The 60,948-nt window shown below is 40.3% G+C and overlaps 1 protein-coding gene and 3 long non-coding RNA genes across 5 annotated transcripts in view; 1 reads left to right on the top strand and 3 right to left on the bottom strand.

Moving 5' to 3' along the window:
• Positions 1 to 4,062: 4,062 nt before the first annotated feature.
• On the bottom strand, positions 4,063 to 14,352 carry LOC138402334 (uncharacterized). Of its 2 annotated transcripts, XR_011236739.1 has the most exons (6): positions 14,288 to 14,330; positions 12,768 to 12,812; positions 12,171 to 12,348; positions 9,777 to 9,990; positions 8,847 to 8,916; positions 4,063 to 7,334 (listed from the first exon to the last, which is right to left on the bottom strand). It is a non-coding gene; the product is annotated as an uncharacterized lncRNA (long non-coding RNA). The 2 variants fall into 2 exon arrangements; XR_011236738.1 differs by lacking the exon at positions 12,171 to 12,348 and having other exon boundaries at positions 14,288 to 14,352.
• A 3,081-nt stretch (positions 14,353 to 17,433) lies between these two features.
• On the bottom strand, positions 17,434 to 18,132 carry LOC138402383 (protein TonB-like). Its single transcript, XM_069498670.1, has 2 exons — positions 18,001 to 18,132; positions 17,434 to 17,769 (listed from the first exon to the last, which is right to left on the bottom strand). Exons 1-2 carry the CDS (start codon positions 18,130 to 18,132, stop codon positions 17,434 to 17,436), a joined length of 468 nt encoding a protein of 155 aa, XP_069354771.1.
• Positions 18,133 to 22,084: 3,952 nt separating this feature from the next.
• On the bottom strand, positions 22,085 to 28,965 carry LOC117982395 (uncharacterized). The gene is made up of 6 exons (XR_004673502.2): positions 28,914 to 28,965; positions 27,864 to 27,902; positions 27,026 to 27,259; positions 26,173 to 26,217; positions 25,417 to 25,478; positions 22,085 to 22,752 (listed from the first exon to the last, which is right to left on the bottom strand). It is a non-coding gene; the product is annotated as an uncharacterized lncRNA (long non-coding RNA).
• Positions 28,966 to 59,576: 30,611 nt separating this feature from the next.
• The window catches only part of LOC138402370 (uncharacterized), a 2,509-nt gene continuing 1,137 nt past the window's right edge, over positions 59,577 to 60,948 (top strand). Inside the window, exons 1-2 of the long non-coding RNA XR_011236773.1 lie at positions 59,577 to 60,205; positions 60,320 to 60,514. This is a non-coding gene — a long non-coding RNA (uncharacterized lncRNA). The remainder of the gene's footprint in view (positions 60,206 to 60,319; positions 60,515 to 60,948) is intronic.

The raw sequence follows: 60,948 nt of genomic DNA, 5'->3' as shown, positions 1-60,948 counted from the left end.
TGGTGCGGATCAGCTAGTAGGTATATTATTATGTTATGTTCATGCAATGGAGAGAGCTATGCTTGGAGTTTCTATACGTGATCAAATCAGGAATGAGGAGATCCGTAGGCGAACTAGAGTAACCGACATAGCTCAACGGGTTGCGAAGCTGAATTGGCAATGGGCAGGGCACATAGTTCGTACAACTGATAGACGTTGGGGTCCCAAGGTGCTGGAATGGCGACCTCGCACTGGAAGACGCAGCGCTGGAAGACCCCCCACTAGGTGGACGAACGACATCAGATGAGTCGCAGGGAGCCGCTGGATCCAGGCAGCGCAAGACCGTGGCGTGTGGAAGATCATACAAGAGACCTATGTCCAGCAGTGGAAGACAATTGGTTGATGATGATGATGATGATGTTCATGCTGAACACTCATGCAGTATCGTAAATTCAGCGAACGTGTTAAGCCGGGCACAAACGTTGCGACGCGAGAGAACTATCGCCAAGCTGATGTGTCGGAACAGATACGACGCCCGATTTGATACGCCGCTCAGAGTCGTACATCACCACAGACTACAGTGTATATAGGTAGCTTTAATATAGGTAACTTTAATATAGGTAACTTTAATTGAGGTAACTTTAATATAGATAACTTTAAAATAGGTAACTTTAATATAGGTAACTTTAATATCCAAAAAAAATGTACGACGTACGAAATATAAAATGTACGATGGCACGGAATCCTACGTGTGCGAATGTGACTCGTGGGGACTTGATTATTTTTTTAAAAATAATTTCAGAGTATAATATAAATGGCAGTCATCCACATTGATTGGAGACAATCCATTCTTCAACGGAATGTTCGCTGAGGATGTCGGGGCAAAAAATTAATGAAGGAAATCGGGTAAGATAGGGATAGTGATCAGTCTTTTGCCGCTGCCTGGGGAGATACGAGTGATATCGATACTATACGAGGATTAGATTAATATAATACTTTTTTCGTATTTGGTAGGTATTTTTTGATCGATTAATTTTATTTGTAGCTAGCTTATGCTCGCGACTTCGTCCGCGTGGACTACAAAATTTCAAAACCCTATTTCAACCCCTTAGGAGTTGAATTTTCAAAAATCCTTTCTTAGCGGATGCCTACGTCATAATAGCTATCTGCATGCCAAATTTCAGCCCGATCCGTCCAGTAGTTTGAGCTGTGCGATGATAGATCAGTCAGTCAGTCATTCAGTCAGTCAGTCAGTCAGTCACCTTTTCCTTTTATATATATAGATATTAACAAATTAATTAAAATTCTTATCTATGGCTAGGTACTGTTATACAGGCTGTAATTAGAAAGCAAGCAAAAACGAAGACTGGTACTGTTAATCAACTGATAAGGTACCACAAAGAAACGAAAAATAAATTAAAAACCCCTGTATTTTTAAAGTTCTCAATGTATTGCAAATAAAACATCTGACTGACGCTAGAGGTCAACGAACGTTGCGTAGATAGGTGCCATGGAGTCAATGCAGCGTCTTAGGCAAGGAATTGACCCCAAGTTATGAACGCTATACATTGCGGGTTCGAAAAATACTAAACCACTACAGCATGAGGCAAATAGCTTTTGGTATTGGATTGTTCTTAGGTAGTATAATAATAGCGCTAAGTTTTCGCTAGACTCTGGAATTCTAATTACACCTTGTATAATTTAAAAATTAAAAAACTTCTTTTTTATTTCATGGTAAGTATAAAATTTTATGTTAACGTGCAACCTCCCTTGCATTGTTGATGGTTTGACGACTTTGAACGTCCGAAACGTTGAATTTTTAATAAACGAAATCCACGCGAACGTAGTCGTGGGCATCAGCTAGATAAATAGTAATAGACCCTTATTCACAGAATAAGTTAGCAGACAGCTCGATATCACAGCATTTACTCTTGTTTCTCATTACGACAAAACTCGCTTCAACAAACTCGCTGGAGGAGTTTTAACTTCACTATTTACACTTAATAACCGTTAGCTCGGCCGCACACGTGCTGGATTGGATTGACAAGCAAGCTTAGCGATAGCTTGCATCTAGCTTGCTTCTGGAACGGACATATGCTACTTTTTTCCAAAAAAAATCAGGATTAACAGAATTTTCAAAAAAACCCTAAATCTATGCGGATGAAGACTTGGCGAACATCTAGTGGAAAATAAATAATTTGATTGAAATCAGGCTGTCAAATAATTTATATCTACTTTTGAAAAAGCTGATTTAAAGGCGCGATGATATTGAATTGCGATACGCTTAATAATGCTGATTCTAAAATAAATACCCACTTAAATCTTAACACAAAAACCATTTTGCAGGCATTCCGTATTGTAGCTCTATAAAGATCACCGATATATCTGTATTCAATCTAACTAAACAAATAAATTGAACCGTGATGACTTTAATGTGGGAAGATGAAGATTATTATTACGCAAAATTAAAAATTAATTTAAATATTAGTTTAAAACCTATATATTTCTGATCTTTTTCAATGTTTCTGCCATCAGACCGTTTGCTGATCCGTTCTTAAAACAAACCGGCGTGTTTCTGCCCAGCCTTAACTTTCTTTAGGCCCCTTATCCAGCGTCAGAAATGCATTCAAGAAGTTTGAAAGTTGCATTTACTCTGTTAAGTTGTTATTGAGTCTCACTTAACGAGCTGCAAACGCCAGCTTTAAGTTATCTGTACTTACACTACGTTCACTATAACTTGTCCCTTGCCGTCATGTTGGCACCATTGCTTTGTTAGCTTTTTTAAGGGCTTTTATTGTGCCAACATAACGGCAAGGGACAAGTTATAGTGAACGTAGTGTTAGCAGACAAATTGGTGCGAGCTTAAAGCTTAAAAACGGTTACATTACTGCCATATAGGCCGCATTACGTCGCGTCGTGTTGCGTCGCGTCGTATTCGTCGCTCACATAGGACACCGCGTAACTAATAGCAGATACGGCGAAACACTGAACTAAAAGATGAGGGATTTTTGTCCTTCGCGGACAAAAGTCCCTTTGTCTTAGAAGCAATTTTAACTATCCGCGGGCAAAATACTTGAGCAAGCACTCAATGTTGCAATAAATGGTTTTAAAATAAAATACACTTGGCCGAAAGGCCCAAGACACGGGACTGCCCGCGAAATTCAAATTTAATTTGGTTTTTCGCAATTTGTAAACGAATGCGACAAAGTAGACTTATAGGCATTCAATTCAAACGCCCCTAGCAATATCATCTTCACAGGTTTATATAAAAATCTTTACTAATTTGTGAGTAGCTCACGTCAAACTCATTATTTCGACTAATTTCTTAAACTGGACACTTTCAAGTAAAGATTTTTATATAAGCCTGTGAAGATGATACTGCTAGGGGCTCAATTTGAATGCCATAAGCCTACTTTGTCGTATTAGTTTACAAATTGCAAAAAAACCAAATTAAATTTGAATTTCGCGGGCAGACCGTGTCTTCCCACCTTAAAGTAGGCTGTGTTCGTCGTACAATTAAAACCAAATTAAATATTAACTTATATAACACTAGCTGATGCCCGCGACTTCATCCGCGTGGAATTAGGTTTCTAAAAATTCCGTGGGAACTCTTTTATTTTCCGGAATAAAAAGTAGCCTATGTCACTCTCCAGGTCTTTAAAATACTAGATGATGCCCGCGACTTTGTCCGCGTGGATTTCGGTTTTTGAAAATCCCGTGAGAACTCTTTAATTTTCCGGGATAAAGAGTAGCATATGTCCTTCCCCGGGATGCAAGCTATCTCTGTACCAAATTTCATCAAAATCGGTTGAACGGATGGGCCGTGAAAAGCTAGCAGACAGACAGACAGACACACTTTCGCATTTGTAATATTAGTATGGATAACAGCAATATGCGTTATACATGTTGCATTAGAGGATTCTTCAGGGTAACAACATGTTGTCAACAACAACACTGCTGTCTATCGTAGTCCGCTTTAGAAGCTTAGAACAGACTATATCGAGCAAGTATAATTTTTACAAACTGACTGCGTCTAAAGCAGATTACTATCAGCACCATGAAGGGATATAAATCAAAACACAGTTGTACGAAGAAAAATTAATGTAATGTAATGTACCTAAGTAGATAAACCAATTATAGCTCAAAACACTTACTTAGGTACTTATTCTAAAGAAAACTTAAACTTAGTTTCTACCAAATTCCTGGCACTGACTTCTTATTGTGTTTTACATTTTATTGCGTAACCGAATTATAAAAGTAGCGATAAGTATTATTTATAAATACCCAAAAGTTTTACAACATATTTTTTTCAAAGAAGACCTGAAAAGTTAATGTAATGTGTGTACTTAAGTAGATTAACTATAGACGGAAGACTAAAAACCAATTATAGCTCAGAACAGTACTTACTTATTCTAAAGAAAACTTAAACTTAGTTTCTACTCAAATGCCTGGCACTGACTTCTTATAGTGTTTTACATTTTATTGCGTAACCGAATTATAAAAGTAGCGATAAGTATTATTTATAAATACACGTAAGTTTTACAAGATATTTTTATAAAGAAAACTTAATCTTATTTTTTAATGAATTAATGCGTAAACGACCTCTCCTTGTCGGCTTTCATATATTACAACTTATTTATGATTGGTGGTGTAAATCTTTCCATGCAAAGTTATATATGTACATGTAATGCTTAAATGACTTAAATGCGATGATCCAAGATCCCAGGTCCCCCAGATGCTATTTATTTTCTGGGTAACAAAATGTGGTAGAGTAGATTTGTTGGCTCGGACAGAGATGGCTAATTTATATGTATCAACTGCTAAAGGTACTTTAGTAGCTGACACCTATAAATTATTGGTCAACGCGCGTCGTCGTTCCAAGCTAGCAGATGTGCGTACGTCAAAAGTACATATTAACACTACTATGTATATTTTGCAACGCAGAAAATAAGTAATGTCTGGGGACCCTGGGATCTTGCACTACAAGCAGTGGCGTGCAGGTCATAGAGGCATAAATGCACTGCTTACCCCAGTTGTAATAGCTCAATGCAAATTTTACATTATAACCTGCCAGTAAACAGGTTCCTACCTAACTAATGCCTACCCTGGCTTCAAACCCTGTGCACGCCACTGACTACAAGCTAACCCTACTTGACAAGTATATTATGTAAGACCAGCTAAAACTGACTTATTTATGACAGACTAATATCAGACCCATCCGCGGTCCGTATGCATGGGCCTCTACACGCGACGCGACACTCAGCAGACTGCGGATCGTGCCAGCTCCAACGCACAAGGCAAGCTGTGTTTGGGAGAGGCGACTCCAGGTCATCACCCAACGGTTCCTCCAGGTCATCACTGGCACCATGACCGTAGCCCAAGCGTTTGGAAGTAATGGTGTCCTGTCCCAAAGACGACGGCTAAATCAACGCCATCGTCGTTGGACCATGACATCATTACCAGGCATGACTCATGCAGCATGCGGAAGTAATGGTGTCCTGTCCCAAGGACGATGGAGGAATCAATGCCATCGTCTTTGGACCATGACGCCATTACCAGGCATGACGCATGCCGCATGCCGAAGTAATGGTGTCCCGTCCCAAAGATGATGGAGAAATCAACACCATCGTCGTTGGACCATGACGTCATTAGCAGGCATGGCGCATGCCGCATGCGGAAGTAATGGTGTCCTGTCCCAAAGACGATGGAGAAATCAACGCCATCGTCGTTGGACCATGACATCATTACCAGGCATGACTCATGCCGCATGCGAACTAATGGTGTCCTGTCCCAAAGACGATGGAGAAATCAACGCCATCGTCGTTGGACCATGACGTCATTAGCAGGCATGACGCATGCCGCATGCGGAAGTAATGGTGTCCTGTCCCAAAGACGATGGAGAAATCAACGCCATCGTCGTTGGACCATGACGCCATTAGCAGGCATGACGCATGCCGCATGCGGAAGTAATGGTGTCCTGTCCCAAAGACGATGGAGAAATCAACGCCATCGTCGTTGGACCATGACATCATTACCAGGCATGACTCATGCCGCATGTGAACTAATGGTGTCCTGTCCCAAGAACGATGGAGGAATCAATGCCATCGTCTTTGGACCATGACGTCATTACCAGGCATGCCGCATGCCGAAGTAATGGTGTCCCGTCCCAAAGATGATGGAGAAATCAACACCATCGTTGTTGGACCATGACGTCATTAGCAGGCACGACGCATGACACATGTCGCATGCGGAAGTAATGGTGTCCTGTCCCAAAGACGATGGAGAAATTAACACCATCGTCGTTGGACCATGACGCCATTAGCAGGCATGACGCATGCCGCATGCGGAAGTAATGGTGTCCTGTCCCAAAGACGATGGAGAAATCAACGCCATCGTCGTTGGACCATGACATCATTACCAGGCATGACTCATGCCGCATGTGAACTAATGGTGTCCTGTCCCAAGAACGATGGAGGAATCAATGCCATCGTCTTTGGACCATGACGTCATTACCAGGCATGCCGCATGCCGAAGTAATGGTGTCCCGTCCCAAAGATGATGGAGAAATCAACACCATCGTTGTTGGACCATGACGTCATTAGCAGGCACGACGCATGACACATGTCGCATGCGGAAGTAATGGTGTCCTGTCCCAAAGACGATGGAGAAATCAACGCCATCGTCGTTGGACCATGACATCATTACCAGGCATGACTCATGCCGCATGTGAACTAATGGTGTCCTGTCCCAAGAACGATGGAGGAATCAATGCCATCGTCTTTGGACCATGACGTCATTACCAGGCATGCCGCATGCCGAAGTAATGGTGTCCCGTCCCAAAGATGATGGAGAAATCAACACCATCGTTGTTGGACCATGACGTCATTAGCAGGCACGACGCATGACACATGTCGCATGCGGAAGTAATGGTGTCCTGTCCCAAAGACGATGGAGAAATTAACACCATCGTCGTTGGACCATGACGCCATTAGCAGGCATGACGCATGCCGCATGCGGAAGTAATGGTGTCCTGTATTATCCGCTGTATCGCGATCCAAATATTGACGGTTTTCTTATGGAGTACTGCAGACATTTATGGGATGGCTCAGTATCAGCTTAATGCATTGGATTCGGTGGACCGTCACGAAGACTTGGCGACGAAGCGCAAACATTGGATCATCTGTGCCAAGTCCATCGGTATTCTACAGGATATATTTCGGAGAGTGTGCCGAAGAACTTTTCATCACGATACCAAGATCACGATACGGTATTGATAGTGTATTAGGCCTCACTGAAAAACTAAGTTTTAAACACTGAGGTACGTAGTAGTTAAAGCAAACTTTTGCTGTAATAATCTGAAACAAAAAAAAAACCACATTAACAGTCTGTCTAAATTTTTTAAAACATCACCAAGAACTTATCTAGAGCTTTATGGATGTGGATATTTGTCTTGGTGGTCTTATTAGTGGGAGGTCCCGAGTTCGATTCCTGGCAGGGGTTTGGAATTTAATAATTTCTAAATTTCTGGCCTGGTCTGGTGGGAGGCTTCGGCCGTTGCTAGTTACCACCCTACCGACAAAGCCATGCCGCAAAGCGGTTTAGCGTTCCGGTACGATGCCGTGTAGATAACAAAGGGGCATGGGTTCAATAAAAACTGCCATACTCCTTCCAGGTTAGCCCGCTCCCATATTAGACTGCATCATCACTTACCACCAGGTGAGATTGCAGTCAAGGGCTAACTTGTACCTGAAGTAAAAAGTCATCAATACCTACTTAGTTTAAAAAAAATTGTTTTGTGCTTTGCTCAAGAGTTCTTTTCAAAAATATCCCACCAATACCAAGGCGGTAAATGGATGGAAAAAATAATGAAAAATATTTATTTAACAAAACAGTTTAGTCAATTTTATTAACATTGTCTGACCGGACCCACACTAGGTAGTTCTGTGTCGTGGGTACCCGATTCGCATTATAATAAACAATCATCATCATCATCATCAACCAATGGACGTCCTCTTTTTTTTTTTTTTTCATTATAGGTGTACGCTTGACCACAATCACACCTGATGGGAAGTGATGATGTGGCCTAAGATGGGACGCGTTTACCTAGAAGATGCCTATTCACTCTTGTTTTAAAGATACCCGGGTTGTAATTGGTAGGACACACATATTGCGGAAGAGTATTCCAAACCTTAGCCATACGTATGAGGAATGATGACGCAAAACGTTTCGTGCGTGTAGATGGAATGTCGACGACATAAGGATGGAAACTCGCCCGACGTCTTGCGGTTCGGTGGTAAAATGGTGAAGGGGGGACAAGATCGAAAAGTTCCTGAGCACACTCTCCGAAATATATCCTATAAAACACTGATAAGCCGGCGACCTCTGCTGGACATAGGTCTCTTGTAGATTTTCACACGCTACGGTTTTGCGCCGCCTGGATCCAGCGGCTCCCTGCGACTCGTCTGATGTCGTCCGTCCACCTAGTGGGGGTCTTCTAACGCTGCGTCTTCCGGTGCGAATTCGCCATTCCAGCACCTTGGGACCCCAACGTCTATCGGTTGTAAGAACTATGTGCCCTGCCCATTGCCACTTCAGCTTCGCAACCCGTTGAGCTATGTCGGTTACTCTAGTTCTCCTCATTTCATAATAAACAATGTAACCAGTAAATAGACGTACGGTTCACTAGACTTTAATATATTATCTTTGACTAAGTTCACTAAACCATGGCTGACCATTTAAATGACTTGAATGAAAATCATTAGTTTCTGAGATTAGCGCACACAGACAGACAAATGCGTAGATTCTGTGTTATTCTGTGTTGATAGATTGTTAGTCAGCAGTCTACAAATTAAAAAGAAATGACTTACATTTAATAATTATAATTTTATCAGGATACAATATTTATATTATAAACATGAAACATGGCGACTTGGTGGCCTGAAACAAAAATAGTTAAGTTTTCAAAAAAAAACTGACTGCGGCATCATCATCATCATCAACCCATCACCAGCTCACTACTGCGCATAGGTCTCCTCAGAATAAGAAGGATTTGGATATAGTCCACCACGCTGGTCGAATGAGGTTTGGCAGACTTCACACACCTTTGAGAACTATATGGAGAACTCTCAGGCATGGAGGTTTCCTCACGATGTTTTTCTTCTTTTATGGTAGACAATGGCCGAAACCATTGGTCACTCTGAGAGGAGACCCGTGCTCTGTAGTAAGCCGTCGATGGGTTGAGCATGATGATGATGAGTTAAAGGTGCGTCCCCGAGATCGTAGCCCCAATGATGACAAATACAATTTCAGTTATAGAGAGAGCCAACGTGTGCCAGAACTTTGTTATTTTATAATAGCTGAATTTGTCCTAAACACAGTCAGAAACGATCAGTGACTATGAAGTTTGGATCATGTTGGCTTTGGGAGATGACAGATAATAAAGGTATAAAAAATCTTACGTTAAAATGTGAAGTCTATTTTTTTATATTTCCTTCGGAATAGTATTAAAAATCACGTCGTGCATTGCCAGACACTATCGTGGCAACCCGCTGCAACACACCCTTAAAGTTTATAAAGTCTGGCAATGCATGACGTATTTTGGTTGGTTTGTCCTTCAATCACGACACAATGCAGCAACGGATCGACGTGATTTTTTGCATGAGTATAGTTAAAGACTAGACGGGGACATAGGCTACTTTTAATCCCGGAAAATCAAAGAGTTTCCACGGGATTTTATACTAAATTCACGCAGATGAAGTCGCGGGCACAGCTAGTGGGTAATGCAATATGGTACTTACTCGCTCCTCTCGAGTTGTGAGCATCATCTGTGGGCCGCTCGGGAAGAGCGAGGCAGCGCAGCACGCGGCGCGCGGGCCAGTCTCGCGGCCGAGCGTTGCGGCGCAGCTAGACGCCGGCCGCTGCGGCGGCGTCGGCCTGTGCGGCGAGCAGTGCGGCCACACAGGCTAACGCGGCATCCGGTGAAGGTCTTCTGATGGGAGCAGTGTAACAGCTCTGGAACGGGAACACATACATAGGGCTTCATACATAGATTAGTTTGGAGACCCTATTAGACTAAGGCCACAGGATGCGTTTCGGCGCCGCACCGCTGTGGATTATATTGGATGCCACACGGGCACTGCCTTGCCGCTCCGGCAGAAAATGTGGCGTTGCCCCCCTCCCCGCCTCGTCTCTCTGGTCCCAAGTCCGTTGCGCGTGCGCGGCGGTGCGGCGCCACACGACGTCGTAACGCATCGTGTAGCATGGTACAGTGATTGCTATGGCCTATGTGAGATGACGCAGCGGCATCACTCAGGCGCCGCACCGCCAACGCAACGCAAATTGTGTGACTAGAGCGGGCCACACGATGCGTTGCGGCGGCGGTGCGGCGCCGCAGCGTTGTCGCTGCGTCGTCTTGCATAGAAATATCTGTGGTATGTCACACGATGCGCTCCGGCGCCGCACCGGACTTGTAACCACCGAGACGGGGAGGGAGGGACGGGCGGGGAGGGTGAATGGGTTGCGACGTCGGAGCGGCACCGCTCAGTCGTTTTAATTAACAAACTGTCCAAAGCTGCTACGGTGCCACTGCGACATAACGTTGCGGCGCCGCACCGCTCGTGTGCCCGCTGATACGGTGAAATTTTTGAAGTGCGGCGCCGCAACGCATTGTGCGCCCCCAGCCTAACTCGCCCCGTGTCTGCGCGGCGTCGTACCAGAATGCTAAAACATAACTTGTAAGTAAGCTTCGCTATAGGTTGGCAACTATAGCACCAGCTGAAGCCTCCCACCAGTCATGACCCAAGCTAATTTACAAACTACTAGGGTCCAATTTTTTTATTCCATTACTCATCACAGCATCGGAGGTCATCAAAAGGTTACAAAGATAAGAAAACAAAATATAATGGAAATATTTGAATTCTAAAAAGTTGAAAAAGTACTCTTGGATCTTATAAAGGTTACAAAAACCGAACAGTCGTGATCAAACTATTCCACACTAAAATATGTAGAATAGAACAGAAATATTTTATGTTCTAAAAAGTTGTGAAAAAGTACTACCCGATGAAATTAACAGGATCTTCAAATTTTGGTATGAAAACCAGGTCAATGTCGTGCGATGGTCGGAAAGCTTTTCTAGGCCTTATAGGTTGGAGTGTGGCGTGAGGCAGGGGGGCTTAACCTCGCCTAAGCTTTTCAACCTGTACGTCAATGCGCTGATAGAGGCACTTAGCAGTACGCGTGTCGGATGTCATATTGATGGAGCGTGTCTCAATAACATTAGTTATGCAGACGACATGGTGTTGCTGAGTGCGTCTGTCTGTGGTATCACGAAACTGTTGGGCATTTGTGAGACCTATGCCCACAGTCACGGCTTGACCTACAATGTCAAGAAGAGTGAATGCATGGTCTTTCAGGCCAGGGGAAAAACACTTCCTCCCACTGTACCACCTATAAAGCTGTATGAGACTCCACTAAAGAGAGTGGAGCAGTTTAAATACCTGGGGCATGTTATATCCTCTGACCTGAAAGACGATGCAGATATAGAGAGAGAACGCAGGGCGTTGTCTGTTAGGGCGAACATGATCGTCCGCAGGTTTGCTCGTTGTTCTGTAGCCGTCAAAATCACTCTTTTCAGAGCATATTGCACCTCCTTCTACACGAGCAGCCTGTGGATCGATTACACGCAAAAGCAGTACAATGCCCTGCGTGTACAATATAATAATGCATTCAGGATGCTGATGGGGCTGCCCAGATTCTGCAGCGCGTCAGGGATGTTCGCCGAGGCGCATGTAGACTGTTTTTATACTACTATGCGAAAGCGGTGCACATCCCTGTTGCGTAGAGTCCGGTCCAGCCCCAACGGCCTCCTGAAGGTATTTTCTGACAGGATCGACTGCCAGTACTTGAATCACTGTTGTATGATTCACGTGCTGGCAAATCGATCCTGTCCTAATTTAAATAGTTATAGATTTTTTACTAACAAATAGGTTTAAGTTTCGTGTAATTACTAACACTAATATTAATAATTACTAACAATTAGGTTTAAGTTTCGTGTAATTACTAACACCAATATGATCCTTGTTGGTCGAAATAAAAACATTTTATTTTTATTTTTTATTTATTTTTATTTAGGGTTCGAACTAGGACTGTTGAATTCACAAAATCGCACAAAAAAGAGTTTTTTGACAATTTACCTGGGGTAGTGGTGAGCGCTGTGGTCTTTCTAAGCGAGGAGGTCCCGGGTTCGATTTCTGGCAGGGGCAATTTGAGGCAATTTTTGAAATTGTGTCTAGGCTGGTCTGGTGGGAGACTTCGGTCGTGACTTGTTACAAAGCCGTCAAGCGAAGACGCGAATTCGCCAAGCGAATTAGCCTTAAAAAAAGAGTAGGTAAGTGTAATGAAAATTTTCTAAAGACGAAAACTTGCCTGATCTTGTCTAACGTTTTCAACAGTGAAATTGAACCAAAACCTCGACCGCGGTCTGCACGTGTCAGGTCTTATGAAGAGGTCTGACACAAAGAATTGAGCTCTGACACAAAGGATTCCGTAGCAGGACATAGCAGCCATTTTGAATTTTTTTATTATTAGTCGTTATATCAGCTATAAAAATACACACTATGAAATTTTCAATTCTAGCAGTTCATGAGATACATACAGCCCGCTGACAAAGAGGCAGACGCACATACGGACGGACAAGGCTTGGTAGTAGGTTCTCGTTGGCACCCCTCGGGTACGAAACCTTAAAAATAACAAGGCCTACTAAATAATAAAGAAAAACTTTAAAAACTTACCAACTCCCATCAGAAAAGCTTTTGCGATGCGGAAGCCCTGGCTCACTGTAAAAGAAAAGTAAAATTATAGAAATTGACAAAAAACTGCTAAGACGATTAAGTAGGAATATTTCCAGGAGGATTTCATACTCGGGTATTTTTTCCGACATTTTGCACGATGAATCAAAAACTATGCGTAAAAATAAATAAAAATCTGTTTTAGAATGTTAAAATAAAGCCCTTTAAGATGATATTAAAAAATTTACAATAGGTAGGTACTAATTATTTGTTTGTGAACACATTTTAACTATTTACATTTTAATTCCGACAAAAGGCAGACAAAGTGATCCTTTTTCCTTTTGAGGTACGGAACTCTAACAAAAGAATAACAAGTAAAAACACTTAAACCACGGGGTACAATTTGATATGATTGAAAACACGTGGCACGAACAATTAATATTTAAAAATGGAGATTATTAAAAATAATACTAAAAATGCATTTTAGGATATCAAAAAACAAAGAAAATTAAAGAAAAAGGAATATGAATATCAAGTAGGCAAATAGTTTTACAAACATGTGGCAGTTGGCACAAAAATCTATAAGTAGGTATCGCAAAAGACCACGTGGCAAAAAATCGAAAAAAGATCTCTAAAATAACCTCTAAAATTAATAATAAAATTAACTAAAAAGTTTGAAAATACGTGGCACAAATAACTATGTATATCAACCACGGGATAACACAACGGCAAAAAAAGAAAAAAGTCATCGAATAAATAGAAGGAAAATTGAAATAAAAAATGTTTTGAAAACGCGTGGTGAAAAAAATAGGTAAATGCAGTAGAAAAACTTAACCCACGTGGTAGGTCCAAATTCTGATAAAATGGAATATAATGCGTAATAAACTACTCCTCACGCGCTATTTCAAGTGTCAAATTTCATGTCAAAAGTACGACTAATCCTTATTATAAAGTTGAACCGTACTTTTGACATGACAATTGACTCAGAGTTAAAATGGCGCCTGAGGAGTCATTTTTTACGGACTATACACGTGGCACGAAGAAATATTTCTCAGTTGGATATTAACAAAACCAACAATGTTTTCGGCTACAATGCATATTTGTAGCCAAAATGGAAAAATTAAAGAAAAACGACAATTTAACTATAGTAAAGTTTTAAAAACACGTGGCACAAAAATCACGAAATAACACGTGGCAAAAAATAAAAAATGCTGAAAATGAGCCAAAATAAAGACTAAATAATCGAGGGAATCGGTATACAAGAAGTAAAATTAAAATCTATTGAAACTTTTAATAACCACGTGGTGAAAAATCAAGGAATATTCGACAAAACTCCCGGCAGGAACTAGAAAATCTCTTGAAAGTTGCAAATTATAGTAGCCAATAACGAAAATGAATTTAAATCGAATTAAAAAAACGCAGAGAAACCAAAATCTAGCAAAAATTTTTGAAAAACGCGAGAAACGAAAATGTTTTACAAAATGGCGGATTCCTTACTAGGAAGAAAATATAAAGCTACTTACGCCCCGCGTCGTGTCGAGCCGAAATGCACGGAGCGCGTGCGGCCGGCGCTTTTTATACTGAAGATAGGACTGCTTTGATGAAAAACTACGTAACTGATTTCTATTTTAAATCATGCAATAATAGTTATCCGTTATACAAAGGTGAAGTTATAATTTTGATACGAGAGTTTTAAGGATAAACCGCGTTTCTGAACGTTTCTATAAGTGGTATTTTTTAAGAAAGAAGAAAGCTGGATACGCTATCTGTTGGGGAGGGATTCAAAACAATTCCTCGGAGGGTTCAGTGGACTGTATTTCTCTCTTGATCACATTAATTCACAATTTTCTAGGTTCACAATGGTTCACGGTACTTCTAGTTCTGAGGTCTTCTTCGTTCGGAAGCAAGAGGCGAAGTGATTCTATACAACAAAATCGATCTTATATCTAATTCTCCCACTCGGCAAGCTCATACGGTCATACCGAGCGGGAGACAAGGCGATTGCGGGTGGTGAAGGCGTAGCGGGGAGCGGGGGTGTTGGCAGTCGACCAATCAGCGTCAGTCATCGCCAGCGCTGCGCGTGGCTCGAAGCTCCCGTCCGCAACATTTCTCCCCTCAGCATAGCTCTTGCATTGCTTCCTTTTCTTCGTCAGGACGGCGAGCTTCCTCTTGGATCGATGAAACCAGCAGCTTTGGGTTCTCACAACGACGTTGTGTACATTCTTATGATGTTCAGAATGCACTGCAGGTTCACGTTGAGTCGATGCAGGTATGCAGCTCTCAACCAGTTCTTCGCCATCGTAACCAGTGCGCTTGACCGGATCGCAGGGCTTGCTATGTGACCAGCTTGCAGTTGATCGTGTGGATCGTCGAGCACACCAAAGTAGAAAATTGAGAGCTGCCTTTTTCCTCGTCGTGGTTTTCGTTCGCGGAGGTATAATTGCAGCGTAGGCTGGAGTTCTAACTTCGTGTGAAGTATGTTCATGGGATCGTACTCCCCTCGTATTGCAATACCGGGGGAGTTGGAGTTCTGCTGTTTCTTCCACGGGGTTCGTCGTTGTTCGCTCGTCTTCTTTCTGGATCGGATCGTAAGTTGATTTTGATGGATCAACTAAGGCGTCGAGATGCTGGCATCTGACTGGTTCTGGCGATTTCTCGTATCTTAGATGAAAAACGAGCTCTTCTTCGTTGCTGGTCATGGTTCGAGGTGCAGTTCCATGTATGACCCAGCCAAGCTCGGTACGTGAAGCTGCAGGTTCGTGGCGATCTCCAGTCAGCAGCTGCTTCGACACGATTAGCTCCCAGTTGTCGGAGCCAATAAGCAAGCGTGGTCGGGTTCGCTCGTAGCACACTTCGCTTGGATCCAGTGCTTGAAGATGTTGGCACCGCAGTAGTTCTAGCGGTATGGTCTGGTGCAGCAAGTGGAAACGTCGCAAAGTTCTGGCTCGTATGACGTGCGACGCTCTTGTGTTCTTGCCTCGTAACTGGAACTGGACGGTTCTGCTGCTTTGTTCATTTTCGGTGGAGTTGATACCACGGATGTTAACAGCATTAGCGGGCCCTTTAAGGTTCAGTTGGTCCGCTAGATCTTCTTCGATGAGGGTGATTGTAGAGCCCTCATCTAATAAGGCGTAGGTGTGTATTTCGACGCCGTCGGAGTTCTTGAGGACGACCGGGCACACCTTGAGCATAACATTGCGTCCAGTCTTCGTGTTGGTAGATGTCGAGGCTACTATTTCCTCCACTTGTTCTTGTGAGGCATCGTGGTTCGTATGTGATGCCTCGCTTGAAGGGATGCGTTCGTGCAATAGCGGGTGATGCGAGTGAATGCAGCCGTCGACACCGCATTGCTTCGCCTTGCACTCGGTTCGTAGGTGGTTCTTTGTTAGGCACTTGAAACAAACTTTGTTTGCTTTGGCCCAATCCCAACGTGCTGTGACGGTCATGTCTTGCATCTTCTTGCACTGTGGTGGTTCATGGTCGCCACCACAGCACTGACACTGCTCCTCCTCATTGGCACTGAACACGTTGGCGTCGTGGTTCTTCCATGTTGTGGATGCAGTTCTTGCGGATCTCGGATGTGGTTCTTTGTGCTTCAACATCGCTGAAGCTGACGGTTTAGAGTAGGTGAACTCTAAACCTATAGCTGCCTCGTTGTTCAGAAAGCGAGACAAAGTCACTATGTGCGGTTCTCTTGGGCGACGGTTCTCAGAAGCATATCTGGCGAAGCTTCTTCTTAGGTCGGGTGGTAGTTTGTCTACGATGTCTCTGGTGAGCATTCTGTTCTGGAGACATCCGTCGAGGCCTTCAACATTGGTGATCGTAGCCACGATGTTTCTCACTTTGACAGCGAAGACGTTCAGTTCGGTTGTAGTCGGTCCCAAGGGTGGTAGTAGCTTGATCTCGTCTAACGCCTTATCGATCAAGGCTTCTGGACGGCCAAAGCTCTGTTCTAGAGCTTCCATAACTTCCGTCGGGTCACAAGCCGTGTACAAAAGCGAAGCAACGGCGTCTCGGGCTTCTCCTTTCAATGCGTTGCGTAGGCGTTGCATGTTCTCGATCGGTGAGAACTTGTGAAGCTGCGTCGAATCTCGCATCGATGCGTTGAACGGCAGCCATTCGTTCTCAGACCCGCTGAATGTAGGTAGCTCCGTAGATGATCGTGGTGGTGGTCGGTATTGGCTCATTCGGTTGAAACATTCCACCAGGGCTTCTATGCTTCGGTTTCGTGAGCGATTCGGCGTTGGAGAGCGGGCTCGGCGATCTTCGTAATAGTGTTCGGATCGGGGTTCGGTGATGTTCGTGCCAGGTCTTACAGGGGCAGCGGCGGGAGGGGTTCGGGTCTCTCGCGCAAGAAGCCGGTCGGTGCGTGGCTCCCCTAGTGTAAGATCGGCGTGACGCAACCAATCTTCCATCTGTTGCTTGGTATTGATTGCTTCCTCAGGCCCTCGTGTGCTCCCTTGGTCGTCGTCTTGTATAGCAGCTAAGTCAGCCTCTAACTTTTTCTGCACCAGTTCAGCTTCAACTTGCATTTGGCGCATTTTAATGGCAGCTAGTCGTTCTGCCGCTTCGTACTCTGCCTGCTTGACACGGGCAGCTGTGCTTGTTGTGGAGCGCTGAGATCGGGTTGATCGCGTCGGTGAAGGAAGCCGAACACGATGGGTCTGTTCTACCACAGTGCCTCAACAATGGGTTCTTGCCGTGGGCCGGCACTAGTTGATGGAGACGACTCCATGAAGTGAATCTGAACAGGGCGAGCTGGGTTCGTCGCGCGAGGGGTCGGTTCTTGCGACGCAACGTGCTCGTCGTGTTCATCTTCATGTTGTGAGGTTTGACTCTTAGTTCGAACCATCTTGATCTTCGGATCTTGAGCCTTCGGTTCTTGAGCCTTCGGTTCTTGAGCCTTCAGTTCTTGAGGCTTCGGTTCTTGAGCCTTCAGTTCTTGAGGCTTCGGTTCTTGAGACTTCGGATCTTGAGGCTTCGGTTCTTCTGGTTCTTGATCCGGCTCGAAGGACCAAAGATGTTGGGGAGGGATTCAAAACAATTCCTCGGAGGGTTCAGTGGACTGTATTTCTCTCTTGATCACATTAATTCACAATTTTCTAGGTTCACAATGGTTCACGGTACTTCTAGTTCTGAGGTCTTCTTCGTTCGGAAGCAAGAGGCGAAGTGATTCTATACAACAAAATCGATCTTATATCTAATTCTCCCACTCGGCAAGCTCATACGGTCATACCGAGCGGGAGACAAGGCGATTGCGGGTGGTGAAGGCGTAGCGGGGAGCGGGGGTGTTGGCAGTCGACCAATCAGCGTCAGTCATCGCCAGCGCTGCGCGTGGCTCGAAGCTCCCGTCCGCAACACTATCCATAGACCATAGTTCGTGACATTCTATTTTTAAATGACTTTCCACGATAGCTGTTAAAATGGACTTTCCCACGCAGATTTCGAAGGACAAAGAAAGCATTTCCGAGTTAGTGAGATGAAAACCTAATATTTACGGTACCTGAAACTATAAGTAATAGGGGTTTTCCTAGTTTATGGGCCAATATTCCATGAAACTAATAAAACTGAAACTGATTAAGTAAACAAGTTTTGTTTAATATATATTTTATCTTATTTCATACTCTAAACGTAAAGATTTTTAAAAGTATTTCGATAAAGATTTAAATAAATTGCATCAGTATTTTCCTAAATAACAGATTCAAACAGTCGCACAGTTAGTTTAGGCAACTAATTAAACCTAGTAGCATAAACTAACGTCCTTTTTTCTAAAAAGTGGCTAATTGCTAAATATAATTTTCGAGTTATCGCCAAAAACATGAACATTTTCAAAAAATGGTTCTTTGTTAGTTTTTAGTTTTGTCCTACTTTTTTTAGAAACATCCGTTTTTATAAGTTCCTATGTCTTTTGACGATAACTCACAAACTATTTTTTGCAGATTGCCGCTTATTAGAAAGAGGACAGCAGTAATTGACTGGTTGATATACTATTTATTTATATCATAAAAGCAAAATAATTAAACTGGAAGCTTCTATCTAAAAGTAGAAACTTACTAGAGAGGTGTAGTAACATAAGTCACTTGTGACTTAGGAACTATTGATTACTAGCTTATGCTCGCGACTTCGTCGGCGTGGACTAAATAATTTTCAAACCCCTATTTTAACCCCTTCGGGGTTGAATTGTCAAAAATCCTGCGTATGTCTACGTCGTAATAGCTATCAGCATGCCAAATTGAGTAGTTTGAGCTGTGCGTTGATAGATCAGTCAGTCAGTTTTCCCTTCTATATATAAGTATAGATTTTTTGCAGTGCGATTGGCTAGGTATAATGACGTCACACTCCCCCAATAGTTGTGCGTTTAAATACTTTTAAACTAAAATTATTAATTTCTGTCATTTATTACCAGATTTCAAAAATTTTCATCGAGTTTTTAGTTTTGATTTATATTTAAATTTAATTGCGTTATATTAACAACATCACGATATTTCTCGATTCAATATACAGCTCAAACTCCCACGTAACTCTAAAAGGATGAGATAATGCATGTAGGCTCTCTCTATAATATTTAACAACTCTGACCCCGCAAAGAAAGGATTTTTAGAAGTTCCAACCGAGCAACGACGGGGCGAGGTAGCTAGTTAAAAATGACACTATACTAAGACTGGACTATGGTCTAAAAGTCTAAACCCTTCTCATTCTGAGAGGAGACCCGTGCTCAGTAGTGGGGCGGTGATGGTTGATAACAATGGCTTTAAAGAAAATGCCACTTACCACTTTTTGTTTTGCTAGCGATTGTTTTGATCGTCAGAACATGCAACGTTCCAGAGCCAGCAAAGCAAAGTTATACAAAACTACCCACATTTCTAACAAGATTAGTAAAAATAACTAATTTATGTCAAATATTATATCCATATCCATACTTCTATACTAATATTATAAATGCGAAAGTGTGTCTGTCTCTCTGCTTGCTTTTCACGGCCCAACCGTTCAACCGATTTTGATGACATTTGGTGCAGAGTTAGCGTACATCCCGGGGACGGACATAGGCTACTTTTTATCCCGGAAAATTAAGGAGTTCCCTCGGGATTTAAAAAACCTAAATCCAAGCGGACGAAGTCGCGGGCATCATCTAGTTTTTATATATAGAAAATAATTAAAATGATTAAAATAATTAAAAATAATTAAAATTTTATTTTAATACTTTTAAGTACTTTTAATTTAGATTTTAGTTTATTTAATAGAATTGCGTTATTCTTATTGTAAGGTATTCAAAACTATTTCTTAAAACAAAAAAAAATAGTAATATTTTATTTCCATCTTAAATATTAATCAGTGATTTCTTATTTTTTTTTTATTTAATACTACCCGCCTTACTGAATTTTATAGTTAAACTAGCTGATGCCCGCGACTTCGTTCGTGTGGATTTAGGTTTTTTGATTAGGTACATACTTATGATTGATTTTCCGGGAAACAAATTGCCTATGTTACCTGCCAGGTCTCTGTATCCATGCAAAATTTTTAATCCTTCACTATGTTGCGTGGTTGAAGAACAAACTACAAACAAAAATTGAAACCGTTGTTGTATTTATACCTAACTAGTTTATTCCCGCAACTTCGTCAGCGTGGACTACACAAATTTCAAATTTTAACCCCTTATGGGTTGAATTTTCAAAAATCCTTTTTTAGCGGATGCCTACGTCATAATAGCTATCTGCATGCCGAATTTCAGCGCAATCCGTAAAGTAGTTTGAGCTGTGCGTTGATAGATCAGTCAGTCAGTCCATCAATCGGTCAGTCAGTCAGTCAGCTTTTCCTTTTATATATTTAGGGCGTTTGTGCACTCATCCTTTTTCGGTTCGTATCCTTGGTTTTTCGATGTGGCCGTCACTAGGTACATTCGATTCGTATTTTTTTTACGGATCCGTAAAATCACGGATGAGTGCAAAAATTCCCTTAGACTAGCTTATGCCCGCGACTTGGTCCGCGTTTATTACACAAATTTCAAATATTTTACATCCTTAGGGTTGAGCTTTAAATATGAGATTAATAAACTTCTTTATCAGTGCCCATACTATACATATAAATACGAAAGTGTGTTTGTTTTTTGGTTTGCTGGTTTGTCCTTCAATCACTTCGCAACGGAGCAACCTATTGATGTGATTTTTTGCATGGGTATAGTTAAAGACCTGAAGAGTGACAGACTACTTTTTATCCCGGAAAATCAAAGAGTTCTCACGGAATTTTTTAAAACCTAAATCCACGCGGACGAAGTCGCAGGCATCAGCTAGTAGACTATATTCTTCACTAATCTATTAGTAGGTACCAAATCACCAAGCTTACTTTCCTAAAACCACCGTTACATTTACATACTCAATAATCTTGATTCTAACCTCAAAACTGACAGAATTTCATAGAAATTTCAAACCCCTATTTTAACCCTTTAGGGGTTGAATTATGAAATTTGGCAGATAGGTCTTAGCACAAGTAAAGGAAAAAATCCGAAAACCGTGAATTTGTGGTTACATCATATAAAAATTAAAATGTGTTCATGAACTAATTAGGGTGTTCAATTTTCAAAGTAAGAAAACTACATTAAGTGGGGTATCATATGGGAGGACTTGTAGGTACTTTCTAAAACAGATTTTTATTTATTTTTATGGATGACAGTTTTTATTTATCGTGCAAAATGTCGAGAAAATACCGTTCCTACCGTCTTATCTCCGAAGTTTACCACTCGAAAAATCTGAAATAATTATTATGGTCAATAGAAGTTTATGTACCTATTATATTTTACAGAAAAAGTAAAATTAACGCTCTAACTATCATAGTTTTTTGAAATTAACAATAAACCCCTACAAACAAAGTTAGTTTTGCGGTTCGTTAACAAAAGTGAATCTTATCGTTTTACTTCTGTAGTACTGAACCCTCGATGCGCGAGTCCGACTCGCACTTCACTGGTTTTTATTTTTTACGAAAACACTAGATGATGCCCGCGAACTCTTTGATTTTTCAGGATAAAAAGTACTAAGCTCCCGCTTGCTTAGGCTGAAATCTCTCTAGTTTTAACTATAACTATCTTATTTAAAAAAAAGGACGATACATGAATTTTACATTTAAAGACTCTAAATTTTAGTGCACGCTACATAGGCTCGGTGTGGCAGCTAAAGTCACGAGGTATGGCAGCTCTAAATTGAATTTAAAACTGTCAAACAGTGTCTGTCCTTTTCATAATACATTAAGTAAGAAGAGGATGCGAATACTCTAAAATTTAGGTGTGCTCAGAATCAGTACCAATAAAGGGTTAAAAATAAAATACACTCTTGCCGAAAAAACGTATAATGTAAAGAAAGGCTGGGTTCGTCGTACATAATCACATCGGGACTTACAACTAAAAACCTTACGTCTAAAAAAAACCAATGTTCATGTGTGCGCGTCCAAAAACATTGTCCCGATTGTTAAGGGAATAAAAAAGACGTGTCGAAATTAACACAAAAACAAAAACTTATTTTAATACAAAATAGAAGTATTTTTTTACTCTGAAAACCTCTGCCAGCCCCTGACAAGTTTTGAGACCCTGCGTATGAAATGTGCATATAAACTTATAAACTAAATAGACCATACTCGAAATCAGAAAAATATGTAACGGATTATGTGTGCCAATATGCATATAAACTTATAAACTAAATAGTCCGTACATATAATTTATTATTGCAAATTCGTAATATGTAACGGATAAGTGTGCCAATGTGCATATAAACTTATAAACTAAATAGACCGTACATATAATTTATTATTGCAACTTTGTAATCACAATATTTAATAACGGTCAGTGTGTCTGCTGTTTCTGTTGCCATAGAATACAATATTCCTTCAAAACCGGTGTATGTTGCCATTCATACAATAAAAAAAGCTACGTGTGCGTTAGGAATACTTAATATTAACATACGTTCTAAAAAAAAAAAAAAGCGAAACGAAGTGACATATCCATCTGAAACAAAATACAAAAACATCAGACATAATAAATAGAACCCTATAGAACCCATAAAAACAAAGTTCCGCACTTATTCCTAGAAACTTATCACTTTAAAACAAGTCATAGGTAAATTTTGATCTGAGGTGTTATTTTCAAAAATATCATCAAAATCGGCAAAGTAGATTTACAGTTTCATCAACAGAGTTTTCAAAACGCTATTGTCTCTCATTGTGCTCTATAGGCGGTACAAATTTTATCAAAAACTTTGCTCTGAAGTGATAGATATCTATGCAATCTTATAAAAGACAAGGGGACCGACTGACTGACTGACTGATCTATCAACGCACAGCACAAACTACTGGACGGATCGGGCTGAAATTTGAAATTTACATGCAGATAGCTATTATGACGTAAGCATCCGCTAAGAAAGGATTTTTGAAAATTCAATCTCTAAGGGAGGTCGCGCGAATAAGCTAATATATAAAAATAAAATCGAAAAATAATCAAAAATAACAGACTTCAATAGCCATAAACACCAAAAATTAAAAAAATAATTTCTACCGAATCTATGATAGTATTTTTTGTAGCCAGCGCCAAGAAAAAACATACCTATAGTCAAATTGAGAACCTACTTTTTTTGAAGTTGGTTAAAAAGCAGAACATTACAAATTAAATTGCGACGTGGCTTACAAGAGACTCATCATCATCATCAACCCATCACCAGCTCACTACTGAGCACAGGTCTCCTCTCAGAATGAGAAGAGTTTGGCCGTAGTCTACCACGCTGACCAAGTGCGGATTTCACATACCTTTATGAACATTATATAGAACGCTCAAGCATGCAGCCTTCCTCACGATGTTTCCTTCATCGTTTAAGTAATATTTTACACAGCCTTAAATACTTTATGCAGTACTTCTTGAACGACCACCATTACTCACGTCACCGCTCACTCATCACACACTCACCGCTCACTCATCACACACTCACCGCTCACTCATCACACACTCACCGCTCACTCATCACACACTCACCGCTCACTCATCACACACTCACCGCTCACTCATCACACACTCACCGCTCACTCATCACACACTCACCGCTCACTCATCACACACTCACCGCTCACTCATCACACACTCACCGCTCACTCATCACACACTCACCGCTCACTCATCACACACTCACCGCTCACTCATCACACACTCACCGCTCACTCATCACACACTCACCGCTCACTCATCACACACTCACCGCTCACTCATCACACACTCACCGCTCACTCATCACACACTCACCGCTCACTCATCACACACTCACCGCTCACTCATCACACACTCACCGCTCACTCATCACACACTCACCGCTCACTCATCACACACTCACCGCTCACTCATCACACACTCACCGCTCACTCATCACACACTCACCGCTCACTCATCACACACTCACCGCTCACTCATCACACACTCACCGCTCACTCATCACACACTCACCGCTCACTCATCACACACTCACCGCTCACTCATCACACACTCACCGCTCACTCATCACACAATCACCGCTCACTCATCACACACTCACCGCTCACTCATCACACACTCACCGCTCACTCATCACACACTCACCGCTCACTCATCACACACTCACCGCTCACTCATCACACACTCACCGCTCACTCATCACACACTCACCGCTCACTCATCACACACTCACCGCTCACTCATCACACACTCACCGCTCACTCATCACACACTCACCGCTCACTCATCACACACTCACCGCTCACTCATCACACACTCACCGCTCACTCATCACACACTCACCGCTCACTCATCACACACTCACCGCTCACTCATCACACACTCACCGCTCACTCACCGCTCACTCATCACACACTCACCGCTCACTCATCACACACTCACCGCTCACTCATCACACACTCACCGCTCACTCATCACACACTCACCGCTCACTCATCACACACTCACCGCTCACTCATCACACACTCACCGCTCACTCATCACACACTCACCGCTCACTCATCACACACTCACCGCTCACTCATCACACACTCACCGCTCACTCATCACACACTCACCGCTCACTCATCACACACTCACCGCTCACTCATCACACACTCACCGCTCACTCATCACACACTCACCGCTCACTCATCACACACTCACCGCTCACTCATCACACACTCACCGCTCACTCATCACACACTCACCGCTCACTCATCACACACTCACCGCTCACTCATCACACACTCACCGCTCACTCATCACACACTCACCGCTCACTCATCACACACTCACCGCTCACTCATCACACACTCACCGCTCACTCATCACACACTCACCGCTCACTCATCACACACTCACCGCTCACTCATCACACACTCACCGCTCACTCATCACACACTCACCGCTCACTCATCACACACTCACCGCTCACTCATCACACACTCACCGCTCACTCATCACACACTCACCGCTCACTCATCACACACTCACCGCTCACTCATCACACAATCACCGCTCACTCATCACACACTCACCGCTCACTCATCACACACTCACCGCTCACTCACTTGTGCGTTCACCACTGCATCAAAGAGGTTCTAACATTTTAGTAGGTAATCCTAGTTAAAGAGTTGAAAGGATATAGGAACTTACTTAAAAGTGTTCGCAAAAATAGTGTAGTAGTGTAGGTAATAGTGTAGTAGCTGCGATTTGTCCTGAAACAAAATAACAGTTACAGTACTTAGCACTACCACGCGCCGCTGTACCTGCGCAGAAATATTTTATTACAAGCTTATAATATGCTCGCGACTTCATCCGCGTGGACTATACAAATTTCAAACCTCTATTTCATCCCCTTAGGGGTTGAACTTTCAAAAATCCTTACTCAGCGGATGCCTACATCATAATAGCTATCTGCATGCCAAATTTCAGCCCGATCTTTCCAGTAGTTTAGTTGTGCGTTGATAGATCAGTGTCACCTTTTCCTTTTATATATTGTATTTAGATTTTCGAGTGGCGCGAAACTATCTCAAACTGTAATCTCAGGCAATCAAAGCGCGCATCGCGCGAGGTAGATAGCACGAGACTTGACACACCTATAAGAATATTATTATGGAGAACTCTCAGGCTGAGATCTATAGAGCGCACTTTGAATTTGCTCAGACTTAGAATTCAGTTAAAACGAGACAGATTTATGTGAGAGAAAGTCTGAGCAAAGTCAAAGTGCGCTCTATAGATCTCAGCTCAGGTTATATGTTATAGGTCCAGGCATTCAGGTTTCGAAGAAGTCTTAAAAGCGCATAAGGGACTAGTGATAACAGGTACCCGAAGCACGTGCTTGTTGTCGATCAAAAGGTTTCCGTAATCTTAATTAAAAAGAAGAAAGAGTAGAGAGATATACGTACTTACCAAAGAGATTAAAAAAAATGTTGTGTTGGTGAACCGATCGGTAACCTGAAACAAAAGAACTTCAATGACTATGATGTTAATATCATCTGCAGAGCTGCCTCGTTGGTCCGGTCGGGCCAAAACTGGTTAGTTATTAATTCCCAGTACTAACCCGACGCCCTGTGGATAGCCTAGCGATTAGGACGTCCGCCTTCTAATCGGAGGTCGGGGGCTCGATCCCGGGCACGGACCTCTAACTTTTCGGAGTTATGTGCGTTTTAAGTAATTAAATATCACTTGCTTTAACGGTGAAGGAAAACATCGTGAGGAAACCTGCATGCCTGAGAGTTCTCCATAACATTCTCAAAGGTGTGTGAAGTCTACCAATCCGCACATGGCCAGCGTGGTAGACTATGGCCAAAACCCTTCTCACTCTGAGAGGAGACCCATGCTCTGTAGGGAGCCGGCGATGGGATGATCATGATGACTAGCCCGAAGTTACGAAGTTGACGGTGTTTCACCCGTGCCTCTTGAAAGCACAAAGCATCACCTGTAGGCCGCTTGCAAGGGGCAGGGTGGCGACGGCAGGCCAGTCTCTAAGCTGAGTGGCGTGGCTCGTCTGTCAGTGCTGGTCATATGTGATACGTGGCAACACTGGACCAGTGTCACAGCCAGACTGCTGACTGCCACGCAGGGGGTTGCAGCGTCAGACTGCGTTAGTCAGTTTCAGCCAAGTCTGATAGCTCCTCCAGAATTTTGAGCGTCACCTGTGGACCAGAATACTCGCGAGGAGCGGGGCAGCAACGCTGGGCCAGTCTCGCAACCAGGTTGCGGGGTCTGTTAGCGCTGGCTATGTGTGATAAATGATACTTACTCGCTCCTCCCTATCGGCCACGCGGGAGGTGTGAGGTAGCGATGCGGGAGAGTCATCTGTGGGCCACTCGCGAGGAGCGGGGCAGCGACGCTGGGCCAGTCTCGCGGCCGGGCGGCGTGGCTGACGACACGCCGGCGGCTGCGGCGTCGGCCTGTGTCGGGCATTGTCGTACTGGCGACACAGGCGGGCGCGGCATACGGCGAAGGTCTTCTTATGGACCAGTCTGCATCTGACCTGAAAATAGAACAAAGCTCTTGACCGATTGTCCTGGTGCTATGTGATGGTATAATCTTGTGACAGCGGGATAGCGTTAAAGGGGACACATACCAGCATGTCCTTGAGGTATCATACCAGAAAGCTAAATCACTTGGCTGCATGACTTTGTTGATGAAGTGGTCCCCCAGACTGAGAATTCTCATTAGACCAGTCCAATCCAAATAGATTTTTTTTTTATTCAGATACAAGGTAGCCCTTGACTGCAATCTCACCTGATGGTAAGTGATGATGCAGTCTAAGATGATAGCGGGCTAACCTGGAAGGGATATGGCAGTTTTTATTAAACCCGTACCCCTTTGGTTTCTACACGGCATCGTACCGGAACGCTAAATCACTTGGCGGCACGGCTTTGCCGGTAGGCAAATTATAAATTTTAGAATGGAAAAAAAATAACTGAAGAAAAAGAAAGTGTTCTTGAGTGTTGAATTGACAATCATCTAAGAAATAAAACAATGGTTATTTTCAGCAGTTCATAAGAGGTTTTGGATCCGATTTCCGATGGGCTCAATCTAAAAAAAATAACAATGGTCTAAAAAGGGGAAATAAAAACAAAATAACTTACCCATAAAAAGGTCTTCAGTGACGCGGGAGCCCTGGCTCACTGCAATAAAAAAATTGAATTAATAAAAAATACACAAGAATACATTGATTTCCCGGGATAAAAAGTAGCCTATGTCACTACAGGTCTTTAACTATACCCATGCAAAAAATCACGTCGATCTGTTGGTCCGTTGCGACGTGATTGAAGGACAAATCAACAAACCAATAAACCAACAAACCACCACACTTTCGCATTTATAACGATTGAAAGTTTAAGAAAACAGGTGATACAATTTTTTGAAAATGGCGGATGATAAAAAATTAACCCACGTGGTATAAAATCTGGTAAAATTAGTTAAAACATAAAGGCGAAATGCTCTTAATTGGCCAAAAAATAGTAGTAAAAATGCATTTTAACAGAGACATAAAAAAAGGAAAATTAAAGTGGCGGAAGGACATGAAAAGTTTTATAAAAGATAATTTTTTTTCAAAAAATCACGTGGCAAAAATTCATTAAAACTGGAAAATTATACACAGCAGAAAATACAAAATTCTTAAAATATGATCCATCCACCGCGGTAAAAAAGAAAAAATAAATTTAAAATCAAGTAAAAAGTTTATAAAAAAACACGTGGTACAAAATTCCACCGCGCTAAAAAAGAATATATTATTTAAAACCAAGTAAAACGTTTTAAAAACCACGTGGTACAAACATTTAGTAAAATTCCGAAATAATACGCAACAAAAAAACAGAAAAATCTTCAAAAGTTGCAGATTAATAAACACAATCAAAGCAATGCATTATAACCTCTGTAAATAAGGAAATATTATAAAATACAATGAATGTTCAAAAATACGACGTACAGAAATCTATTAAAACTAGAAAAAAACCACGTGGCACGAAATAAACCTCTCAAAATTTATGATAATGCAATACAATCGAAGTAAAATAGGAAGAAAAATCAAAATCTAACATAAATGCATGAAGAAACACGTGGAACAAAAATGTTTTACAAAATGGCGGATGGATCACTAGCCTTAATTTAATAAGGAATAATATGAAGTCACTTACCCCCCGCGTCGCGCCGAAATGCGCGGAGCGCGTGCGGCCGGCGCTTTTTATACTGAAGATAGGACTGCTCTGATGAAAAACAGTGTAACTGATTTAAAATAATGTTCAATACACGTCAATTTTCGGTAGTCCAATATTTATAAAAGGAAAGTATAAGTGGCTGACTGATTGGTCTATCAAACAGCTTAAACTAAAAAACGGATGGGGCTGAAATTTGGCAAGCAGGTAGCTATTAAGACGTAGAAATTCACTAAGAAAGGGTTTTCGGAAACTCCACGCCTAATAGGGGCTGAAGGGGTTAGTAGGAGTTTGAAAATTGTTTAGCCCACGCGAACTAAGTCGCGGGTATAAGCTAGTCGTTATTACAGGGTACCCATATGAATACGGTCATCGCTTCGATTGCTTCAAAAGTGCCGTTCACACACGAAACGGTTGACCGTGTCGACAAAACATTTTCTTGTTTGAAACGAAACGATACTTATGGCATACAATGATGTACTCTACGAACAAACTCTTTTAACATAGTTGAGAGATAAACTTGATAAATCACTACCCATAATTAATTATACATTCGAAAGTATGTTTGTTTGTTGGTTTATTGGTTTGTCGATTTGACCTTCATTCACGTCACAACGGAGCAACGGGTTGACTTGATTTTTAGCATGGCTAAAGATCTGTAGAGTGACACAGGCTACTTTTTATCCCAGAAAATTAAAGAGTTCTTACGGGATTATTAAAAACCTTAATCTACGTGGACTTAACTAACCTTAACTTCGTCCGGAAGTCGCAGGCATCAGCTAGTTTCTTATACAAATGGTAATTTTTTCCTAGTTGTAATATTATTTTGGCTCCATCCTCATTCCTCACCCGTCACCAAAATAGACAGGCGAGAAACTGGTGAGGCTATCTACCTCTCACTTCTTCACCAGTCTTAATACCTAGACTGTCCTTGGGTTTCGGGGTATGAGCCCCTCCATCAGTTGAGCCCACCACCCTCTGCTCGGGCTCAGAGGAATGCGTGGATGAATATCCCCTTTCTACCAGCTCAATAATTAGCCATATGTAACAATATCCCACGAAGTGAAATTGTTAACCATGTTACCAGGGTACACCGGCCCAAGCTCTGCTTTTCCCCCGAGATGTATCTGAAAAGGACTCACAGTACTCAGACACAGTTCACGACAGTTATGAAGCTGAAAACGTTGAGGCTTTGCCTACACTGGCAGGCGTCACAGATAGGTAGGCTAGGTAGGCTATGAAACGACTAGGTATCTTTGATTTCACATCACGTCGATTCACGATCAAACCGAGAGTTTCCTCACTCTAGTTCACTCTGACTCACGGCCTGACACACTACGGGTCAAACTTCTGTGTCTTGAAACTTGAGATTATAAATGTAAGCGCTCTCTATAATATAGATATTGGTCTTTAAGGCTTTTTATGAAGTTCCACCGCAGCAAAATCGGGGTGAATTAGCTACTTTGCTCGTAAAAGTTAATAATATTATGTAAAGCAACATTTAAAAAAATGCTACTTACCACTTTTTCTTTTGAAAGCGATTGTTTTGATTGAATGAACATGCAATGTTCTAGAGCGAATAAAGCCAAGTTATATAAAACTACCCACATTTTGAAGAACATTAGAAAAAATACAATTTTTTATTAAATTTTATATTTTTATAATTTGAAATGATTAAACACGGTATCTAATATAATATTTTAATGTATAAATTAAATATTAACGAATTATTCCTTGTAAATTCTTATTTCAGATTACCCGCATTACTGAATTTATTTAGTTAAATCAACGAATTTATGCCAATATATACGTTAGAGTTTAGTATTTAACTTTAGAGTTCATCCGTAGCCAAAATCTCTTGACTAGAGAATTGGAACTATTAAAGTCCGCCATTTTTCAAATTATATCTATGCAAATGCAAATTGGTAGGTACTAGGTAGGTATATAGGCATTTGGTAAAAAATAATGATTTTATGCTTATTCCGTGGTTTAACGACATATTTTAATGTAGATAACGGGTATATACCACGATTAATCAGTACCCTTATTATAAATGCGAAAGTGTGTTTGTTTGTTGGTTTATTGGTTTGTTGGTTTGTTGGTTTGTCCTTCAATCACGTCGCAACGGTGCAACGGGTTGACGTGATTTTTTGCATGGTTATAGATAAAGACCTCGAGAGTGACATAGGCTACTTTTTATCCCGGAAAATCTAAAAAGTTCCCACGGGATTTAAAAAAATCTAATTCCACGCGGACGAAGTCGCGGGCATCGGCTAGTCTAAATATATAAAAAGAAAAGGTGACTGACTGACTGACTGATCTATCAACGCACTGGTCAAACTATTAGACGGATCAGGCTGAAATTTTGCATGCAGATAGCTATTATGACGTAGGCATCCGCTAAGAAAGGGTTTTTTGAAAATTCAACTCCTAAGAGGGTGAAATAGTGTTTTGAAATTTGTGTAGTCCATGCGGACGAAGACGCGGGCAAAAGCTAGTCTCGTAGTAGTACATACGAATAAATACATATTACAAAACGGGAACAAAGACAAACCATCCCAACGAATTACTCCGTCCATCTTCCCCGACCCGTCGCATATAAACCTCCTTAAATAGCTCCTTAGAAGCCTTTTACATCATGTACTATCGCTACCGACCTTAAGGGTGCCTTTCCACCAGAGATGTGCTATGCAGCTATGCTGGCGAAGATATGAAATCTACGCTACGAAAATATGGGACCATTTCTACAAATACTAAGCTATGTAGCTGTGCGAGGAAGATGCGCTATGAAGATGCGCCTGTATGCGATGTAACTGCTATTAACAAGTAACAGGTACTCTGCTCTGCACATAGCTACACCACTCGCGACGGCCCATAGCAGGCATCCTTAGCACGCATCCATAGCACGCATCCAAAGCAGCCTGCTTTTCCACAGAGATGTGCTATGCTACGTTGCTATGGATGCGTTTGATATCCACCAATCATATTCATTGGTGCAATAGCTTAGCACTGGTGGAAACGGATTCAACTAAGATATGTTTTTATATGGAAGGATGCGTGCTATGGATGCGTGCTAAGGATGCTGAGCAGAGTACAGTATGCCCGCACAGCTAGATAGCTTAGTATTGGCGGAAACGGTCACATATTTTCGTAGCGTAGACTTTGTGATTTCACATCTTCGCAGCATAGCTGCATAGCACATCTCTGGTGGAAAGGCACCCTAATTCAACATACATTTTCGCTTCATTCACTTAAAACTACACTCTAACGTTTAGAAGCTAAGGTTCTAAATTTAATCGTTTAATTTGTCGTGGTCGTGTGTAAAGTCTACATCATCAAATATACATTTCGAGTTAGCTTGAAAGGACAGTGGCAAAATAGGGCCTTTGAATATGTATAGAGGAAGCTTAGAACAAGACGTCTTCTGTGGGCTCTTAAATCTAAATATATAAAAGTAAAAGGTGATTGACTGACTGACTGACTGATCTATCAACGCACAGCTAAAACTACTAGACGAATTGGGCTGAAATTTGTCATGCAGATAGCTATTATGACGAAGACATCCGCTAAGAAAAAATTCAAATCCTAAGGGGGTGAAATAGGGGTTTGTAATTTTGTGTAGACCACGCGGACGAAGTCGCGAACATAAGCTAGTGAAAAAATAAATGAATTAGGTTCGAATAAAGATGAACCGAAATATGATGGGAATGACCCAATGACTCATTCCACTCAACAACCTAGATAGGTCTAAGCTCTTCCTAAAAAGTTAATTTTTTTTAGTAAAGTTCGTGCAATTCACGAAGGCGAGTGGCTCATGGTCGTATCGGTATAAGTAAGGTATACTGAATGTGTGTGTTTGCGAGCGCTTGCTCGCCACTGATTGGTCTGACATGTACACACACTTACGCAATGCCCGTGTATCCGACGTAACCACAAGTAAAGTCCACTCGCCTTCGTGAATTGCAAGAACTGTACCTCAAAAAGTAATTATACCTACTACGCACCGAAATAAAAAAGCTACCTAAGTATAATCTCTTCGTAAATCCAAAGTCCACAAACCTATACGTTCTCAAAACTCCGAGACAGACAAAAGTTTACAAGAATTAATGGGCGCAAGTCAAATATACCTAAGTAGGTCAACATGCGGGCCTTTTTCATTTAAACTTCGGGAAAACTGAAACAAACAACTGAAAACCAACAAAAAACAAAACTGGAGTAAATCGAGTTGCTACTGTTTGTTTACTTGAGGAGTAGGTATTTAAGGGATGGGGTGCCAGCCAGGTAGCCTCCCAGTGCCTGGGTGCTGTTGGTCCCTTCTGGATGCATCAGAGGGGAAAAGCAGTATTCGGGCCGGTGCACCCCGGTAACATAGCTAATAATTTCTCTTCTGGGATATTGTTGATTAATGACCTGGTAGGAGGAAGAGGTTTCTTCGTCCCTCTGACTGGCAGAAGACACAGTGGACGAGGCGAAGGGTGGGACGCGGGCGACGTGCGCGGGATCGCGTTGTCGCCCGTTGGGTCCCCGGGGGAGGAGGCGCACATTGTCTTGTATGCCTTGGACGTGTGGTGGGGAACCTCGTGAGTGGGTCCCCGATGGAGGAACCGCCTCAGCGGACATCGCTGGCTTTGTCGCGGACCGCGGTTGATTGCTTCGGTGTTCCCGTGACCCAGTCGCCAGGCAACGTGCAGGAGCGCCGCTGGGTTTTATATAGCTATCTATTCGTGATAGAATTTTCAGAATAAGATCATGAGTTCCGGAGATTACTTATATTTGTTTATAGTATTTTTTAACAAAAATAGCGAGCATACAAGCAGGCAGGTCACCGCCTGCCTTAGGTGTTTACCACCGCCCATGAACATTAGCAGCACCAGAGGAACCACCAATGCGTTGCCAGCCTTTCAAAATTCGAGGGGATAGGAAAGGGAACTGACTTTCCAGCTTGCAGCTGAAACGCATGGAGTGCTTTGCGGCTGGTTACGACTAGAGTGTGGTTGCTAGCCAGGCAGATTTGGGATAGAATCCTACCACGATACAATAAATACCATCGAGATTATATTATTATTATAATTTTTAATCGACTAAGCAGCTTTCGCTGATGCGTCTATATCAGAAGTGCTTCGAGTTTTCCAAATGTTTGTCTAATCTATTCTTGAACTGGTTAACAGAACTTGACATAACCACATCCTTAGGCAATTTGTTCCATATGTGAACAACTCTGTTGGTCAGAAAGTGTTTTAATGGATTAAAACTTAAAACTTAAAACAATCTTTGCTCAGAAATTCATAAATTATCTCGGTCCTAAACTATACAATGCAGAAAGATAATGCTAAAAGGTTTTACAAGTAATAAACTGAAAACGCAATTAATAAAATATCTCAATGCTCTAAATTATAACGAAACTGAGGATCTTCTGATTAAAATATTATGATTGAAACAAACTAGCTAATATAAACAACAAATAATACACATACACACATACACAAACACGCACCCACACAAACACACACACATACACACCTTAACATACGCACACACGCACTCGCATACATGCACAGCACTATCACTTGTAATAGACACCGGTATAACATGTCCGACCTTAGCGCACCAAATTGTACTAACATTTATTCAAGTTTTTAGAAATGGAGAAGGCAACCCACTGTAATACAGTGTTTACTAGTGCAGGGGTTGCCCATTCATACGTCTACTAGACCTAGGTCTACTTAATTATTACTTGTTTTTTATGTGTATTTTATATGTAATTTAATATGTAATAATATGTAATAAAATTTAATTTAATTTAATTTGAAGTTTTTGAATGGATATCGTGCGGTATTAGACACAGCGACCCATAAATGGGACTGGGAGTATCCAGACCCTCAGCTGAATTAAAAACACCAGGATGTGATTTTAAATGAATCACATCAGAGTAAAATATACGGGGGCACGGAAACCTCGTAAATTACGGCACGGGGCACGGATGTTGTAATAAATCTGCGAACTTGAAAAAATCCCGAAGTGTTCTTACTTTCTACAGCCCGGTTTCTGTTGCCAACTTCTGCAGAAACTTTTACTTTTGGAATCATTACCTATTAGTTATTCTTTCTATATTTTCCTCATATACTATACTAGCTTATGCTCGCGACTTCGCCCGCGTGGACTACTCAAATTTCAAACCCTTATTTCACCCCGTTTGAGGTTGAATTTTCAAAAATCCTTTCTTAGCGGATGCCTACGTCATAATCGCTATCTGATGCCAAATATCAGCCCAGTCCGTTTAGTAGGTCAGTCAGTCAGTCACCTTTTCCTTTTATATATTTAGATTTTCGCAAGACCGTGGCGTGTGGAAGTCCCCATAAAGAGACTTATATCCACCAGTGGACGTCTGTCAGTTGATGATGACGATGATGATGATGATATTATCCTGAAAAGCCAACCCTAAAAACAAGTTTTTTAATTAATATAATACTAAGTGTTGTAAGTATTTATAGTCACGTATCATAAACATTAATAATGCTATTGATTTCAAGTTTTCATTTAAAAGAGAAACTCGCATTCCGTCAAAAGCCATCTTACTTCAAAATAAATGGTGATAGCCTAGTGGTTAAGACGTCCACCTTATTTTCGGGAGGTAGGGGGTTAGATCCCGGGCACACACCTCTAACTTTTCGGAGTTATTTGCGTTTTTAAACAATTAAAATATTATATCACTTGCTTTAACGGTGAAGGAAAACATCGTGAGGAAAACAGCATGCCTAAGAGTTCTCGATGTTCTCAAAGGTGTGTGAAGTCTCCCAATCCGCATTGGGCCAGCGTGGCAAACTACGGCCTAAACCCTTCTCACTCTGAGAGATGACTTGTGCTCAGTGGTGGGCCGGTAATGGGTTGATTAAGATGATCCTTCAAAAGACGTAATTAAATTATCAATTAAAACTTAATAATAGCATTTACTGATCAAATTGAAGAATAAACGCCTTGAACGAAAAGAATGAATAGGAAATTATCCCTTTGAAATATTCAATTACAAACTTTTCGGCATCGAGTTACAATAATCCTGCCGAATTTCGATTACTCCGAGATATCGAGATATCGATACGATTTGAATTTAGAGTTGGAAACTTTCTCGATTACCGAGGGAATTCTATTTCAAGCGATTATAAAGGGTGGAACAAGTTTGTTGACTATTGAGAACTACTTAACGACTTATTAATGTAAGGACTCTTTGGCTACAAGTTCACAAACCCTGTTCACAAGGTTTTCGTAACAATAATGATATTCAATGAACCAAAAGCTTAACATGCTATAATCCGCTGAAACTGGTCGAATCTGTATGGTGTAACATGCAGCATGCGAAATACACCACCCGCCCTCCCACTGCTAAACATGCAGCCACCAGGCAAGCAATACGCACCACCACCACGCAGCACCACACAAATTCCAAAACACACTCGACGCACGTTTCGCCCCGACACCGGAGCATCCTCAGGAGATAAATAAATAAATAAATAAATAAATAAATAAATAAATAAATAAATAAATAAATAAATAATCATTTACTTGCAAGAATGTTTGTACAAGAAAGATGGAAATTACACTATAATCAGAGGCCATAACATTTATGATGTAGAATGATGAGATGATAGAGACACAGAGATGTAGACCTTACAATGCACAACTGCAAAGTGCAACTTTGCAATTGTGCATTGTAAGGCGTCGAGCGTTGTGCGTGCGTCTAGTGTGTTTTGGTATTTGTGTGGTGCTGCGTGGTGGTGGTGCGTATTACTTGCTTGGTGGCTGCATGTTTAGCAGTGGGAGGGCGGGAGGTGCATTTTGCATGCTGCATGTTGGAACATACAGATTCAATCTGTTTCAGCGGATTATAGCAAACTAGCTTATGCTCGCGACTTTGTCCGCGTGGACTACACAAATTCCAAACCGCTATTTCACCCCCTTATAGGTTGAATTTTCAAAAAACCTTTCTTAGCGGATGCCTACGTCATAATAGCTATCTGCATGCCAAATTTCAGCCCGATCCGTCCAGTAGTTTGAGCTGTGCGTTGATAGATCAGTCAGTCAGTCAGTCAGTCACCTTTCCCTTTTATATATTTAAGATTAAGCTTTTGGTTCATTGTATATCATGGACTTCCGCAAAGTAACGCCTGCTTCTTTACAAAATAACAATATTACTTATTGTAAGATTTATTTAACACTAGGTGATGCCCGCGACTTGGTTCGCGTGTAATATAAGCAAGCTAATATAAGTACCAAGTTTCGTGGTCTCAACCAATAGTCCCACCTCTGAAGATAGGTCTCTTATTACCTAGGTACCTCAAAGTCTACGTTAAGGAAAATTTACGAAGGTGTCCGCGTGAAATTGTATTATCGTAAGTACGAAACAGCCGGTGTAGAAAGAATAATATGTTTTCCTTTGTAGTCCGGCCCGCAATATTTCTTGCTCGGCCCACTTTTGTTTCCCATATTTTTCTCTGTCACGAAATAAACGTTCACCATAAATCCATATTACCTAAGTCTAAATACCTATATAAAAGGAAAAGGTGACTGACTGACTGACTGATCTATCAACGCACAGCTCAAACTGCTGGACGGATCGGGCTGGGCATGCAGATACCTATTATGACGTAGGCATCCGCTAAGAAAGGAATTTCGAAAATTCAACTCCTAAAGGGGTGAAATAGGGGTTTGAAATTTGTGTAGTTTACGTGGACGAAGTCGCGAGCATAAGCTAGTTTTTTATAAAATATCACGTACACAAATAGGTAAATAAAATAAACAAACAAGTAATAAATCGCAGTGAAGTGTGCACAGACCGTGACGTCACCCTTGACAATACAATGAAGTTCGTAACGCATTTTATTATTTTTGTGCCGGACATTTTTATACGCGTAAATGATTTGGGGCTAAAGTTTGTGCTACACTGAAACCGCGCTAAAACATCAATAACTATAATATATCTTATCTGTATTCATTTCAAGTAAAAAGCTTTAGGTACCTAATAGCTTTGCTGAAAAAAATTGGCCAAGTGCGAGTCAGACTCGCGCACCGAGAATTCCGTACTACAGTCGTATTTTTGCGACATTTTGAACGATAAATTAAAAACTTTAATGCATAAAAATAAATAAAAATCCATTTTAGAATGTACAGGTAAAACCCTTTCATACCCCACTTGGTATATTAATCTTACTTTATCATACATATCTGCAATATTAACTTGATTAGGGCACAATTGCTATTGCAACCTCAATCAATAATAGCGACCTAAACACAAAAAGCATTTGCTAGTCGATCGAGTCTTGTGTCTGAACGAGACTACCTTAAACAGTCGAGTCGTCCACGCAGATCTTTGCGGGTCCCGGGGTAACTGTTCGGGGCGGTAAACTTAGGAAGGTGGTGGGACTCATAACAGGGCATAGCCGACTAAACAAACACCTTTTCGTTATAGGTGTCACCGACAGTCCTTTGTGCAGGGCTTGCATGGAGGTCGACGAAACACCGACGCACGTGGTCCTAGAGTGCACGGGCGTAGCAGAACAACGCGAACGCCATTTGGGTTTCCCGACCTCATTCCATGAAGCCCTCGGCAACCTGGGCGGTCTACTCGGCTTCTGGAGTGAGCTTGGATGGCTGGAGTGAAGACTTCAGCGGGGAGGGGCAATGCACGCACAACAGACGGACACGTTTAAGTGCGGAAACCAGCCCAGAGCGAAGAAGAAGAAGAAGAACTGTTCGGGGCGATGGCCCCCTTCAGTGGTGGCAACGCCGCCTGCAACTATAGGTGAGTCGCGGGGTGTGACCACTGGTCAGGTAGGTGTCATGTCCGGTGGAGGTGCCGCAGTGCGATCGAGCCCGCGTGTGATTGCGGGCGATCAGCTACTGGTCGAGCCCACCAGATGTGGCCCGGCAGGCGCTCGTCAGCCAGCGGCGAGGAAGCGAACAACCAATCACCCGTATTTATACCATCGACTCAAGATGGCCTTTTCGCAAAATGTCACGTGACTTCATTCAAATACAAATGCGATAATAGAGCCTCAATAGCTCAACGGGTAAAGGAGTGGACTGAAAACCGAAAGGTTGACGGTTCAAACCCCGCCCGTTGCACAATTGTCGTACCTACTCCTAGCACAAGCTTGACGCTTAGTTGGAGAGGAAAGGGGAATATTAGTCATTTAACATAGCTAATATTCTTTAAAAAAAAAAAAAAAGTAGCCTATAGGTTTTTTGACAGACAGATAGATAGACAGACAGATAGACAGACAGACAGAAAAACAGACGACAGAATGATCCTATAGGGGTCCGATTTTCCTTCGAGGTACGGAGCCCTAACAAGTCAATAAAGGACCAGGTATGTCCACAGCCTATATGTGTTATTCCCGACGGGCTACACAATAAATACAGATAAAATACAATAGTGAAGTTCGTAATTGGAATATTAATGCTCTGTTACAAACGAGCCGAGTGATTTAACTTTGTTTTTGTATCGTAATGGAGCTGTGTAGTTTCAACTAATATTTTGGTTTATTATGAGTAGATCACAGCGTCTGGAAATGATGACTTCCATAGGTTGAGACGCAGAGACCTATGATACAGTTCATGGCAGTTATGAAACTTGTAACCACGGAGAATTCAACCTCAAGAGTACCAATAGGTTTTGTATGAAAACCAAATCGTACAATGTTGACGGGGGACAGGGGAGAATGCTTTGGTGGGATTGGTGGACTCAATATGCGGAATGAGGGTACCAACGGGCGTGGGTTGACTTTTACGCTAACTGCCTAAGCATGGCAATCGGGGGTGTATATAGGTGGTGGTCTGTGCTTGTAACAAAACCTCTTGGCTTCACCTACACTGGCAGGCGTCAAATGTAGGCTACACGCGACAGGTCGAGATAGCAATCGGGGAGGGAACACTCCGCACACCCGCACAGCCCCCGCGCTAGCCCGGTGCGGGTGAGTGCGGGTGACGTGCGGATCTTCATCTCGACCTGTCACGTACAATAGGTATGTGACATAGACCGTCGAGGAAACCTCACAACGAGTTTTAATTAATCAGTACCCATATTATAAATGTGAAAGTGTGTTGGTTTGTTGGTTTGTCCTTCAATCACGTCGCAACAGAGCAACGGATCGACGTGATTTTTTGCATGGGTATAGTTAAAGACCTGGAGAGTGACATAGGCTACTTTTTATCCCGGGAAATCAAAGAGTTCCCCCGAGATTTTTAAAAATCTAAATCCACGCGTACGAAGTCGCGGGCATCAGCTAGTTTCATAATATAAAAAAAAAAAAACACGTCAACCCTAGTGCTCAACGATGTCGCCGACTGCGAAAAATCTAATAAATTATAACAAAAAAAAACCAACCCGGCGTTTGTGTGATAATTTATAAGCATAATTTAACATTTTAACCCGAAAAACTGTAGGACATTCCTCCCCTACCCGCAGAAGTACAAGGAAAAACATCTTATAAAAGTCCGCCTCTTTTCTCTCGTAATATATCGCGCGTTAAGTGTGGGGGCGGCGTGGAGTAATGACGTCACACTGACGTCACGTGGCATGACGTGACGTGTTGCTCACTGGACAGAGATGAATGCATTGGCTTCATGTAATGGAGCTGCTTATGTCTATAGCCATTCTATAGCCATCGAGTTCATTTGACATTTATAAATCCTCTAGCTTATGCTCGCGACTTCGCCCGCGTGGACTACACAAATTTCAAACCCCTATTTCATCCCCTTAGGGGTTGAATTTTCAAAAATCCTTTCTTAGCGGATGCCTACGTCATAATAGCTATCTGCATGCCAAATTTCAGCCCGATCCGTCCAGTAGTTTCAGCTGTGCGTTGATAGATCAGTCAGTCAGTCAGTCAGCCATTCACCTTTTCCTTCTATATATTTAGACTAGCTTATGCTCGCGACTTCGTCCGCGTGGACTACACAAATTTCAAACCCCTATTTCACCCCCTTAGGGGTTGAATTTTCAAAAATCCTTTCTTAGCGGATGCCTACGTCATAATAGCTATCTGCATGCCAAATTTCAGCCCGATCCGTCCAGTAGTTTCAGCTGTGCGTTGATAGATCAGTCAGTCAGTCAGTCAGCCATTCACCTTTTCCTTCTATATATTTAGACTAGCTTATGCTCGCGACTTCGTCCGCGTGGACTACACAAATTTCAAACCCCTACTTCACCCCCTTAGGAGTTGAATTTTCAAAAATCCTTTATTAGCGGATGCCTACGTCATAATAGCTATCTGCATGCTAAATTTCAGCCCGATCAGTCCAGTAGTTTCAGCTGTGCGTTGATAGATCAGCCAGTCAGTCAGTCACCCTTTCCTTTTATATATTTAGATTGAAGGTTTTCCCCTGAAAATCCTTTTAATATCACTTTGAAGCATCAGTATTGTACAACCAACCAATGTCAACTGAGCTCGGCGGCTATCATTGAGTTAGCGAATCAATAGGCAGTGAAGAAGGTAGTGAAGTAGGGACCCCCTATTTTTCGGAGATGTGCGTATTAATAAATTAAATATCATTTGCTTTAACAGTGAAGGAAAGTTCTTCACAATGTTTTCAAAGGTGTGTGAAGTCTGCCAATCTGCACTTGGCCATGGTGGTAGACTATTATCAAAACCTTCTCATTTTGATTGAAGACCCGTGCCAAGTAGTAAGCTGGTGATATGTTAATGATGATGATGATATTTTACTTAATCGGGAATCGAATTACTGATCACTAACTTTCTATGAGGTCACATTACACCTCACTGCACGACATCGTTAAAATACTCAAAAAAACGTCTTCACATCGACCGGAAACAGCACGGTCAGCACCAGCACGTACGGCGATATACGTTGGTTTTTGACGGCCCGGTCCAGTGTGAAAACACCCTACTAGTACTAACTCTAGTATCATCGAGCCTTACCTTACATAACACGAAAGGAAAACGAAAAATAAAAAACCGGCCAAGTGCGAGTCAAGCTCGCGCAACGAGGGTTCCGTGCTACAGTCGTATTTTTTCGACATTTTGCACGATAATTCAAAAACTATTAAACATATAAAAAAAACTGTTTAGGTACTCCGAAAATTGAAAATACAAATTTTTAGTTTATGACCACAATTTAATTTTTTTTGTGTGATGTAACCACAAATTCACGGTTTTCAGATTTTTCCCCTAATGTCTGCTATAAGACCTACCTAGCTGCCAAATTTCATGATTCTAGGTCAACGAGAAGTACCCTGTAGGTTTCTCGACAGAACGACAGACAGACAAGAAAATGATCCTATAAGGGTTCCGTTTTTCCTTTTGAGGCATGGAACCCTAAAAACGTATCCACACTTTCGCACAAAGCTTAAGAGAGCCGCCACTCTATCACTCTCGCCTCATTTCCACTCGCTATCACCTTTTCGCACGCAAAACTTTAATATTTTCATTTTCACGAAACCTTTTGTGATACAAAACCCAACTTTAACTCAATGTAGTAAGGTATGTTTTAGATTGGCAAGGTGGGTGTGTTAAAAATTGAACGCATATGTTATGAAAAGGTAAAGCCTGTAGCACACGAGCGCGAGAAACGCACGTGTACAGGCACACTAACTGTACTAACACGAACGTATAGTATCTATAGAGGCAGGAAACAAAAACCGGCCATGTGCGAGTCAGGCTCGCGCAATGAGGGTTCCGTACTACGGTCGTATTTTTTCAACATTTTGCACGATAATTCAAAAACTATGATGTATAAAAATAAATAAAAATCTGTTTTAGAATGTACAGGTGACCTTTCATATTATGATATCCCACTTGATATAGTTATCTCACTTCAAAAGTTGAAAATACTAATTACTAGCTGATCCCCGCGGCTTCGCCCGCGTAGATTTAGGTTTTTAAAGATCCCGTATAGCCTATGTCACTCAGGAATAATGTAGCTTTCTACTGGTGAAAGAATTTTTAAAATCGGTTCAGTAGTTCTAAAGATTACCCCCTACAAACAAACTTAACGACATTACCTCTTTATATAATACTAGCTGATCCCCGCGGCTTCGCCCGCGTAGATTTAGGTTTTTAAAGATCCCGTATAGCCTATGTCACTCAGGAATAATGTAGCTTTCTACTGGTGAAAGAATTTTTAAAATCGGTTCAGTAGTTCTAAAGATTACCCCCTACAAACAAACTTAACGACATTACCTCTTTATATAATACTAGCTGATCCCCGCGGCTTCGCCCGCGTAGATTTAGGTTTTTAAAGATCCCGTATAGCCTATGTCACTCAGGAATAATGTAGCTTTCTACTGGTGAAAGAATTTTTAAAATCGGTTCAGTAGTTCTAAAGATTACCCCCTACAAACAAACTTAACGACATTACCTCTTTATATAATACAACGGGCCGTGCAGCAGAAATCGTAATATTTTAATTTCGCCATAACTTCAAAACCAAACGTCCAATTTTAATCATTCAAAGACCAAATATTATCTCCATAAACTGTTCTTAGTGATGAAATCATTTATTTTGATAAGGATTAATAGCATGAGTAAAATAAACGCGTTTAAATGTAGTCCAAAAAAAATTCAAGATTTTTAAATAAAAAAATAGTTGCTGTGCCTCACTCGACATAGATGGGTATAGTGTGTCGCGGACTTTTTTGTAGATATTTATAAGATCTACAATTAATTAGAACATTTTATGGTTCTATCTTTTATAGTTTAGGCAGCGTACGCAAAATAAGTAACTTTTCTGGTTGATTTTTTACACCTTGTGTCCGAAAAACCCAAATATCTTACGGAACCCTATTTTTTTCCAAAATAAAATATAGCCTATGTTACTCGTGGATAATGTAGCTTTCGAATGGTGAAAGAATTTTTAAAATCGTTCCAGTAGTTTTTGAGCCTATTCAGTACAAACAAACAAACAAACAAACAAACAAACAAACAAACAAACAAACAAAGTTTTCCTCTTTATAATATTAGTGTAGACAACGGGCCGTGCAGCAGAAATCGTAATATTTTAATTTCGCCATAACTTCAAAACCAAACGTCCAATTTTAATCATTCAAAGACCAAATATTATCTCCATAAACTGTTCTTAGTGATGAAATCATTTATTTTGATAAGGATTAATAGCATGAGTAAAATAAACGCGTTTAAATGTAGTCCAAAAAAAATTCAAGATTTTTAAATAAAAAAATAGTTGCTGTGCCTCACTCGACATAGATGGGTATAGTGTGTCGCGGACTTTTTTGTAGATATTTATAAGATCTACAATTAATTAGAACATTTTATGGTTCTATCTTTTATAGTTTAGGCAGCGTACGCAAAATAAGTAACTTTTCTGGTTGATTTTTTACACCTTGTGTCCGAAAAACCCAAATATCTTACGGAACCCTATTTTTTTCCAAAATAAAATATAGCCTATGTTACTCGTGGATAATGTAGCTTTCGAATGGTGAAAGAATTTTTAAAATCGTTCCAGTAGTTTTTGAGCCTATTCAGTACAAACAAACAAACAAACAAACAAACAAACAAACAAACAAACAAACAAACAAACAAACAAAGTTTTCCTCTTTATAATATTAGTGTAGATAGTGTAGATGTAGATAGGCTTCTTTTAGTCTCGGACAATCAAAGTTTCCACGGGATTTTAAAAAGCTAAATCCACGCGGATGAAGTCGCGGGCATCAGCTAATTCATCATAAACGTAATTGACAGCGAATTGGGCGACTGGTCTTATCTAGTGGCTTCGGCCGAGGCTGGATACCACTCTACCCTATTTACATACATACATTACACTCATTAGAGCCTCAATAGCACCGAAAGGTTGGCAGTTCAAACCCCACCCGTTGCACTATTGTCGTACCTACTCCTAGCATAAGCTTTACTCTTAGTTGGAGGGGAAACGGGAATATTATTCATGATTATCATGACCATTAATAGAAAAAGACAAATGATATGAATTCACCATATTTTCCCAAAGTTTTCCCATAACATAAAATTTTTCCTTGATCCTCTCGTGGAACAAAATATCGCTGACCACAGAACAAAGGAAATTCCCACACAATTAAGAATAGACCCGGCATTGTTGTTCTTCGGCTTAATCAATCAAAAGCTCGCTGTTCGCACGGTTGTGGAATCGCCAAGTTCTAATTCCAATTTATTTATATTCTTTTTGTAAGTATTATTTGTTATAAACTAATAAATAAAGTCAAAAAAAATGAAACTTCTCTAATAATACAATCTTTCAGTTTCCCTTGGCTTTTTCCTTTAATCATTTCCTGGCCCAACGACTAAACCGATTTTGAAAACTGACAAAATTGGTGCAGACTTGCTTCCTGGAGATGAACATAGGATCATTTTTATCCTGGGTTATCAAAAAATTCACACGGAATTGACTCCTCTTAACAGCCAATATGTCAGAATTTTTGCAATTAAGTTTTAATTAGATAATTTTTTTAAAGAAAGTTTGTAAGCTAAATTTCTAAGTACCCGTGGAATTTGCCAACTCAAACTGTGCTGTAATATGTACGAATTGTCAGTTTAAACGTAGCATGTTCATATTAGCTGTAACATAAAAATGCAACTCCTCAATATATCGAAGTAGGTTGCCTGCACATCGGATTGAAAGAGAGGTGATGCAAAATTATGTAGGTTAGGTCGTTAAGCAATAAGTTTAAAACAATAGTATGTAAGATTTCTTTATTAATATTGTTAGTCCATAAGCGAGAGTAGATCATAAGACGGCTCTCAATAAACATCTTTCACCGTTGCCGCATTTAATTATTACCATACGGCCAGTGCCAAGTGCCAAGATTTGTGAGTTTTCCATCTCTGTGTATCGTTTACAGATAAAGTGATCGATAAACAAAAACCCCGTTCATGTTTTGGATAGGAGTTAAGATTTGTATGTAATTAATGTGTACGGGAGCGATGTGTAGGTTCGACCGTACCAAAGGGAGCTCTCCCACCGAACGGTTGGTCTTACTTGGTAGCGCCAGCTGGGCTGACGGTTGTATCTTGAAACTTCTTGATATAATCTAGATTGTAGAAGACTCCGTTAGTGCGAGTACTGTCGGCGGTACAGTGCGACAAGGCTATCTTGGCGCGTGGCGAAAATCGGAACTAACGTTGCCGTCAAGTGTCCCCTTTGTTCTTGTTTGAATATTCTAAGCCTTTGTTCTCCAACAGCGCCCCCCTGTCAATGTCATTCAAGTGCCAAGAGAGCCTTGTCGCACTGTATGGCGAACTGTGGCAACCGCCACAAATGAAAGTTCAAACACAACTAAGAACTTGGGGTTCGCACTGCCTTGGGGAATATGATATAGTGGATTGGATTTCGTGAATGATTGTCTATCGTAGCAGATAGGAAAATTATGAGCAATAACAATTTATTATTCCTAAGGAAAAACAACACAAAAATAGGCCTCATAATAATATATTTGATGGAGTATTATTTTATCGTTTCCTTGCATCACTATAGCTAAGTGTCTACTTGTAATAAAACTGTGCGTCGATAAATCTGTATTAATCATTATTACAATCTCAATTGTTGTGATTGGCTTAATTTGTGCGATTCTTGTTGCAACAATGCGTTGTAGCCAATAGTGAGCGGGCAGCAACCAATCAGAGGTGGTAGCTGTCATTCTACCGCAATTAATTACGTAGGTACCAAATAGCGTCAATATGTTTAATAAACTGCCACTCGAGGGCGTTGCAGTGTGTTCTAACAAGTCTGTAACGGTCATAATCGCCTGTCAATATGTCACGGGCTCTGTACAAAGTGAACCCGTTAACTCTATTGGTGACACGCTATTTTCGCTCTAAAGTGCTGAAGATTAGAGTAATAGTCGCGCTTCATCCACGTCCACTGAGAATTTTCCATCTACAAATGGCTAAGCCAGGCGTTGACAACTTTTTTTCAGCTTTTTCAAAATTTAATTATTGATACAATTTTTTTTTTAATTATATTTAATTTAAGAAAAAAATATTAGTCATATTAAAATACTAATATTCCCCTTTCCTCTCCAACTAAGCGTCAGGCTTGTGCTAGGAGTAGGTACGACAATAATAGTGCAATGGGCGGGGCTTAAACCGTCGACCTTTCGGTTTTCAGTCCACTCCTTTACCGGTTGAGCTATTGAGGCTCTAAAATATCAGTAAATAGTATGCGACTTACCAAAAACCAGTAATTATAGTAGGTCGACATGGTAATCGTTGGGGGGGTGGGGGAAGTGTCATCTGGTGAATACTGAGCTGTCATCATGTAAACGTATGAAACCTCCTTAGTCTGAGAAAGGAACTATATGAAGATGATAGCAAGCATTGGCCGAACCTCTTGTGGCGCCCTCTGAGATTAGTTTTCCCCATTGTGCTGGGTAAGCGACGTTGACTGAAGTCGATGATTAGGTGGTGGACTTTAGGCCTTATCGTTTCCTCCGCCATTGCAATGCAAAACGCTGGTGATTGGAATTGGAAATCCACCTGAAGTGGCTACTCGGCTTAATTCGCCGCCCGTTCTTTGCTAATTGGTTCGTTACTTTGCTGCGAAACGAAACAGTATTGATGGATTTGTTTTCTATTAATAAAAAAAGATTGAAAGATCCGACGTTATAAGCAACTACAGAAACGGAAATTGGTGAACTGATCTTATGAAGAACTAGATTAAACTGGTTAGAGGTAGGTACGTGCCCGGGATCGATTCCCCGTCATTCCGAATAGAAGGCTGAATTCTTCAGAATATACATAGTAATTCTTGGAATTTAATTAAATTCAAAGGAGAAGATGTAAATCTACACAATGTATGCATCCGCCATTGCAATGCAAAACGTTGGTGATTGGCTCGGAATTTGAGATCCACCTGAAGTGGCCACTCGGCCTAATTCGCCGCCCGTTCTTTGCTAATTGGTTCGTTACTTTGCTGCGAAACGAAACAGTATTGATGGATTTGTTTTCTATTACTTAATAAAAAAAGATTGAAAGATCCGACGTTATAAGCAACTACAGAAACGGAAATTGGTGAACTGATCTTATGAAGAACTAGATTAAACTGGTTAGAGGTAGGTACGTGCCCGGGATCGATTCCCCGTCATTCTGAATAGAAGGCTGAATTCTTCAGAATATACATAGTAATTCTTAGAATTAATTAAATTCAAAGGAGAAGATGTAAATGTACACAATGTATGCATCTACCATTGCAATGCAAAACGCTGGTGATTGGCTCGGATTTGGAAATCCACCTGAATTGGCCACTCAGCCTAATTCGCCGCCCGTTCTTTGCTAATTGGTTCGTTACTTTGCTGCGAAACGAAACAGTATTGATGGATTTGTTTTCTCTTAGTAAAAAGATTGAAACGGAACGGATTGGTGCACTTATATCTGAAGAGCTAGATTAAGCAGGTGATAAACGTTTGGGGTTCGATCCCGGGCACGCACTTCAAACTTTTCGGAGTTATGCGCGTTTTAAGCAATTAAATATCACTCCTTTATCGGCGAAGGAAAATATCTTAATCATAATATCAAGTCTTTATCAGTCCATTTTAGAGCACGGGTCTCCTCTCAGAATGACTTAGGTTTAGGCTCTAGTCTACCACGCCAGCCAAGTGCGAATTGGCAGATTTCTTGATAATATTACGAAGAATTCCCTGGTGTGCAAGTTTCTTAACGTTGTTTCCTTCACCGTTACAGAAATGAGTAATATTTAACGGAAAGTTAGAGGTGCGTTCCCAGGATAGAACCGCAGATCCGTCGAAATAGGAGTCTTAACCACTAGGCTATCACCATTTTTTGGGCGAGTAAGTAGATACATGGTTTACAGACGAGACGTTATTTATCCACAGCCCACTGGGCGGTTAATTTTGACGTGTATTAAGTACCTATTTGAAGTTTTCTGATTAGAATCATTAATTTCAAAAAAAGTTTTTTAATACCTACTTTATATATGGACGTAATATTTTTATAGCACCCTTATAAATCCTTTAGATTTACCGTTACCTGACATTTCCATTCACCGACTTTGCGTAAATACCGTTAAACGTAGATAAATAAGTAAATCGGAAAAGAAGCTATTCTCTCAGAATTAATCTCGTCAAAAACATCCTCGACGGGAGAAAATAATTTAATTTCCCCATTTTCACTCCAAAAACTGGATGGCACTCGAAAGAGTAAACCGTTTGAGTTCTGTATGAAAAAGCAATTAGAATAATGAATCTGAAGGGCCTTTAAGACCGGTGGGAGGAGGGACCAATTTAGGATGGTTTCGAGATGGAAGGAACTTTAAGGGTTACATGGATTAATTTATGCTGGTTGGTATGAAGAATGGCCTACCTATTTCATTGTGCTCCTACACTCGAGGCGCTAAGATTTTCGCGTCCAAAATCTCTTTAATACGTTGAAGTGGCTTCAGTACGTATTGAAATGTTTTCCTCGTTTTTCCGACAGGTAGGTATTCCGTAAAAGCCTCGTCCTATACCTTTGTAAGGAGGATAAAATCTAATTTTGCGGCGCGCCTACTTTCAATTCGGGAAATTCCGTAAATGATTTCATGAGTAATTCGTTGTTTAGAAAATGGCTTTCTACTGATATTTAAATTATCCTGCTACGTTTCAGGTAGGTACATAATATTGTAACATTCAAAGCAAGACTAAATAAGCTTTGTTTCAACTTAAATTGTAGACTGTTAGGTAGGTAATCACATCTGCTCATCTGCCGAAAAACGTTTTCGCAAAAAAAGATTTTAAAAATTCTGGATGCAGCATCTTGATTACGTTTTCTTTTGTTCAGCTGTAGTCTAGGTAGGTGATTCGCTAACTCAGTGTTCAACGATGATTGATAGCTCCCGAGCTCATTTGACATTGGTTGGTTCTACATTGCTGCTTCACTGAGTGATATGAGAATATTTTTTCGTAGAAAACCTTCAATGGATTTTAAATGTCAAATGAGCTTGGTAGCTATCATTCAGTGTTACACACTGACTGAATCGGTAGGCTGGTTGAGACTTACTTAGCTGTTTATAGTTTTATACCATGGTGCACCGACCTTAGTTATACAGTGCGGTTTCAGTGTTGTTTTGTCAGTGAATTAGTGTGCCCTCAGGAGGTCCCAGCTTACAATACATTAGCGAAGCGAGTAACGAGCGACAAGTAAGCGATAAATTACAGCACATAAACACATTGTATAGTGCTGCTAATGGTGGACGCGACTATTAAATTATTTCGCCCCATGCCGAGCGATTTTGCGATGCTGCTTTACTGACGTTCGTAATCTAAATACATAAAAGGAAAATGTGACTGACTGACTAAAAAATAAAAAATAAATAAAAATCTTTTTTATTCGAATAAACTTTTACAAGTACTTACGAATAGTCGGATACATCTACCACTGGTTCGGAATGCCTTTCCTACCGAGAAGAACCAGCAAGAAACCCGGCGGTTGCTCTTTTCAAATATTTGATATAGGTACAAGATTATGCCATGTATAAAATAGTATTTGCAATCTTGTGCGTTGCTGGAACGAGCTGCAGGTCAAATCCACGCTCTTTTATCATTTAGATACTGACTGATCTATCAAGGCACAGCTCAAACTACTGGACGGATCGGGCTGAAATTTGGCATACAGATAGCTATTATGACGTAGGCATCCGCTGAGAAAGGATTTTTGAAAAATAGGGGTTTGAAATTTTTGCAGTCCACGCGGACGAAGTCGCGAGCATAAGCTAGCGAAACATAACTTTGATCATCACTTGACACAACATCACTTGGTTTAACGGTGAAGGAAAACATCGTGAGGAAACCTGCATACCTGAGAGTTCTCCATAATGTTCTCAAAGGTGTGTGAAGTCTACCAATTCGCACATGGCCAGCGTGGTAGACTATGGCCAAAACCCATCGCACTCTGAAAGGAGACCCGTGCTTTGTAGTGAGCCGGTGATTGGTTGATGATGAATCCCGACTAATATTATAAAGGCAAAAGTTTGTATGTGTGTGTGTGTGTATGTTTGTTACTCCTTCACGCAAAAACTACTGGACGGATTTGGCTGAAATTTGGAATGAAGATAGATTATACCCTGGATTAATATATAGGCTACTTTTTGACACGTTGCTGTGTCAGTCAATTTCTAAAATCGAGAAATAAGTCTCCGTCAAACAAAGCATCAAAATTAAATTAATTACTTGGTTTTAAATCACCACGCTTTATTCAATTATAAACTATTTATGTTCCCAGTATGTGCTCGGAACAACTACAAGTAACGACTTGATTATTTGTTGTGATCTCCCTCACTGCGCGCCGCGGGTGGTGGAAACTGCATCGAGATTGATACAGCCGACTGCAATGGATATTATACTTTACATCGATAAGTATTAGGTGTAAGTCGAAATTGCAAAACAAACGAAACTAAATGTTATTACATAGTTATTATTTATTGCTGTAACAATTAATGAAGCAGAGATATCATAAAGATAGGAGCAGCTATAGGGACCATTTATGATAATTCTCTTCTCCTGCTTATAGGCCTACTAGCTTATGCTCGCGACTTCGTCCGCGTGGACTACACAAATTTCAAACCCCTATTTCACCCCCTTAAGGGTTGAATTTTCAAAAATCCTTTCTTAGCGGATGCCTACGTCATAATAGCTATCTGCATGCCAAAATTCAGCCCGATCCGTCTAGTAGTTTAAGCTGTGCGTTGATAGATCAGTCAGTCAGTCATTCAGTCAGTCAGTCAGTCAGTCAGTCACCTTTTCCTTTTATATATTTAGATATGTAGAACTAGCGACCCGCCCCTGCTTTGCATGGGTGCAATGTAGATACTAATGTGGTGTCAGTACTTGCTAATCATATAGCTTTCTAAAGGTGATATAATTTTTAAAATTAGTTGAATAGTTTTTGAGTTTATTCTACTTTTTTCTTATAATATTTGTTAGTTTTCGATGGAAGCTTGATTTCTTCTGACGTTTTGTTCAAATATCGATACCTCTGGGCTCAAAGGTCGTAAAGGACATTTGGTCGAAAATGACTTTTTGACACTGCTTTACTCAGTTTTTAATTCTCTATCGATCTGTATATTCCGTTTCACGAAATTCGTAAAAAAAATGCCTTTACGACCCACATAATTTGGCACGTTAAACAAAGTTTACCGTGAAAATATGGGTGTAAGTAACACTTGGTTACCAGAGTCTACTCCTTTTGGTAGTAAAGCCAAGTATAAAAAAAACCTTTGGGCGTAACATACAAATAAATTATCAATTGTCTTATACCACCTTAGATGGTTAATATGACACCTCAAAATTTTGGACGTAAAGGACATCACGTTTACAAATTGTCTTGTACACCCTTACAATTTAAAATAAAAAAAATGAAAGCGTCCTTTACTACCTAGTTTCATTTTTATAATGCGCTTTCATTTGCGCTCTTAAGGGCGTAAATAAACAAAAGTAGATGAGGAATAGTCCCATAAGTCCTAGAATATACTACCTAACTTGATTAACCCTATTCTTGGCAGTGTGCAATGTAATGCACTACGTACACTACTTTGAAAAAATCCTGACACTACACGAAACCTTTTTTAATTTTATTTTTTTAATATTGTATTAGTTCATACATTACTAAATTACAAAAAATATAAATGCGTTATTTGAAACATCATATTTTCAGCAGAACCTGAAATGATAAACTGCATGTCGGTGTCTGTGCGAAGTAAAAATATTGATTTTTAATACTATTCTTGTAAATTTTTTTAAATAACCATACAAAATTATATGAACAACAGTATTTGATATCGATAAATGTCAATATTATAAAACAATTCCAATGGTTTTATGATGTCATTTTTACAAATTATGTATCTTTAAATGTACACTACTCGCTCGACTACAAAAAGCGTTTATTACAAATACTTCAGATTGGCCAACATATTAACATCTTTCACTGTTATCTAATATAGGTGCTGGCTCAGCATCAATTTTATCATCAATTTTAAGACCTTACAATCCACAATTGCAATTTTGCAATTGTGGATTGTAAGGTCTACATTAAGCTTTTGGTTCATTGTATATCATGAACTTCCGCAAAGTAACGCCTGCTTCGATAGAACATATAATTTTGGAGGGTTTATTCGAGTTTTCCAGTGATTTCAAACTTTTAATTTCAGACAAAATTATATCTATGATAGTACTAGTACACCAAACAAATTTACACATCTCACAGAAGTAAATAGTAGAAATATTTTAGCAGTAAATAAGGATATTTACAGGAATTTACATGATTGGTCGCAGAATTCCTGTAAGATGAACATAGAAAAAAGAAGTATAATTACTTTTGGGCATTTTTTATTTAATATAAATGACTTTCTTCTAATTAGGTTAAGATACCTAGTACAAGCAAGTACTTTATTGATCTAAGAATTAAAGTAAGTAAATTGTAATAAGAAAGATTATATAAATACTGTATATTTTAATGTATATAACGGGTACACACCACAATTAATTTTTGTTTTTATTTGTCGACATTTCAACCCAATTGCAAGGGTCGTGGTTACAACGAGACTGCGGTGCTGCGAGAGATGAAGTTCGAGTTGTCAAGGGCAGTAGCGAACTACCCTCTTTCTCGTTCTTTTCGCTGGAACTTCACGAGCTGTCCGGCAAAATACACTCACAGCGTCACTATTAACTTTCGATGTCGTTCGATGCTAACTTGATTTGCATAATTCTACCACTGGATTCCACATACCTACTTGCTAGTTTAAAACCATCCTCACGATTGAAATTCTGGTGTTTGAGAATTTCAATCGCTTCTCGCACTAGTCTAGGTATATAGTGGAGGTCTATGGAGAGAACTCGAGGATTGTGGAGTTCAATCCAATGTTTTATGCCTGGCTGTAGAATATGCTCCGCGATCGCAGACTTCTGAGGATCGTTGTTTCGCACCGCTTTGAAATGTTCTAATACCCGAGTTGCTATGGGTCTCTTCGTTTGACCAATATTGGATCTCCCACAGCTGCAGTCGATCTTATACACACCCGGACATTCGTATGGCAGACGATCCTTCGTTGATAGCATCAAATGGACAATCTTTTGCAAGGGAGTAAACACGATCTTAATGTTGTATTGTTTTTTCAACAATGTACCTATTTTATCAGTTACTCCTCTACCCGTCTTTCCCGTACCCGTACCCGTAAAATACATTAAAATATGTCGTTAAATGACGAAATAAGCTTAAAATTATTAGTTATTTATTTACCTGATAAGCTAGTGTGAAAATGGAACAACACGTAAAAGATTTGATAACGAATACAGGGAACTTCCATGCGATTATGAGCTACTTGAAACCTTGAACGAAACAGATAAAGAGGATGATGAAGAAAGTGAGAAGGAAGATGAATAAATAAATCATCTAATGTTTATAAAGTTGATTTAAGAAAGAAGTGAAACTAATTATAACATTAAAGAAGAGAGTGGATAAAAAAATTGTTAGCTACCAAAATATTAATTTATAAGATTTATTGTAAGGCTTTGTGTTCAATTCCAAATACATGATCTCGGTTTGATTAGAAAAAATACGTTTTTTTGAACAATATGTTATTTCATTATTATTTTTAGAGAAAATATAATAGTTTATGCATAATTACATACAAAATTACATAATGCGTTTAATACTTAACTGTAATTATTATTTTATCCTTACAGAATACCTTAGCGAGTGATCCTTAAGACCCTAAAAATTATTACACATGTTGGTTATTTCCTTATTTTGTTCAGTTTTGTGCAGTAAAGTAGATTTACGCCCTTAGGTAATATCATAGAATGAAAATTTGTAGGGTGTAAAGGACATTTATTTTCAAATTTATGGTCGTAAAGGAAATCTATTTCAGTAAATACAGCACTAGGGCAATTTTTGAACACTGCCTTAGAAAATACTATAAATTCTAAGCACTTTCTTCCTAGGTTTCATTTAAATAGCTAAAGAAACGAAGATGCTAGAGAAAAAAGAATTTTATTTTTTTCGTTTTTTGCTTCTCCTGAAAAGTAGCGTTTTGTCCTTTACGACCTTTGAGCCCAGAGGTATCGATATCTTCATATTTCAACAAATTAACACAAACCAATACCTTTAAACCTTCCTCTATCTATTGGTGAAAACCGCATTAAAATCCGTTGCGTAGTTTAAAAGATCTACGCGTTCATACATACAGACAGCGGGAAGCGACTTTATTTTATACTATGTAGAGATAATAAGAATAAATACCTGTAGAAGTAGCACTATTGTGACTCCAAGTGTTAGAGCGAGATAGCCAATTGCATTTAAGCTCTTATTAGAACTTGACAAAATGGCAAGACGTGATATTTAAGGTGGTTTGATACATCCGGCCGCGAAAATTCAAATTTTAGTTTGTTTTTCGATAATAGTAGACTACTCATACATCGAAAGCTTATGGTAATGAGTTTTGCGGGCATAACCCTTATGCATCTACATATTTTTCCATAAAAACTTTGGTCAAAAATACTCATTTACTTCATATTTGTGCAAATCTGGTAAAATTCAGAAAATTATCTTTCAAAAACAAATATGAAGTAAATGAGTATTTTTGACCAAAGTTTTTATAGAAAAACATGTAGCTGCATAAATGTTACGCCCGCAAAACTCATTACAATAAGCCTTCGATGTATGATTAGTCTATTATTTCCGAAAAACTAACTAAAATTTGAATTTTCGAGGCTGGATCTATCAACCCACCTTAATTGCTTAAAAGGTACATACGAGCTAGTAATTCCGAAAAGTTTGAGGCTTAATTAATCTAAGGTTAGAGGTGCATGCTCGGCAGCGAACTCTGGACCACCGACTAGGAGGAGGACGTCTTAACCCCGAGGCTATCAACCCTAAGAAAAATAATAAAAACCGGCCAAGTGCAACTCAGACTCGCGCACCGAAGGTTCCGTATCAGGTATTTTTTTCGTCATTTTGCCATCATTTTGCAAATATAAATCAAAAACTGTTATGCATAAAACGGAACCCTAATAATCTCTCAAATAATATTCAAGCTAAATATCTTAAACTAGATGGTGCCCGCGATTTCGTCCGCGTGGATATAGTTTTTTGAAAATCCCATGGGAACGCTTTAATTTTCCGGGATAAAAAGTAGCCTATCTCCTTCCCCGGGATATAAGCTAACTCTGTACCAAATTTCATCAAAATCGGTTGAACGGTTGGGCTGTGAAAAACTAGCAGACAGACAGACAGACAGACACACTTTCGCATTTATAATATTAGTATGGATTATCTCAACCCACAAATAAATAAAACATATAAAAAAGGTATAAAAGCGCATAAAAGCCATACTCACATTCCGACAATCCACCTTTGGGGGATTTAAATTTTACGAGCATTTTAACAATAAGCTTTTATCCGGGCTTTAATGAAAATGTACGCTGGAAATTTTATGTTGACGCTAAAAGCGGGTATTAGTATGAAGTGCGAAATATTTGTGGTCCGACCATTGATATACGTTCCTACAGAAGATAATAATCATTGACTGTTATAAGTCCCGTAAATTGCTATTGCGCTGGAACCATGTCTCATTAACATTGAAATGACGTCATTTTGACGTTAGCCGAAATAAAAATATACCATCACTATTAGCAATTTGCGGGACTTATATCAATGATTGTTCGCTTGTTAACTGTAGGTATGTAACCTGTTAAACTTGCTTGTGTTACCGTCAGATTTCAACCACATTATTATAATAGCAAAAGGTTATGTGTGTGTGTGTGTGTGTGAGTGTGTGTTTGTGTTTGCTACTCTTTCACTCAAAAACTACTGGATAGATTTGGATGTGAGATAGTTTATTACTACTGCTAGTTTTTACCTCGTAAGAATCTATGGTTCCCGCGGGTTCTTTTAAACATATCAAATCATGTCATATATCCACGCGGATAAAGTCGCTGGCATCATCTAGTAGCTAATAACTACGAGACTAATAATTGTAAAAAGTTGTGATTGAAACAATTTTATGGCGTGTCTAGACTAATTTATTATTGTGATGCAAAACAAAAAATAGTGTTCTCTACACATGGCGTTTGGACGTGGTGTTAAAAAAATCACTCAGAAAAGAAAAACCAGAGAAAGCACTTTTTCCATAGAATATTAATGTTATTGTGGTATCAAAAAAGCAAAAACGTAAAAAAAGTCAATTTGGTGATTGGACAAGACGTGATGCAGAACGCTATCCAATTTGGGGAGTGTTTTTACGCGACGTTGTTAGTATGTATCTTGTATGAGTATATCAATGGTTGGTTATAAACAGCCTAATCGGAATCGTTAACACCGTAATTGGCTGTTATATGGGAATTAGTTTATGGTGACCATTGATTTCATTCTATCGGAAAACTTTATTGTAGTGAGGCTGTATTCATAAATAGGCTTTATTATCTACTTAGGTCGTGAAAGAAAATTTTATTTGGTTTTTATGTCATTGTATTGAATGACTTGTTTATAGTATAGGTAAAGCTGATAAAGTTAATAATTTTCCATTAAGTTAGATCAAATTATTCTTGAGTAGATACCCTTTATAGTCTACTAGATGATGCCCGCGACTTTACCCCTCTGGATTTAGGTTTCTGAAAATCCCGTAGGAACTCTTTGGTTTTTGGGGTAAAAGACGGCCACGCATCCAGTTACCGATTTGGGTCAACGTTGCTTACCCAACGCAATTGACTTGAAATGTGTTATCGCAACTAAGCCATACGTGCCCCATTCTGTGTCTTAATACCCAAACTTAGAATAAGTATACTTAGAGTCAGGTGCAATGCACACCGATAGAGCCGAGGCGCGCTCAACTGTTCGTCAAAAACATTTTTAAAATTCAGATGTAAGCTAGCCCTTGGAAGAGAAATGACAGAGTTTCTACGTGGCATTGTACTGACACGCTAAATTGGTAGGCGGTATGGCTTTGCTGGTCCCTATCAAATAGTCTTCCACTGAGCCATACCAAAGACAATTTAGGAATCTTCAAATTGTCCTCATCGGAAATCGAACCCTGGACAGCACTGCGCCAGATTAACATGAGAACTAAGTATTTATCAAAAAGTTTCGATACCACTCCACACCGCCACTATGCATCGACCTTTAGAGTTAGACGTATTAAACCGCAATTTAACAGCAAGCGGTAAACCACTAACAATTCCAATAAGGCTTCGCGGCACCCCGCAATGGCGGCGGGTACCCAACACGCCCCCATGGCAATTTTATGTCACCGTAAAAGCGTTGCGTTATCTACGCATCTGCCATATTGTGCGTTTCAGCGAGCTTGTAGCGATTACTGCAGAGTACTGACATGAAAACATACGGGCAAGTTTTCTGTTTGAAAACGTAGCGATACCTAAGTTTTTAATCCATATCCATACTTCCATACTAATCTCTGTCCTATCCATAAAGTCTGTCTGTCTGTCAGTCTGTCTGTCTGCTAGCCTTTCACGGCTCATCCGTTTAACCGATTTTGATGAAATTTGGTACAGAGATAGCTTGCATACCGGGGAAGGACATAGGCTACTTTTTATCACGGAAAATCAAAGAGTTCCCAAGGAATTTTAAAAACCTGATTCCACGCGGACGAAGTCGCGGGCATTATCTAGTGATAATATATAATGGGGGTGTCTGGTGCTCATGAAAACAACCACCAAGTTTGATAGATACCCATTTTACTGTTCGCACTTTACACTGTTACAAAATTAATAGTTATAGATATTTGTATTACACCACTCGCGGGACCGCAGTGAAGGGTTATTTCGAGCCGGAGTTTCTCTCTTACAGGTCTTCATCTTAAATGTCAACTTAAAACTAACGTTTTAAGAAGAAACTAATTGACATTATAACAAACTTAATTAATTAGTGCGATCAATAAATAAAAATAATTTCGATTCAAAATGAATGCCCTATATAATTACCTGATAAAATCTATTATAAAATAATGTAACACGTATGTATTGTTAATGTACCTAACTTTGCAATGCCCTAACGGGGCTTCATGTAACCATGAAAGCAAATGAATAAATAAATCATAAATAAACGTTACTTATGAGTTATAACTCAATAAGATTTTCCTATGAGACGTTTCTCGTACGGTTGTCGAAGCAACGCTGCCCCGTACATTCCGCGTTAAGGCTTTTGCAGCAATAAAATTTGCATAACTACGCTCCTTGGCACGGCTGCAGTCTCTTATTAAATTTCCGCCCCTCCGAAAGTCATTAATGGTTCGTACTTAACCACCTCGCAGCATACTATGATAAATCATAAGGTATCAAACGCCGGCGCCTTACACGGCCTCCGTGACTTTTATTGCCCTCTCAAGATGGGAGTAAGCCCCAGATCGAGGTCGCGACGTGCTTAGGATTACGGATAATCTTTTGTTTATACTCATTTTCACGGATATTATATGGATATGTAACGATAAATTGCGATGTATTACACATTGCAGATTTAGTACGAAGTTTGGTAGTTTTGGAGTAAGTTGGTGAGGCCCTTTTACACGTACTAAACCAGGGTAGAGAAAATCCAAGCATAGCTCTTTCCATCGCCCGCTGATCAGAAATTAGGAGATCCGTAGGAGTAGCAGAGTAACCGACATAGCTTAACAGCTATGTGATTCTCTAAAGAACGGTTCAACGTTGCCAACATCGATGCGGTCTGCGAGGTAACATCGTACAGATCGACCAGGCCAGCAACGGTTGTAAATTTGTGATTCTGTAGTGGCTTTAAGCTCGTTGGCGATCTTATGGTTGAGACGGGCTCTACGATGTTATCTCGGATGAGCCAGTGATGTCATCCTATTTTTATTTTCATACCGATAAAAAGTTACGATTACGAAATATGGCATTTATAGTGGGTTTAAAATTCATTTATGATTACCTTTGCTATTTTTATACAAAGTTAAAGCAATAAATGCAAAATACTATGAGAAATTATCATTATTTAAAAAAATCTTGGACATAGGCAGGAGACCTTTGCCTTTGTTTTGCATCATTAAAAAAAAAGTTGCTTCCCGCCGTGCAAAATGTCAGTCAGCACAAAATTAAAAATGGTATTGGTAAATTAATGATCACCCTTGAAAAACGATTACTCGACAAAAAACTCTAGTCTTAAAACAAACTGCACGTAATAAATCAAGTGGTTAGTGGAGCACTTATAATTCCTTTACTGCCATGGTGACTTCATAGGTCGTCACAACAACTCAACAAATAGTGCGTGAACTTCGTCTTTGTACGTCGTTTTATCGTGTTTTGTTTTAAAATACAAGTGAGTATTCAATTAAACTTAATTTACTCCGATATCAGTGATTTTAAACTTGTGTCAGACTGCCTATCAAACTGTTCTTTCGGTGCTGACCAACGATTTAATTATAAATTTCAGTGCCTCGCAATATTGCCCCATCCACTGCTCAACTTGAAAAATTGTTCAAATTTATGGAGTAAAAACCATGGTTAGCATCTGGGCACGCTCGCACTGCCCTTGCTAGAGACCGTAGTGACCAAGCATCACCAAGAAGTTGGACAATATTGGATGAATACAAATGGCTGCATCAAAACTTGGCAACAACAGCAAAAGGTATGTAAATATTATTTTCAAAGACACAATCTACTTTCTAAGCAGAGTTATAAATGTTAGTATCTACCTAGTGTTAAATGTTGTCAAAATGTGTATTGGAAAGATAAAAAAGATGATGCAAAGAGAAAATGCAGTAGCATGGTTATTGCTAGAAGAAAGAACAGGCAGTGGTATGGATGAAAATATAGCAGTAGCAGATCTAAATAACCTTGAGCAAATACCTAATAATTGTTTCTCTTATGGGTGGAGAAAGTTTTGCAACAGGATAGGAAGATTTTGAATTGTCTGTTATCTATGTTATCTCTATAAATGAATATTTAAATCCTGTTGGAACTCTGCTTTTCTGAGATAAGAAGTTGTCTATGTCAATTTCCGGGATGCAAGCTACCTCTGTACCAAATTACAAATAAATGCATAAATGGGTTAAATAGATG

Source organism: Maniola hyperantus, chromosome 5 (genome assembly GCF_902806685.2).
Source record: "Maniola hyperantus chromosome 5, iAphHyp1.2, whole genome shotgun sequence".
Classification (NCBI taxonomy): Eukaryota; Metazoa; Arthropoda; class Insecta; order Lepidoptera; family Nymphalidae; genus Maniola; species Maniola hyperantus.
This window is presented reverse-complemented; position numbering and strand designations above follow the sequence as displayed.

Excerpts from the sequence above, each read along its gene's own strand:
- LOC138402383 (XM_069498670.1), bottom strand. The coding sequence starts at position 18,132 with ATGGATAGTGTTGCGGACGGGAGCTTCGAGCCACGCGCAGCGCTGGCG. Across the intron at positions 17,770-18,000 it reads ATCGCCTTGTCTCCCGCTCG|CCGGATCAAGAACCAGAAGA; the intron begins GTATGACCGTAT and ends TGGTCCTTCGAG.